Source organism: Papaver somniferum, chromosome 8 (assembly GCF_003573695.1).
Source record: "Papaver somniferum cultivar HN1 chromosome 8, ASM357369v1, whole genome shotgun sequence".
Lineage (NCBI taxonomy): Eukaryota > Viridiplantae > Streptophyta > Magnoliopsida > Ranunculales > Papaveraceae > Papaver > Papaver somniferum.
Window position 1 is genome coordinate 38328396 of NC_039365.1, and position 72089 is coordinate 38400484.

General features: G+C 38.9%; 1 long non-coding RNA gene, 1 other non-coding gene and 7 pseudogenes across 2 annotated transcripts; 6 read left to right on the forward strand and 3 right to left on the reverse strand.

Annotated features, from left to right (window-relative positions):
• Positions 1 to 2683: 2683 nt before the first annotated feature.
• Positions 2684 to 5103, reverse strand: LOC113306980. Its single transcript, XR_003338960.1, has 2 exons — positions 4802 to 5103; positions 2684 to 4496 (listed from the first exon to the last, which is right to left on the reverse strand). It is a non-coding gene; the product is annotated as an uncharacterized LOC113306980 (long non-coding RNA).
• Positions 5104 to 18369: 13266 nt separating this feature from the next.
• Positions 18370 to 18469, forward strand: LOC113307165 (annotated as a pseudogene).
• A 4309-nt stretch (positions 18470 to 22778) lies between these two features.
• Positions 22779 to 22849, reverse strand: TRNAG-GCC. The gene has a single exon. It is a non-coding gene; the product is annotated as a tRNA-Gly (tRNA).
• A 6022-nt stretch (positions 22850 to 28871) lies between these two features.
• Positions 28872 to 28994, forward strand: LOC113307087 (annotated as a pseudogene).
• A 4219-nt stretch (positions 28995 to 33213) lies between these two features.
• Positions 33214 to 33394, forward strand: LOC113307258 (annotated as a pseudogene).
• A 993-nt stretch (positions 33395 to 34387) lies between these two features.
• LOC113307051 lies at positions 34388 to 34539 on the forward strand (annotated as a pseudogene).
• Positions 34540 to 46773: 12234 nt separating this feature from the next.
• Positions 46774 to 46873, reverse strand: LOC113307244 (annotated as a pseudogene).
• Positions 46874 to 50944: 4071 nt separating this feature from the next.
• LOC113307240 lies at positions 50945 to 51044 on the forward strand (annotated as a pseudogene).
• Positions 51045 to 66823: 15779 nt separating this feature from the next.
• LOC113305432 overlaps positions 66824 to 72089 on the forward strand; it is a 12994-nt pseudogene continuing 7728 nt past the window's right edge.

The following is a 72089-nucleotide window of genomic DNA, read 5'->3' on the forward strand; positions in this document are numbered from 1 at the left end:
TAAGCAACCTAACCCTATTACCCGCACCAAACACACCCTAGCCAAAACCCATCGAGCCATCTCCTTCTTCCCCTCTTCTGAAACAGCGACGCTGTCTCCATCACCACCATCTTCTCCCCCAAATCACTCCACCATCTTCTCCCCCCTATACATCCCCCTACTCTCGAGCCATCATCACTTAGACCTACTTTTCTAGCCACTTATTACATCACCTCCTAATCGTTTCATCTCACAGGAACCCTAGGTTAGGAGTTGATGAAATAGGTGAGGTTAGAGAGTAAATCGAAGGCATGGGTAGTATCAGCAGACGACAAGGAAGCATGGGTGAGATCTATCAATCGTTTTCAGAGATTAGGTAAGGATTTTTTGTAAAACCCTAATTTCACTGATTTGGGGATTTTAGTTTTTTTTTGGCTGTAACTATAAAAGGGTGTTAGGGGTTGTAAAATTGGGCATCTCTGGACTAGCCAGTAGAGAATTGAAACAAATTTATTTTGATGCAATTCCAATTTCAGTTCTTCTTATGCAGTTAACAGTGAATGTGTGCATGTTGTTTTCAATTATCTCGAATGTTGAATGTTGCTTGAATCATCATACTCAATGAATGTTATTGCTAGTTACATGTTTAGCATGAGCTAAACTACATTAGGCTGAGGCTCAGATGAAGCCTAGTGCATTGTCAAATGGTGAATTGCTAGGATAGTTATCCTGATGTCTGTTTTGATTGAGCAATGGGAAGAGATTGATGCTCATAGTGCCTGTGATTGATTGTTCTGTCAAAAGACAGTCAATGCTAGGGGCAAACTAGTGAGCAAATTAGTTTTCCTCCCATTCTAGATGTATGCATAGGATATTCAACTCAACCTAGGATCACATTGTTTGGATAGGACACAAAGGTGGACTCTAAGCCTTAGCTTAGTCCACAATACCTTATTTCAGTCACTTACAATTTCAGTCTTATTTTGCTCCCTGCTCAGCTAAATTTCTTAGCTATCTTGCTGTTTATTTCTTGTATTTTGAAGCCTGTTGTGCATTGAAATCAGTGCACCAACTCACCCCTGCCCTTGGCTCACAGCCTTGGTTCCATGCTGCTTTGTCATCTTTGCTTTGTTAACTGTTTTGGTTCTTTGCAATTGCCATATTACTTTGCCTTGCTCACTGCCATAGTGCCTTGTCTCCATTGCTAGCTTGGGAAAATTTCTCGTATGCTCCCACTCCCTGTGGACTGATCCCTTGCTTACTCTCTATACTAAAACTTGGCCTTGTATACTTGCAAGTCTTTTGTGTGTCGTTTCAAATCACACCACGTGCTCCTTTCTGTCGTTTCAAATCACACCACGTGCTCCTTTCCTTCTCTCTCCCCTCGTTCTTTTTTTTTAATTGGGCTAGCAGGGTGGGTGGTTACGCTGATGGTGAAGCATTGCTGACATACTCCCCCCTCCCTTTTTTTTATGGGGCGAGCGAGGCATGTAATGGCGCTGATGCTGATATGCTCCTTTTCAGTGGAATGTATGGGTATGGCTTATCCCCTTCACATTTTCATTCAGTGTGAGTGGCGGGCGGACATGGTTTAGTTAAAACTCGCCTATTCCCCTCTCCCTTTTTTAAGGTAAGAGGTTTGGATGGGTGGGGCATGGTTGAAACGTGCATATTCCTTCTCATTTTTAGAGGTTGGCGGGTGGACATGGTTTAGTTAAATCTCGCCCCCGACCTCCCTCCCCTCCTAACCCCAAGTTTTATTTAAGGTAGGAAGTTTGGGTGGGAAGGGCGTGGTTGAAACGCGCCCATTCCCCCTCATGTTTTCAGTCATGGTAAGGGTTGGCGGGTTGAAAGGGTTTAGTTAAAATTCCCCCTCCCCCTCCCCAAATTTTATTTAAGTTTGGGTGGGCAGGGCGTGGTTGAAGCGCGCCCATTCCCCCTCATGTTTTCAGTCATGGTAGGGGTTGGCGGGTTGACAGGGTTTAGTTAAAATTCTCCTACAACCCCTCCCTCACCACCACCAAATTTTATTTAGGGTAGGAAGTTTGGGTGGGAAGGGCGTGATTGAAACACGCCTATTCCCCTTTGTTTTGTCTTCAGAGTGAAGTGGTAGGTGAGCAGGGCTTAGGTAAAATGTGTATACTCCCTCTTTTAGTCTTTGCCGCTGTCAACAGACTGGGCGCTTCTGCCGTTCCATAGTTTGTATATGTGTCGACCATCTGGGCGTCGTCGGCGTCCCCATGATTTTGTGTATAATCATTAGCTGACCGGGTGCCTCTGGTGTTCCCGTAGCCTTTCATATATTTGTCAGACGACCGGGTGCTTTTGGCGTTCTACTAGCCTTTCGTATATTTGTCAGCCGACCTGGTGTCTTTGGCGTTCCCGTAGCCTTTCGTATATTTGTCAGTCGACCGGGTGCCTTTGGAATTCCCGTAGCCTTTCGTATATTTTTCAGCCGACCGGGTGCCTTTGGCTTCTCATAGCCTTTCGTATATTTGTAAGCCGACCGGGTGCCTTTGACGTTCACGTAGCCTTTTGTATATTTTTCAGCTGATCGGGTGCTTTGGCGTTCCCGTAGCCTTTTGCAGATTATAAAATTTTGAAGAAAAGATTATTCTTATCATAAAAGAGTTGTTTACAAGTTGTATGCAGTTTATCCTTTATATTTTCCATCTCTTTTCTTGTCTTCTTCCCTTTTTCCCTCTTTTCAATGGCGCGGAAAGGTGTCGTGTTAAATCGCCTATTTCGTTATCTCGAGCTCTCCAGATGTGTGTTTCCGATCGAATATACTTATTATAGCAAAATATTCTACTGTCGGATGTCCCAATCTCTGGTGATAGTGGCGGTATTTTGTTGCATCCTTGTTCATTTTGTTGACATCTACTACTGTTGGAGGTAATTGAATTTCTCCTCTGATGACCCACTGGTTCAGGAGTCCGATCGCCTGCTCTCTTCCACACGGCAGCGGAGGGGGTGGGTTTGAGTCTTTCCTAGTCCATCGGCTCCTCCGTTGGGCTGTGTCGACTACTTGATATCGGGTCTCCGCTCTCCTTATTGTTGTTGGGCCTTACGTTACGAGGCGCTTCATACGCGGTACTAACTGTGTGATGCCAAGATGGATCTGCAGGTATTCCTTCTATGCAATCAGCGATCCTTTCGGCTGCATCTTCCATCTCGACAAAGGTTTAAAATCTGAAGTTGATTAGGATCCTTTTGAAGGCTGGTATCATTCCTCATACATAGATTTCCACGAGTGCTTCCTCGCTGATATCTTCGTGACAATCCAAATTCAATCGGCGGAACCGCATAATATATTTTCCAACTTCCTCGCCTATCCGCTGGCAACCCTTTCTTAAGTCTATTGATGTGATTTTCCTTTTTGCAGAGTAGAACTTTCCTAGGAACGATGAGGACATGGTATGCCAAGAATCTACACTCTCCGCTTTTAAATTGTCATACCAAGTGAATGTCGTGCCTGTCAATGATTTAGGGAATTCCCTTAGACACAGCTTTCCATCAGATACCTTATCGTTCATTGCTGAAAGGAAGCGGCTAAGGTGTTCCGCATGTTTCCTTGTCCATCATATGTCTTGAATTTCGGAGAAACGTAGCCCTCAGGTACTGATATTCTCGGATATTTGTTGGGTATGGGATGCTTTCCTGGCGGTGGTTATCTTGTTTTACTACGTGTTAATTGTGTTCGAAGTACTTCACCATCTTCTCCTACGATGTCACCGTTCATTTGATATTTTAGTGTTCCTCTCCTTTCGATGTTTCTCTAGGAGCACTTTGACCTGCTATTACAGCTTGAGCTATCCAGTTTTTTAGATCTTTCTTCCTTTGTGATCGCTCTTCTAACTCCTTTTGTATGTCTTGTAGGACTGGAGGTGATGACCCTGGTTTCTGGATTTTTTGTGCATTCTTCTCCTGCGTTGCCCCTTTACCTCTGCTTTGGGGCGCGCGTCCTGTTGGTTGCACAATGGAATCTTTGTCCAGAGCCTCCGCCTCACTGTCTCCGTCCTCTAATGTTACCTCGTCCATGTTGATGGGTCGGTTGTTCGGTTGACTTTCCATCGCATTTGAGCTGGCGTTTCCTAGGTGTGTCATGGTGGGCTAGGCACGAGCCTTCGGGTGTGGCCTCCAAATGTTAATACCTGAATTCGGTTTAGGTCCTACCAGTCCTAGTACACCATGTGATCTTAATTTTTAGGAATAGTAAGAGATAAAGTTGACCTTCCATTGTACTTTTTCCTCCATTTTATAGACTTTCCAAAAGCCCATTTTTTATGACATCATGCCACATGTCCTAAACCTCCTTAATTACCTCTAATGTCATACATTCCCTAACATAACCTTCTCCTTTTTGATTAATTCCTTACTCATCCTTCTTTCAATGAAGGTCATCTTATTGGACTTGGGCCTAGTTCACGATTCCCCATTCCTTACGTTGGGCTTTCCTCTCCGTTTAAGGACACTTCTGAACCCGTTAAGGGGTATTATTTTTCATGTATCAACAACTGTCTCACACAAATCATGTAAGATGTTCAAGGTAATTTTCAAATGATCATATTTTGACATAATATTTAGTTTCCAACAAATAAAAATTTTCCAACTAAACTTATCAAGAATACGATGAGCTTAGCTAAAGCTAAAAGCTTCCAACATATATTTCGAGGAATAGATAAGTGAGTTAAACTCAGCTCGAAATATCAAATGTGTATGATAAAATACTTAATGTAGATATACGACTTTTTGTCTCTTAGGAGATAAAATAGAATAGAATAGACTTCTGAGTGATAGATGAGTTTTAGTCTCCACATACCTTTTGTTGATGAAGTTCCTCCAAGTTCTTCGGTAGATCTTCGTCTTCAATTGTGAGCATCGTAAAGTCTAAATATCAACCACACATTCTATCCTAGTACGAGATATACCTATAAGCATACAAGAAATCAAGTATATAGTTTTGATCAACTAAACTTGACAAACAAGATTGATATAGAAATGCTTGCGAGTTCGATTGATCAATGCGCTAACACATTGCTTCAGGGAAAAAAATAGATAGCCAATGATCTTTTAGCTGGGATCCATCATTCTCGTTGTTGGATTTTAAGTAAATCTTGGCGGATGATAAAATCAGGAATTTATATTAGAAAGAAGTAGCTTGGTTGTTGCTTGTGGCTTTGTGTATGCTTTTGTGTTTCTTTTTTTAGGTCTATTTGGTTGTGGTTTCAATCTCGTCAACCCAAATAATTGTTCCAAAAAAAAAAAAAAAAACTTAGCCACAACCTCTTTTTTTTTTTAAATAAAGAATGGATATGCGGTAAACATGGATTTACTCTTCTCTTTTTAGCTTTTTCCTCCTACCTAGAAACATAATCAAACTGCACGCGCGCCAACAATGGGAGATTATCATGCTTGTACTTGAACCAATAGTCGTTGATTTGAATCCTAGATAAAATATTAGTCGCTCTTTGTGGTTTGAGTCTCCTTAACCCAGATCAGCTGATTATACCAAAACAAAAAAACAAGACAAAAAAAAAAAGAAAACTAAGCCACGACCTGTTTTACTTTATAAAAAAATAATAATGGACACGCAGTAAACATGGAGTTACTCTTCTCTTTTTAGCATCTTCCTTCGATCTAGATACAGAGTCAAACTGCACGCGCGCCAACGATGTAAAATTATCTTGCTTGTACTTTCACCAAGAACTGTCGATTTGAATTCCAAGATAAAATCGTAGCCGCTCTTTGTATAGGCTAACTTATCCACGACATGTTTTTCTATAGGTAAACATGTGTTTATTCTTCTCTTTTTAGCTTATTCCTTATATTTAGAAATAAATTCAAATTGCACGCTCGCTAACGATGGAATATTATCATGCTTGTATTTGCACCAAGAGCGGTCGATTTTGAATTCCAAGATAAAATCTTTGTCGGTCTTTGTATATGCTAACTTAGCCACAACCTATTTTCTTTTATAAATAAACATGAATTTATTGTTCTCTTTTTAGCTTATTCCTTCTATCTAGGAATAGAGTCAAACTGCATGCGCGTGAACGATGGAAGATTATCAACCCAGTTAAAATCTTGGACGCTCTTTGTATAGGCTAACTTAGCCACTACTTGTTTTGTTTGTTTTTTTGGGTCTCTTCAAGCCAGTTGATTGTATACAAACAAAAAGAAAAAACTTAGCCCCGATCTGTTTTGTTTTATAAAAAAGTGAATGGACATGCAGTAAACATGGATTTATTCTTCTCTTTTTAGATTCTTCCTTCTATCCAGAAACAGAGTTAAATTGTACGCGCTCCAACGATGAAAGATTATCATGCTTGTACTTGCACCAAGGGCCATCAATATGAATTCCAAGATAAAATCTTAATTGTTCTTTGTATATGCTAACTTAGCCACGACCTGTTTTGTTTTATAGGTAAACATGGGTTTACTCTTCTCTTTTTCGCTTATTCCTTCTATCTACAAATAAAGTTAAACTGCACACTCGCTAACGATGGAAGATTATCATGCTTATACTTGCACCAAGAGCTATCGATTTTTCTTTTTACAGGCTAAGTCATCACTGACCTGTTTTTTATTAAAAGAAAAAAAATGAACATGCAGTAAGCATGGATTAACTCTTCTCTTTTTAGCTTCTTCCTTCTATCTAGAAACAGAATCAAACTGTACGCGTGCCGACGATGGAAGATTATCATGCTTGTACTTGCATCAAAAGCTGTCGATTTTAATTCCAAGATAAAATCTCATACGCTCTTTGGATAGACTAACTTAGCCATGGCCTGTTTTATTTTACAAATAAACATGGATTTACTGTTCTATTTTTAGCTTTTTTATTCTGTCTAGAAATAGATTCAAACTGCACGCGCGCCGATGGTGGAAGATTATCATAGTTGTACTTGGACAAAGAGCCGTTTATTTGCATTCCGAGATAAAATTTAAGCCGCTCTTTGCATAGGCTAACTTCGCCCCGACCTGTTTTGTTTTGTAGATAAACATGGGTTTATTTTTCTCTTTTTAGTTTTTTCCTTCTATCTAGAAACAAAGTCAACCTACACACGCGCTAATGACGGAATATTATCATGTAGTTGCACCAAAAGCCGTCAATTTTAATTCCAAGATAAAATTTATACCGTTCTTTGTATACGCTAACTTAGTCACGACTTGTGTTGTTTTATAGATAAACATGGATTTACTCTTTCTTTTTTTGATCTAGTAATACTTCAAACTGCACCCAATGATGCAAGATTATCATGCTTTTACTTGCACCCAGAGCCGTCAATTTGAATTCAAAAATAAATCTCAACCGACTCTTTGTATACGCTTACTTAACGATGGCCTCTTTTGTTTGTGAAAACTACAGCCACACCCATTTTTATACTTTTCTCCACTGTGAAACCCACGGACGCAAAACTTCATGCACGCCCCCATTTTCAGAGAGAAAATTATTCTAGAACCCATAATTTATAAAGTTATGTTTTACTCTTTTCTAAAGGAAAAACTACTTTTTCAGTTCGTTTTTATGATTACTGATTGATTCTGAATGATTTCTAAGATAAAGAGAGGCGAAAAGGGAAACCTGGTGATATTTTTTTTACTTCGATTCTGCTGTCGTCACTCACAATAATTTTGTTTATGTTGTTGCTGATGGTTAAAGAGTTGTGGTCGATTCAGACGTGATACAAGAAGAAATCAAAAGGGGTTTCCGTTGAATTTGGATTTAATTCGGATTATGAGAAAAAAATTGAAGTTAGGTCATGAAATTAGGGTTTCGTCTTGCAGTGGATGTTTGAGCTCATGCCATGGAATTGCAAAGAAGAACATGTAGCTGCTGAACATGGAAGAACAAGTAGCTGTGGCATTTGGATTGTTGAGCACCCATTCAGGGGCTCCAATTATGATCGTAAAGAACCTGAGAATATGTGACGATTGTCATTCTGCAATGAAGGCTATTTCACGAGTTTTCAGTTGGGAAATTACAGTGAGAGATCGATCTCGATTTCATAGTTTTCGTGAAGGAATCTGTTTATGTAAGGATTATTGGTGATGAAAAAAATTGATCATACATTTAATGGTTTAAATTTCTTGCATACGGGCACTTCTTTTGAACTTCGATCCTTTGAACTGTTGTTGGAATCCCTGGAACTCCAAAATCTCTGAGATCCAAAAAAGAAAAAAAACTAGAAACTATGTGAGGTAGTTCTCATCTCAGAAATACTTTACTTCACAAGTACAAGTCTGTTTGTGAAATATAGCTACAGAAATCATGTAACCAGCTCAAATGGTCCCATAAGAACTACGCTTTTCTATAGTGATCTCTTTAGAGCAACTGCAATGGACGAGTAAACCCAAATTTTTACTCGAGTGGGCTGGCATAGTGGGACGGACCATCGATCAAAATTTGATCAAAGAGTAAAATCCAGACCAAATTTGGTCGGCGATCAAGACCAAATCCAAATATAGTCGGGCGTTAATATAATCTCCGCTACACATCGGGCGTTGATATAATCTCCGCCATTCATCGCGCGTTGGTATAGTTAACGTCCAACGAACAGGCTTGCATATAAACTTCGCCTGAATGGGGCGTTGGTAAAGATAACGCCCGATGGGGCGTTCATAAACTTAACGCACGAAATGGGGCGTTCATATACTTAACGCCCCACTCCACTTTAAGTTTTAAACTTTTGAAACTTGCATGGGGCGGGCTTTATACCTCCGCCCCATTATTTTTTTGTTTTTATTTTTTTGTTTTTTGAAGCGTATACTATACCAACGCTCCACGTCAGGCGTTATCTTTACCAACGCCCCATTCAGGCGTTATCTTTACCAACGCCTGATCCCAGGCGTAATCTTTATCAACGCGCGACCAAATTTAATCTGCAACCACTACGCCACACGACGGACTAAATCCAAATTTGATTTTTTTTTTAGTCTTTGGTCTTTGGTTATACTCGCACCACTATGGACGCTCTTACAACCAACAAAGTACATGTGATTGTTCAGTTAAAACTGTTGTACGAATTGGTAGCAATAAAGGCCCACCATCCCAACACCATAAATAGATTATATTCTCCCATATATATTATAACCAGCTTCTTCCTTCTTTATCAAATATTTTCATTCAAGTAGCTACTGTCATGATACAATTGGGATTGATGGAATTAAATTGAGAAGAAACTCTGGTGGTGAATTGCATCAGGAAAGAACAAGTAGCTACTGGGATTGATGGTTGAGATATGATGTAATTCAAGTTCACAAAGGAGATGGAAGTGCAAATGGGTTTGGTGTGCGTGTGACGTGCATTTAGAAGAAAATGGAAGTGTGAATAGTGATGCATAACAGGTTATGCATCTACAAAATTTGTTGCATAACTTGTTATGCATTCTCGAAATTGGTTGCATAACACGTTCTGTAGTTTTTTTTTTTGCATAACTTGTTATGCAGTCCAGAAAACGGTTGCATAACACGTTATGGAACTACATTTTTCTTAGTATTGAAACCAACAAAAAATAAGGTTGCATAACTTGTCATGCACCTACAATAATATCTACATAACATATTATGCAGTCGTGAAAATGGATGCATAACCTATTATGCATCCGGAAATATGACTGCATAATGCATTATGCATCGAGAAAATTATTGTACAATCTTTTATGCATCGAGAAAATAGATGCATAACCTGATATGCATCCGTAAATATGGATGCATACTGCATTATGCATCAATTTTTTATGTACGCACTAAAATCAACCAAAACAATGGTTACGTAACTTGTTATGCAGATGCATAATTTGTTATGCAATCGAGAAAATGGTTGCATAATTCGCAATGCGTCTGCAGAATGTGTTATGCATCTTTTTTGGTGGCTGCATAATGGTTATGTAGTCAGTTTTCGAAAATTTTGATTAAAATGATGATCACCTCCGATTTTTTCGTGAAAAACAAAAATTTGATATTGTTGTTTGTACTGGTTGCGTGGATTTCTTAAAAAGATTTCCAACGATATAAAATTTGTAAAATTCCAATGCGCGGTTTTTTAGATATGTTATATCCAAGCTGTGTTGCCAATTATACCCCTGAAATTTTAGGGTGCATAACCGGTTATGCAGACGGTTTTCAAAATTTCATATAATTATGGGTGTCATGGTACCTAAAATTTATTGTGGACCTGACAATGAGAATATTATTTCTTTTGGGTATGTGCCTAAGTTTCTCCTTTTGTTTTGTAGATACCTTTGGGCCTTGAGTGACTGATGGTCGATGATCTTGGCCCATCTAGATAAAAAGTCTATATAAGGAAAGGGTTCGGTAAATCCGTGTTGCTCAAGTAATCTATTCACGGCGGTTTATCTATCTACTATATGCACCCATATTGCTTTGATTTTTCTATGCTATATTAGGGTTACAAATGAAAAACTTTTTTTTTTTTTTTTTTGCAAGGAAACAAATCAAAAGACTCGAGACTTTTTTATGGAACGACAAGGTAAACAAAGAAAAAACAAAACCATGAAGGCGATAAATTCACCGTATTCTAATGCTATCAATGATGAAGATAACATCAGTAAGCTACCAGATTTCTTAATTCATCACATCCTTTCTTTCGTTAACGTGAAACAAGTTGTCCAGACCTGTGTTTTGTCAAAGAAATTGAGAACTATTTGGACTTCTCTTCCCTTTTTGATTTTATCGAGTCCGTATTAAGCCTTCGTTACAACAGATGTTCTGATATTAGACAGTTTCATCTTCTTAAGGGGAATTGGTTCTTCGGGTGTACTTTTATCGATTATTTTCGTAGATGGATAGTCGTGGTTGGTAGATGATGTGATTTGTAGATAGTGGTAAAAGTGGTTCGATTCTCAGACTTGTGAAGGATATTAATTAGACTTAAATCCTAATATTAAAATAAAAAACTCAATAAAAATTATAGCAAACTCAATCAAATATGATATCAATACTAAAAGAAACACTGAGGCTAAGATTCCACTATTTTCCAAATTCAAAGTGATTTAATCCAATATTCATATTCATGCAATTTTTTCGTTCAATTTGATTCTAAACTATTGCAACAAGTAGATTCTCAAAATAACAGGTGCAAATCCGAAGCATAGAACTTCAAAAACCTAGGTCCAAGCATGCTCTATCAAAATAAATAAAAATTGCTTAACAAGAATCATTCAAACAATTTTCAATCAAGGCAAAACAATCATAAAAATAATTGGGATAAGTAAATAAATAAGAATATACCACTTTTTGTTGGAAAAATAGCTTCCTCTATCGCCTCAGCAATGGGGTTTAGCTCCTCATATTAACCACTTGCTCAAAATACATGTTTGTTGCTCAAAAGTTGATTAAAAAGAAGAGAAGGTATAAAACAGCGTGTTTGTAATAGATATAATTGTTACGAACCACTGTTACAGAGTACCCTAACACAGAAATGTTGCGAACTCTGAATAATTGTTACAAAAATTGTTACAAAGTGATTGAATTTTGAAAGAAAAGGCCACGGATTCTGCGACTGTCTTCGTATGTCCAATGTTCTTCAGCTTCGTCTTCTTCCTCCTGCTGCTGCAACTTTCTCTGTAGTGTGATTTCTTCGCACCAGAGCTTCCCTTAAACTACATAAAGTCCCCAAACTACTCGACACTCCCTGTTATGACTTCCCCCACCTTTTTATACAAATAGGGCCAACAATATCTTCGTGAAATCTCTGGTTTCTCTTTTTATTTTCTTACTCAGAAAGCTACGGTATTTTCCTTGTTTATCTCTTCTATTCGTGGATTCTGTAGTAGTCAAACACTTTCCAAATCTTGCAGAATAAATCTAACGAAAATCTCTCCTTTATCTTGCACGTTACTTCCTTCTAAACCACCAGAAAATCCGAGACTATCGCTCGTTCCCTGTTTAACTGAAATTGCCAAATATAACGAGATTTCTTTCTTCTGTTTATGTGAACTAATACTTTACCAACCTTGATTCGGTGTGGTGAGTCCATATAGTCAAGCCCAATGAGAATCTGCGACGAAAAATAGCTCAAATCCGATTCAAGAGTGTACGCAGATGAACATATCTTTTGAACGTGACATTTCCCGCCAAATTTCATTTCTCACGTAAAGAAGGTGGAGTCCCCCTAACAGAACTGGGGTGCAAATAGCAAATGGATACCCCTTAGCAAATGAGGTTCCCCTTATCCAAAATGGGGATCCGTATAGTAATTTTCTCCCACGAGCGCAAATACCACTTTTCGAGCCAATTTTTCCGCACAAACTTATTTCTCCAAAAACACCTACAAAGACATAAAAATCCAAAATAAATACAAAATCGAGCACTAACAATATATACAATTGAGATTATATCAGACACAAAAATGTGTCTATCAAATACCCCCAAACCTTTTATTTGCTAGTCCTCGAGCAAAAATAAAATAGAAATAAAATCCTAACTCACTGTCGCAGGCATCGTCGATTGCATTTAGCGTATGCAATAAGCCTTTAAACCCCTAGGTGTCCCTAGTGGCGGAGTGTTGTCTCCGGAGGGCTTACCAGAGGTATACCCAGAAAACCTTTTTACTCCAGACCCTAGCTATCTACACAGAACCTTGGAAGGCACTAAAGAATCTCCTTGGTTGGCATACTTATTGACTACAGGAGGAACTACCCTGATGCGAAATTCCAATTGTTGTACACGAGTTTGCACTCAAACATACTAAAATTCATATATAAGTGACAAAGCTCTACTCAGATAGTCGCACTATGGACATCAATATCTGGAGTCAAAACTAATCACATGGATAGATCAAGAAGATGGATATAGAGAAAAACATAGATGGTTTTGATGTTTACTAGGTGAACGGTGTTTCTCATATCTGTCTGAAGGCCTCCGCCAAAATGAACCTATCCTAATGGACTGATATACTAGTCTGACTAATATCAACACACTGGCATATACAAGGGAACCAGTGATTGATAATCCTAACTCTAGGTAAACACAACTGGCATATACAAGGGTTCCAGTGGTCGACTTTATTGAATTTATTCCAGTTGGTCAGATGGTCTGATCTCTTTTTTTTTTTTTTTTGCATCTCAATCACTCTAATTCACCCTAGCATTGGTAACAACTTGAATCGTGAGCCCCACCTAATCACCTAGAGAAACATAGTTTAAAAACAAAACAAAATAAAAAACAGAAGTGAAAAGGACTCAACGAGATATGGTGAAACTATCATGTTATTTCTAACACCTGAGCTCTGTGCTTTTATGAATAGACTCTTTAGATGTTTCCATCTAGTCAGATTGGTTCCTCAACTCCTACAACCAAAATGCTTCCATCCACTTAGATTGGTTAGTGCCATCCTTAATAATCATAAATTTCTATGCTCTGAAGTTTAATTATTGCAACGAAAAGGTAACAAAAAGTTCTACCCCACCCCCAAACTTAAATCTAACATTGTCCTCAATGTTTCTAATCAAAGAACAGTACCAAAAATATAAGTAACAAGAGGAAATAGTAAAGAGAGAAGTCGGAAAGATAGTACCTCGGTGAAGTGTAACCAAAAACCTACAAAAATATTATACAACATACAAGGTAAACAGGGTCCTCGAGAGGGACCTCTTCAACATCACCTGTAGGAAAAGGCTCTAAAAAGGGCTTCAATCGCTGACCGTTAACCTTCGAAGAACTACTACCATCTGGTGTATCAATCTCAACAGCGCCATGAGGAAAAACAGTACGGACCACAAAAGGACCGGTCCACCGAGAGCGCAACTTCCCGGGGAATAGATGCAAACGAGTGTCATACAGAAGAACTTTTTGACCTAGAGAAAATGACTTTCGTAAAATATTCCTATCATGTACAAGTTTCATTTTGTTCTTATACTCCTTAGCACAATCATATGCATCTCTACGAATCTCGTCCAACTCATTGAGCTGGATCTTTCTTTGAGCTCCTGCCTTGTCAAGTGAAAAGTTTAAGTTCGTAATAGCCCAATAGGCTCGATGCTCTAACTCAACAGGCAGGTGACATGCCTTGCCAAACACTAAACGATAAGGTGACATTCCAATGGGTGTATTAAACGCAGTACGGTAAGCCCATAAGGCATCAGTAAGCCTCGACGACCAGTCTTTCCTATTTGGATTAACTGTTTTCTCTAGAATATGTTTAATTTCCCTATTGGAAACCTCTACCTGACCACTAGTCTGAGGGTGATATGGGGTTGCTACTTTATGGGTAATACCGTATTGTTTCATTAAAAGAGAAAATGGTCTATTACAAAAGCGTGAACCTCCATCACTAATTATAACTCGTGGCGTACCAAAACGTGTAATTATATTCTCTTTCAAAAACTAGACTACGACCCTGTGGTCATTCGTTCTACACGGAACCGCCTCAACCCACTTAGACACATAGTCTACAGCTACAAGTATGTAAAGATAACCAAACGAAATAGAAAATGGACCCATAAAATCAATGCCCCACACATCAAAGACCTCAATCACTAAAATAGGGTTCAAAGGAATCATATTTCTACGGGAAATGGTTCCTAACTTCTGGCAACGCTCACAAGAAACACAATGACTATGGGAATCTTTAAACACTGAAGGCCAGTAAAGTCCACACTGCAAAATCTTAGCAGCAGTCTTCTTATCACTAAAATGACCCCCACATGCATGTTCATGATAAAAGGAGATAATACTAGACTGGTCACTCTCAGATACACATCTCCTAATAATCTGGTCCGGACAATACTTAAACAGATAAGGATCGTCCCAAAAGAAATGCTTAACCTCGGCTAAAAACCTAGAACGATCTTGCTTACCCCAATGTTGAGGAGTTCGACCAGTAAAAAGATAATTCACTATATTTGCATACCAAGGTAATTGGGAAACAAAGAACAATTGTTCATCAGGAAAGCTATCCCTTATATGAAGGGAATCACTAGGGGAACTAACAACTAGCCTAGACAAGTGATCTGCTACTATATTTTCTGCACCCTTTTTGTCTCTAATGTCTGGGGAAAATTCCTGTAACAATAAGATCCATCTAATCAATCTAGGTTTGGTATCCTTCTTAGATAAAAGGTATTTCAAAGCAGCATGATCTGCATAGATTATGATCTTAGAACCTAATAGGTAAGACCTAAACTTATCCAAGGCAAACACGATGGCTAAAAGTTCCTTCTCGGTAGTTGTGTAGTTCATTTGGGCATCATTCAAAGTTTTGATAGCATAATAAATCACATGAAGTAATTTATTTTCTCGTTGTCCTAAAACGACACCTATAGCATAATTTGAAGAATCACACATAATCTCAAAGGGTAGGTTCCAGTTAGGTGCCTGGACTATCGGGGCAGTAGTGAGTAAATTTTTAAGCTTCTCCAAAGCCTCTAAACAAGCATCATCAAAGACAAACTTAACATCTTTTGCAAGCAAATTGCAAAGAGGTCTAGAAATCAAGCTAAAATCCTTAATGAATCGACGGCAAAAACCTGCATGCCCTAGGAATGACCTAATATCTTTTACGGTTTTTGGGACCTGTAAAGTCTTAATAAGGTCAACTTTGGCTTTGTCTACCTTTATACCCTTTGAAGAGACGATGTGCCCTAATACAATTCCTGATTTAACCATGAAATGATATTTTTCCCAATTAAGCACTAAATTTTTTTCCTTACACCTAGTCAACACTAATGTCAAATGATGCAAGCACTCATCGAAAGATGAACCAAACACTGAAAAATCATCCATAAAGACCTCTAAGAACCGTTATACAATATCAGAAAATATGCTCATCATACAACGCTGAAAAGTTGCAAGGGAATTACATAGCCCGAAAGGCATGCGTCTATACGCAAAGGTACCAAAGGGACAGGTAAAGGTGGTTTTTTCTCTTGGTCTTCTGGGGCAATAACGATCTGATTATAACCGGAGTAGCCATCTAAGAAGCAATAGTGACTATGTCCAGCTAATCGCTCTCGCATTTGGTCGATAAAAGGAAGGGGAAAGTGATCCTTCCTTGTGACCTTGTTCAATTTCCTATAGTCAATACACACACGCCATCCCGTGGTCACTCGGGTTGGGATTAATTCATTATTATCATTCTGGACTACAGTGATACATGATTTCTTGGGGACAACCTGAACAGGGATGACCCACTTACTGTATGAAATTTGGTAAATAATACCCGCATCTAACAACTTAAGCACCTCTTTTCGAACTACCTCTTTCATGTTAGGGTTCAGTCGACGTTGCATCTCCCTAGAAGGTTTGGAGTCTTCCTCTAAATGAATCTGATGCATACACACAGTAGGACTTATACCCTTAATGTCTGCTATAGTCCACCCTAAAGCTTTCTTATTGTCTTGAAGTACATTTACTAGCCTACTGTCCTGATCACTATCCAAACTGGAAGCTACAATCACGGGTAAAGTCTCAGATGGTCCTAAAAACACATACTTTAGAGTATCGGGTAGTGGTTTAAGGTCCAACTTTGGGGGCTCTTCTAAAGAAGGAATTAGGGTAGTCTCAGAAACTGGTAACGGTTCGAACCTAGCTTTCCATATATCAGTGTCTAACACAGGGGTAGAATCTAATAGAGCATTCACCTGTTCAATAGTGCTATCGTCGTCAAAATCTAAACCAAAATGGGAAAGACAACTTTCTAATGGGTCTTCAGACAAGATGTTTGGTAATGACTCCTGAACTAAGGCTTCTATCATGTTCACCTCCTCAACACATGTGTCATCTAGCTCATGAGGTTGCTTACTGACATTAAAAATGTTCATCTCCATAGTCATATTACCAAAAGATAAACTCATCACACCATTTCGACAGTTAATGATCGCATTAGACGTAGCTAAAAATGGGCGACCTAAAATCACAGGTATCTGGTTCTCTGGGTCAGGGACAGGTTGGGTATCTAGGACCACGAAATCCACTGGATAAATAAACTTGTCGACCTCAATAAGAACATCCTCGATAACACCTCGAGGGATTTTAACAGACATATCAGCTAACTGCAGTGTCATCTGAGTAGGTTTCATTTCACCAAGTCCTAGCTGTAAGTATACATGAAATGGCAGTAAGTTCACACTAGCTCCTAAGTCAAGTAAAGCTTTTCCTACCCGGAAGTTACCTATTGTGCAAGCAATGGTAGGAGAACCTGGGTCTTTGTACTTTGGAGTTGTGGTGTTCTGAATGATTGAACTTTCGTGACTAGCTAAAAAGGCTTTCTTATGGACGCTAAGTTTGCGCTTTCGTGTACATATATCCTTAAGGAACTTGGCATAAGCAGGAATTTGCCTAATTGCATCTAATAAGGGAAGGTTTATGGTAACTTGCTTAAAAACCTCCACTATGTCATTAAAGTTCGATTCCTTCTTTGTTGGTACTAATAGCTGAGGAAATGGGGATCTAGGCCTAAAATCAGACCTTTCAGGAACCGAATTCACATCATTAGAAAATTTATCAGTATCTTCAGCTACTGGTCCTGAGAGGTGAGATCCTGAGGGGTGAACTACAGTATGTTCACTATCGGGCATGGTTACCTTATTGTCTACAACTCTACCACTTCTAAGGGTTCTAACAGCATTCAATTGATTCAATGGTTTTGCACCTAATTCATGAACTCCTCTATGGTTGGGTTGTGTTTGACTAGGAAACTTACCTTTTTCTCTCAAAGAATCACTTATCAGACCAACCTGGGTTTTTAACTCGGAAATAGCCTGACCATTTTCTTGTCCTATCCTGTTACTAGCTTGTAGACTCTGTTCTACGGATAACTGGAATTTTGCAGTTTGCTGAGTTAACAAGGCGAGAGATTCCTCTAAACTTAGGATTTTCTTATTTGACTGATTCTGAAACTGAGCTAGTCCTGAAGGATTCTTAGTATAACAACCTGGGGGAGCATTAGAATTACTAAACTGACCTTGAATTTGGCCCTTAGACCAAGAAAGGTTCGGATGGTTTCTCCAACCAGGATTATAGGTTTCTGAATATGGGTCAATCTTTTGACGGTTATCAAATCTAGTGTTATTATAAAGAGCATTGGCCTGCTCTTCAATATTCTGGCCTTCCCAAAAAGGCTCCACTCTACCACTAGTCTGGCCCACTTCTAAGGCTTCTAACCTTTTTGCTATAACAGCAATTTTGGCATCTGATTCATAGCCTCCTTCTACCCTATTAACGTTTCCTCTACTTAAAAGAATTGTTTTCTGGGGTGCCCTACTATTTTCCCATTGCTGGGTTTTTTCGGCGATTTCATTAAAAAATTCCATCGCCGCATCAACAGTTTGGTTTTCAAATCCACCAGTGCATAGAGACTCAACCATGGTCGTTATGGAATAATCTAAACCCTCATAAAGGATCTGAACTAGCCTAACCTTTTCTAAACCATGATGAGGACACTGGGATAATAAATCATTGAACCTTTCCAAATACCTATATAAAGATTCTCCCTCTTGTTGTGAAAATGTGCATATTTGCGTCCTAATAGACGATGTTTTGTTCCTAGGGAAAAACTTATTGAAAAAGGCAGATGTAAGTTGTTCATATGTCTCAATCGACTCGGAGTCCAAACTATACAGCCACGACTTGGCCTTATCTTTCAGGGAAAATGGGAATAACCTAAGTTTCAAAGCATCATCATCTAAGCCTCTAATTCGTAGGGTACTAGAAATTTCCTCAAAATCCCTAACATGGTAATAAGGGTTTTCATTTTCTTTCCCTAAAAAGATTGGGAGCATCTGTAAGGTCCCAGGTTTCAGTTCATAGGGTGCCTCCGTTTCATCTAATTTAATACATGAAGGACGGGTAGTCCTAGTTGGATTCAACAAAGCTTTCAAAGTTGCCATTTCTGGAGCTATCGGAGCAACATGGATTCTCTCCTCAGTCAAAGAACGTTCAAAAACAGACTCTTCAAAAGCCGGACTTTCTAGATTAAGGTAATCGAGACGCTTCGAACTACTAGGTTTCTCTTTAACAAATATACCTAGTGCGTCTCTTTTACGTTCAGGCATACAATAGAATTTTCTAAATTGAAGGGTAAGCAAAAAAAGATCAAGGCCGACTCAACCAAATCAAACCTATTGATTTCTAGCAAACAAAAAACATGATGGCTCCACTTAGATTGTTTCTAGACAAGCTTCTAATCCTTTGAACGGGAATTCGTTACAATTTAAGCAAACCCCTCTGGAATCAATTCGAGTTAACGTAAGTTGAATAGAGGCGAGGGAAGCTCGGTGGAGCTTTGATACCCAAGGCCTCACCGGTATTACAAGGCGGCGCAGTCACGCATTCAACTTACAGAAACTGTCACGAACTTCAAAGTATGCTTAAAAGAGTAACCAATATTTTTCGAATGACTTTCCTGTTAAGCTCGTTACCCTATCGGTCTCATTCTAGTCAAAATTTTAGGCTTAGGTTCGCGTAGGTTACGTGTTCCTAAAGCGGGCAAGAAGAGAACGGTGATGAAATCCGAACCCTTATCTTGTATGGCCAGGCCTTTCCCTTTTTTACTAGAAAAATAAATGTCCATATTCAGTCCTCAACATATATGCATACGAAGGAGTCCAGTAACTCGCTGACAGGGGATTCACGAGTGTTTAGAATCTTACCTCCCATTCCAGACGGGGGATGAATCGGTTGTAGTCGACTCGGGCCACTGACTCCGATGTCTAGTGTACGAACCCAAGGTGCAGAGACAATCTCGTAATTTTCCTCCTTCTTTGCAAGCAGTTTATATTTAAAGTACCCTTCCATAGGGTAATAAAAGAAAAAATAATGTCCCAAAGTCCAAAAGTCCAAAAAAAATAAAGAAAAATTACAAAAATAATAAACTCTAATACAGTTTTTTTTTTCTTAAAATAAAATAAACAAACCCTAAACTAAAATTGTCTAAAAAAAAATAAAAAAAATTGTCTTCTTTTCTGTTATTTTTGCTTCAATCTTTAGCTCCAAGTCTTTATGAAATCACCAAACTCCTTGGCTCAATTTTCTTTATGATCCAGAACCTGTAGACACAAGATAAATACCCAAAAACATAAAAAAAGACAAAAATAATAAAAACAAAAAATAAATAATAAAAAATAAAAATAAATCTAAAACCCTAAAAACAAGTCTGCGTCGGCGGCGCCAAAAATTGATGTGATTTGTAGATAGTGGTAAGAGTGGTTCGATTCTCAGACTTGTGAAGGATACTAATTAGACTTAAATCCTAATATTAAAATAGAAAACTCACTAAAAATTATAGCAAACTCAATCAAAGATGATATCAATACTAAAAGAAACACTGAGGCTAAGATTCCACTATTTTCCAAATTCAAAGTGATTTAATCCAATATTCATATTCATGCAATTTTTTTGTTCAATTTGATTCTAAACTATTGCAACAAGTAGATTCTCAAAATAACAGGTGTAAATCCGAAGCATAGAACATCAAAAACCTAGGTCCAAGCATGCTCTATCAAAAGAAATAACAATTGCTTAACAAGAATCATTCAAACAATTTTCAATCAAGGCAAAACAATCATAAAAATAATTGCGATAAATAAATAAATAAGAATATACCACTTTTTGTTGGAAAAATAGCTTCCTCTATCGCCTCAGCAATGGGGTTTAGCTCCTCATATTAACCACTTGCTCAAAATACATGTTTGTTGCTCAAAAGTTGATTAAAAAGAAGAGAAGGTATAAAACAACGTGTTTGTAACAGATATAATTGTTACGAACCACTGTTACAGAGTACCCTAACATAGAACTGTTGCGAACTCTGAATAATTGTTACAGAAATTGTTACAAAGTGATTGAATTTTGAAAGAAAAGGCCACGGATTCTGCGACTGTCTTCGTATGTCCAGTGTTCTTCAGCTTCGTCTTCTTCCTCCTGCTGCTGCAACTTTCTCTGCAGTGTGATTTCTTCGCACCAGAGCTTCCCTTAAACTACGTAAAGGCCCCAAACTACTCGACACTCCCTGTTATGACTTCCCCCACCTTTTTATACAAATAGGGCCAACAATATCTTCGTGAAATCTCTGGTTTCTCTTTTTATTTTCTTACTCAGAAAGCTACGGTATTTTCCTTGTTTATCTCTTCTATTCGTGGATTCTGTAGTAGTCAAACACTTTCCAAATCTTGCAGAATAAATCTAACGAAAATCTCTCCTTTATCTTGCACGTTACTTCCTTCTAAACCACCAGAAAATCCGAGACTATCGCTCGTTCCCTGTTTAACTGAAATTGCCAAATATAACGAGATTTCTTTCTTCTGTTTATGTGAACTAATACTTTACCAACCTTGATTCGGTGTGGTGAGTCCATATAGTCAAGCCCAATGAGAATCTGCGACGAAAAATAGCTCAAATCCGATTCAAGAGTGTACGCAGATGAACATATCTTTTGAACGTGACATTTCCCGCCAAATTTCATTTCTCACGTAAAGAAGGTGGAGTCCCCCTAACTGAACTGGGGTGCAAATAGCAAATGGATACCCCTTAGCAAATGAGGTTCCCCTTATCCAAAATGGGGGTCCGTATAATAATTTTCTCCCACGAGCGCAAATACCACTTTTCGAGCCAATTTTTCCGCACAAACTTATTTCTCCAAAAACACCTACAAAGACATAAAAAACCAAAATAAATACAAAATCGAGCACTAACAATATATACAATTGAGATTATATCAGACACAAAAATGTGTCTATCAGTAGATGTCATGTTGAAGATATAGATGTCGAACTTAGCGGGGACGTATCCGAAGAAGAAGATGAACTTTACGTTCCAAGTTGTGTCTCTACTTCTAAGTCATTGATAAAGTTGGAACTAGATTTATCGAAATGTAAGATTATTCTACCGAATTCGGTATCATTACCTCGCCTCAAATATCTGAAACTTCATTACACTTCGTTTGACCATGATGAGTTAACCAAGTTATGTGCCAATTCTCCTGATTTGGAACACCTGGAATTATGTGGCGTTAGTATTACCGCACCTTTAAACATCACCATATCTTCTCTTTCACTGAAGCACTTTGAATTACGTATCGGTTATCGTACATCAATTCGTAATACATTGAGGTTATATGCCCCAAATCTCGTGCATCTGGTTTTGTCAAATTTAGACTCTGTGTGCTATCTAGGACGTGGAAACCGGTGACAATTACAATTACAGTGACACTGACGAATCTGGACCTGCTAGTGAGGTAGGCAGCCATGAATGATTTCGCAATTGGTTTAAATCTTTTTAAGTTTATCAGAGATTATAGAGTTGTGGTGTATTAACTGTCATTTGTTTTTGTATCGCTAATGTGTAGACAACTGTCGATTTAGAAGGGCTGTTGGCCGACACCATGAAACAATTGAAGTCTGTCAAGATTAGTGGTCTACGAGGAAGTGATAATGAACTGGAGTTTATTGAAATTCTGATGAAGAATGCTATGGTCCTGAAGAAAATGGTCTTGAAGAGGGGATATAGATCAAGAATTGAGAAATTTTACGAGGTGGTAGGGAATCTACCAAGCGCCTGTTCGTCTATGAGAATATTTTTCTTCTAGCAACTGACACGAAAAAGCTAAATCCACTAGCTCTCAGACTGGCTATCATGGCAATGGGCAACCACAATTGACATACTCAGAACCCAAGACCTTTAATAGTCCATCCGTCCAAGTATTTATGCCCATACTTATTCCCTTCTATTTTGAATAATCTATGTCAATTTTGCTTATGATTTGAAGCTGTTCAATTTTGAATAACCAACCAAAAAATGTATGTGCTAAATTCACTCTGGAAATAACCAACCCAAAAATGTGCACCAGCCGGGAATCGAACGCGGGTCTGTACCGTGGCAGGGTACTATTCTACAACTAGACCACTGGTGCAAGCTTGTCTCCTTATCGCCGGACTTTAATTCAACCGTGGATTTTTAATCCAATGATTCCAACCATCGTATTCATGTTATCCCCTAAAAGCATATCCAACGAGTCCTAGTGTGTTGTTTCCTAGGTGGTTGGTGCTGGAATACATCCTACTTGTGGTGTGTTTTCTATATGGTTGGTACAGGAATACATCCTAGCTTTGGTGTGTTTTTTACAAGGTTGGTATAGGAATACATCCTCTCAGATTGTAAACTCTAAATTCCCTATATTTTTGGGCTATTAGAAAAATTATCTCCAACCAGTTTAAATTTAGATTAATATTGTTATCCATTTGTATTCATCTAATATTAGTTACATTTTTCCGTCCCTTTTAACTTTGATTTGATTGGTTTAAATGTATAACTAGATTTATCACATCCTTTAAGATAATCTATAAAATTAGAGGACGGATTAGAGGATGTTCTAATTAATAACTCACTACATCATCTCACATTGTACTTCATATCTCCATTGGAGAATTATTTTTGACAGAAAGTCTAAAATCTCGTGTGGTCTGAAAATTAGGAGTTTGGTATTATTGTCTTGTTGGAGATGCTTTAAGCGCAAATCTAATGAACATCCTCAAATTGTTAATTTGATAGGCTAGGTGGACAGCAAAAACTAAGTTTAGGACAGTGGAGAAAGACTTTACCGTAGCGATCTGAGTCGACCGCTAAGGATTGAGACCGATGGTCGAATTTTAGAAGCCAAAAAATGGTTATAATTTGAACACCTATAAATTCCGATCTCATTTAACTTCTCAAATCACACCAAAATTCTCTCTTCTATTGAACTTTTCTCTACTAAAGTCTCTTGGAATTTCTATTTAAGATCTCTAAATTTCTCAATAGAAATGTCTCAGGATATTATGAGCAAAGTAATATAAATCGTTCCTCGATCTAATTCGGTCGGGGAGCTTGGACCGTGGAGCAATGAGTTCAGACTTGGAAATCGCCAAAACTCGGCCTAATAATCGAAGTTTATTTATTAGAGACTTACATATTGCTACTCATGAGTCATGACTTGTACCTAATTAAAATTAATAGTTTAACACTATCATGAAATTAAGTGTAAAACATTGTTATATGGAACCCATTTATCATGTTATTAATGGTTTTTACATTTTATAACTCTCGTATGAGGGGTTTACGAAAAAAATTATTTTTGAGTTTGGTGCATGCAAAGCTAACTCGGAATAATCGTCAGGCTTAAAAGCCGGTTCAAATCGGCAAAATCGAACGCCTTAATCGTTGAAAGACGGAAATGACTTGGAATCGGAAATCAAATTGATCATATAGTGTGTAGCGATTAATCCGCGAGTACCAATTACACGGCGAGTAATCGTCCTTGGAAAACGATTTTAACTACACGGATTAGGCGCTAGAGAAATATATAACCACCTCTTAAAAACTCAATCAACATATGTCGACAACACATGTAGACTCTGATGAAGATACCGATACTCAAAAATTCGAATTACACTCTACTTTCAAAGTCGAGAATTAATTGAATCTCAAGGTTATGTGTCGATAAAGTTGAAAGAGATATCGATTTTCAAAAACCAAGAGGTGTTTGGTACGAAGTTAGCAAATTTTATGCAGATCTACCTCCTGGTACTAAACTAATTATCGATAAATTTCTTTGGATTACTTTTTACCATATTGAAGCCAAAAAAAAAAACATTTTAAATTGGTATTTATATTGGCAGAATGTTAATGGTACACTATGCACACGTTTCATTTTACATATTTAGAAATAAGTATGCCAAATATTTTGATTTATAGTTTTGATGCAATCAATACGAAGATATGTATGAAATTAACGATTTTAATTTTTGTATAGGAATAACACCATTAGATTTCTTATTTCCCTACTTGGAATACCTTCCGGTGTAGGAGATGATGTTCCATTTGAACAACAAAGTTGGTTGGCAGAAGACAGATATAAAAATGAACTTCCTTTCTACTTTACCTTCACAACCAAAGCGAGGCACTACAACTTAAAAAGCGGTGGAATTTCTAATTCTGGTTTGAAGATACAAGTGGAGTGCACGTCGCCAAACAAAAGTTTTTTGCATCTTCCATTTTGATACAAATTTGGTTAGTGTTTATATTATTTTTTTGAGCGGTCAATAAGAAAATTGAAAAAATATGCAGTTATAGGGGCACGTCAACCCAATGATTACAATCGGAAAAAAAGGGAAACCGAAAGGGGACTCAAATACCCAAGAAAAACCCAAAAAATTAAATTATAGAGACTGGAAAAAGGAATCCCGTAAAGAAATTGACATATTTGTCGTAAGCCCTAACATCCTAGTGTTTGATTCGGCTCAAAAGAACTCTTGTATTGATGTTTCTAACGAGGCTTTTTAAAGTTTTCTTTTTGTTATCGAATATTCTTGCATTTCGTTCTTTCCATATGCACCCCCATCACTGGGATGTTATTTCATATTCGACTAAGCCTTTCATCTCCCCAATTAAACTTCCAATCCTTTATCGGTCGTTGTAGTGACACTAGGGTCATATTTTCGTAGGAAGTGGCACCCTTAAACAAAATAATCTCATATTCTCCAGACTCTCCAACATTCATAGAACAAGCGCAAGCTAGATTCATCATCTTTCTTAAAAAAACGAAAAAAAAACTAGAGATATCCGTACCCCTTATCAAATGTTTATCCGCAGTCATTACCCTATCATGAAAAAGAAGATAAAGAAAGAAAAAGATTTTATGTTGGTAATCAGGGCTCTAAACAATATTGGTTGGATAATAGGATCACCATGATCCCCATCTCCTCCAATTTCATCTTTAACAGTATATTCACCATGATCACTTTCAACCCATATTCGGGTGTCCATAACACCTTCTTGAATAGTTATATAAGAAAGAAGGTTAGATATAGATGAAACTTCACTTTAGATATTTTGTGAGTATATTTTTCTAGACACAAATTTCCATCTTGCACCACCTTCCCTAACTTCATACATATTAACCACCACACACTCCAAAATCTAGTTTGTTTCTTGAAAAAGCGGGGATATAACAACCACACCCAATATTTCGCTTAGCAATCTTTATGGACAAACTCCAATATACTTTCTAGAGAATCAACTAGACAGTCAGACTCAATCTAGATAAAAGTATATCAAAGGAATTTATATCTCAATCTCTCGATTTGATATATACTCAAGCAAATAAAAATCTGCGAGTCTTTATCAAATACTAGAGAGATAACTTGGATGGTACCAAAGACCAATATCCAAGTGTCAATCAATTTAAATCAACAACCAAAAGGTCGGATATTATAATTGATTGAACAATGCACAACCTGTGATATTTCAATTATAAAGATAAACAATATAATGCGGAAATAGAAATAACACAAACACCGGAATTTTGTTAACGAGGAAACCGCAAATGCAGAAAAACCCCGGGACCTGGTCCAGATTGAACACACACTGTATTAAGCCGCTACAGACACTAGCCTACTCCAAACTAACTTCGGTATGGACTGTAGTTGAACCCCAACCAATCTCACACTGATCCAAGGTACATTTATGCTCCTACGTCTCTGATTCCAGCAGGATACTACGTACTTGATTCCCTTAGCAGATCTCACCCACAACTAAGAGTTGCTACGACCCAAAGTCGAAGACTTAATAAACAAATCTGTATCACACAGAAAAGTCTATGGTAATAGATAAATCTGTCTCCAACGAATATACCTATGAGTTTTGTTCCATCTTTTGATAAATCAAGGTGAACATGAACCAATTGATAATCTGGACTTATATTCCCGAAGAATATCCTAGTATTATCAATCACCTCACAATAGTCTTAATCGACGCAGCGAAAAAAGATATTGTGGAATCACAAACAAATGAGACGAAGATGTTTGTGATTACTTTTTATCTTGCCTATCGGAGGTAGAAATCTCAAGCCAATTATTACAATTGTACTCTTACGATAGAAACAGCAAGATCAGATCACACAACTACGATAAAGTAGTATCGGTCTGGCTTCACAATCCCAATGAAGTCTTTAAATTGTTAACCCGGTTTGAGACAAGAAAACCAGAGATTAAAAGAGACAAAGATGTTTGTGACTGTCCCCTACTTGGTGAGGGACAGTCATGTTCCTGAGTCAGCACTGGATGCCTAGTTTCCAACGGTACATGCTCCAGATACGTTAGAATCTCTAAAATCACTTCATGATGTGAAAGATCTGACAATGTCATGGAGACCACTCAAGGTATGCCCTCTTTCTCTTTTTTTTTTAATTGATAAATGATAGTTCAAATGCCTACGGAACCGTTTTAATATTTTGTCGCTCAGAATTAAAATTTCTAATGTTCACCTTTTTATATGTGCTAATGAAGGATGTTAGAAGACTTCAGGAACTATTAGAAAAGCAACCTTTTCAGTTTTCTAATCTGCAACGTCTGAAGCTGCAAAAGATAAGTCTCTCAACAGTGTTGAGATTATTAGTCCGCGTTGTTTGGGCAATCTAAGATCCCGCGATTTATAACTTATGGGCCTCTCCACTCATTGCCAATTGGTTTCGAGTTGGATGCCCGTATTCTAACATGGTATCAGAGCAGGTTATTTGCGTCGAGTCATTGATCGGGCCTTTACTCCGCATCACCTGATTTAATTGTCCACGTGTCAGACCCAACGAGACTACACGTGAGGGGACGTGATTATTAGTCCCACGTTGTTTGGGCAATCTAAGATCCTGCGGTCTATAACTCTATGGGTCTTTCCAGTCATTGCCAATTGATCTTGAGTTGGATGTCTGTATTCTAACAAACAGACTCTTATGTGTACTATCTAGGACGTGGATGTCATACTAGTGAGGTAGGTAGCCATGGATCAGTTTGCAATTTAAATCTTTTTAAGTGATTGGAGATTACAGAGTTGTGGTGTACTTAACTGTCATTGTTTTGTATTGCTAATGTGTAGACAACTGTCGATTTAGAAGGGCTGTTAGCCGACACCATGAAACAATTGAAGTCTGTCAAGATTAGTGGTCTACAAGGAAGTGATAATGAACTGGAGTTTATTGAAATTCTGATGAAGAATGCCATGGTCTTGAAGAGCCGGCTTAGATCCAAAATTGACAAGTTTTATGAGGAGATAAAAAGTTTTGCAAGTGCCTGTTCGACTTTGAGAATCTTTTGTAGCAACGGACGCCAAAATCATTCATGCAATATTACAAAGACATGTATTACATTTGTTCTGAATAGACAAGTGCTTAAGAAGGATTTTGCATTAAAGTTGGTGTTAAACCGGGTTTGTAAAAAAGAACCTCATAAATACTTCCAGTGAGCCGCTTATACCAGCTGAGAAGTTGCAGGTAAAATAAGTACTGACTAATTAGATTAAAGAAATTTTTACTTAGCTGCATCAAGGAGGAAGGAGTCGGCACTGTGAAGTCTGTTCTTTTCAAGATGTGAAGTAAATTGTCAGTACCATGATAAAATTTAAGATGGCCCTTCTGAATATTAGTAGCTCTCGGAATTAAATCCACTGTTTCAATACATTTACCGTTGCCTCATTATTCTAAAAGAATACACCATCGATTCACTGACATTTGGAGGACACCTGCACTTGACGGCCTCTCAAATTCAACTCTTCTTCTACCCCACTCCAAATTTGTAAGCGAACAATGTGACCATGTCAGTGCAGACTAAAATATCAAGCACCAAAGTATTGTACGACTCTAACCTTACAGTAACTTATTGCTATAGTTTACAAAAGTCATCGCAAACAAAATTTTCGTTTTTTGCCCACTGATTTGGCCAAAAAGACCTCAGACTACTTTTCAGTGCAACAAGATTATAGGCCTACATGCCCCAACCTCTCCCAACGAAAGCAACAGACTGGAGTTGTAAAGTAAGTGAAAGGTATATTAGTCCGACATTTATCAGACAAGAAATGAGATAACAAAAACAACCCTATAAAACAAGCTTGAAATGCAACTTGAAATCATACTTACCTAGACGGGTCTATGGCTAATCATGAAGGGTCATGGCCTAAGTTAGTGACTTCCATTGCACTTTGGAAGGGCGCTTGCCTAAGATGTCCACATTGAGGGAGAGTCTACGTCATGCGTCCGCGCGGCCCCTGCCAATTCTACAAACCAATAGTTCCTCCCTGTTGAACAGGTAGGAAATGAAAATTAAAACCTTGAACAGCAAAGAAAGGAAATTGAAAGCTGTCTAGTAGTGTGTGTCTATAGCAATTGCAACATCAGCAGAGCCATCTTGAAAGGCTTATTAAAACTGTGTAGACAAAATTTGTTTTAAAGCTGCTGACTGAATGAGACAGAACTGGTTGAAAAGGGTGCTGGTAGGCATACTAACAAAGAGGCCTAACAACCATAGTTTGCATATACTCGGCCATATATCCCCTAATTATAGACAAATGGTGATGCTCGCCTCATAGATTGACTAGAATTTCTTGCTTCTAAAGTGAGCCAAACACACTAGCTAGCCAACTAAATCAAATTATCAATAGAGCAAATTTATTAATTTCCGATTTTGGAACGCAAACAATTCTAGTTCAACAAAGCAGAAAGCTTTATCTTTCAGTACCAATAGCGGCTGCGATGCTTGTGAAGCTATTCTTGATTTTCCGGAGGGCAGTGGATGGTATGGTCTAGGACATGATGTTCAGTACCAGTATCAAGGTTTTTGGTGCTTTGCTAAAGGAACAGAGAATTTAATGATCTAGCAATAGCCTCAGGCAGAAAGCACTCGCCTTCGCCATCAATAACTATTTTAGTTACCTTCGTTCTTCTAGTTCAAAGAATTACCACCATCACCCACTGCTTACCGTTTCACCTAGCTCATGACCTTGTTCCTTTCGTTGAGTTTAAACATATCACCCCAGATTATAGACCTGATGTCCCTATGAGCAGTACTCGTGACTCTCAATGCGGAATTCTAGCTACCCTTCTTTGCCAGAATATATCAAGACCAGTACTATGAACTGCAAGATTATTTATCTGTGGAAAAACTCTCCGAGATAAAATCATTTCTACGTGTCGGTTTATGAACAAACCGAGGGCATCTCCAGCAAGCATTGTTAATAACCCTCTCCTTATGAATCAAAAATTAGAAAAAACAAGACTTGTGAGCTTAAAAAATTAATGACAGAACCTTCTGAATCCCATTTGACATCATACAGTTTTATAAATGCAACATGTGAATTGGTAAAAATCTAAATACTCTTTTCAGAGACCCCCTTTCTTAATTCAATACTTATATCTATAGGACCACATTGTTTATTCAGAGAGAAATATAAATGTTTAAATATCTCCTGCAACCAAGGTACCAGCGAGCAGTGACTTAACAAGCGCAATGTGGAAAGGGTTCCCATAATTTCTCAGACTCTCTGAAGAAAATGTGCATATATATGAGCTCACTTATTTCTTTTTTTTATTGGTCAAAATTCAGATGCACATCTATGAGGTCACTTTTTTTTTTTGTTTTTGGGCCAAATTAAGATGAACAAAAATAAAAATGAAAGTGTTTTCTATAAACAAATCCCAGATTTAGTTAACTGGCGAATGCCAGTATTCTTAGCTTTGTCCGAAAGGCAGAACTGTGTAGATGGAGGGATGATTTATAGTCTTTCATGATTTCAATTGTTTTAGTTCCAAACTTTCCCAGCTTGAAACGTCCTTTTACTGATTTGGTAAGCTGTAGATTTTATTTTCAAAGGCATTGAAACTGGTAATACTGAGTTACGACTGTTACGTACCTAACTAGCTATGTCGATGATTATGACTACGATACATCCTATATCGTTGTCGTTAGCTTTGTTTCACCATCAGACTAGTCGAGGTGGAACAACATAAACAGCAACAGAAAGTAAAAGGAAGCACAACTATACGCAAAATGCTCTGTATATGACTGGAACTTCACACCTTCAAATGAATCACGCAGCCGTGCTGTAAGCACAAAGCGAACTATTCTTACGCCTATTTTTGGAGGGTTTTCTCTTTTTAAGAGCAAAAATCATTCAAAATTTTCACTTCCAGGGATTACATCTATAAACTAGATGGTAAGGGCGTAAGGCTCTGTGACCTGCACTACAAGCACACAATGATCCAGATGGCAAGGCGTTGTAAGGCTTTACTTCTACCTTGACTCGGTACTATGTTGTAAAAGGCGCCTTGCCTAGCGCCTAGGCGTCGCGGAAAAAATGGAAAATTGCAGAAATTGGCATTCCTTGGCGCCTTTTCTGCTAGGCGCTAGGCCTGCGCTTAGTGCGCCTTTGGCACCTAGGCGCCAAAGACGCTCGCCTTTTACAACATAGACTCGATAGACTCCTGGAAACCTGTATCACTAAATGATCCAGATGGTAAGGTGTTTGTGATGTTAACAAAAATGGACCAAATGGTAACAATATATGTAATTAAACATCATAAGTATGCAATCTAGTAACTCTTTCCAGCAAAAACTTGCAGTTTCTTATAAAAGAAATGAGCTGAAATCCGATCAGAACACAAACACGCACACACTTGTAGTTTTCGATCAATAGATTATAGATAGATAATGTGAACACGTAAATCACGAAGGCATCTATATGTTCACAAACAATATTCGCACTCTAGGTACGGACTCGCACTGATAATACAATGGCATTGATTCCTTGACTCCAAACCTTCGGGTTTATCATAGCCTCATCCAATAACATTGAGAGGGGTGTTTACGTAGGGGAAGATAAAGAAAACGAAGCATAAAAGTAAAACTCATGGAGCGTTAGGCAAATATAAAGTGCTGAAATGTAAATAAGACTGGGATTTACGTGGTTCAGCACTAAGGCCTACATCCACGGGGTTGTTGTTTCACTATATACTTGATGGTTACAAAGATAGTCGAGTGACTTTGGGGTTTACATAGATCTGTATATGGTAAAGGACTAACTTACACTCACAATTTCTCTCTCCTTCCCTTCCTCAATTTTCCGATCCCCTTACTCTTGGTGGAGAGGGGGTATTTATAGGGTTAGAGTGTGGGACCCATCTCTGAGGACCGTTGGAACCTTATCTTCTTGTGTTCTGTGTCCATCACGCGGGGGTCTTCCTTTATTACTTCATCACGCAGAGTCGTCCTCGTTCGTTCCACGGGTTGATCGACACGTATGCTGCTCAGAGTGTTTAATGCGGGTAGTTGAGGTGCCTGCTCGTGTCAGGCAAGTGTCTTCTGCCCCTGTCACATCCATGTCAGTTCATTTTCTCTCCACCGTTGATCTTGGCTTCTTTTGGGGATGAGATAAAGTAACACTTCGGGAGTTATCTGGTGCTCCGCAGTACATGGTGTTACCGGTACGTCTTTTTAACTTCTGCCCTTAGATTTGTTCGGGCAAAGATCCAACGTCGGCGGGATGGGCATCTTGGCTGTGGGCACATGTCATCCAACTCGAAACCAATTGGCAATGAGTGGAGAGGCCCATAAATTATAAATCGCGGGATCTTAGATTGCCCAAACAACGCGGACTAATAATCTCAACAATGTTGAGAGACTTATCTTTTGCAGCTTCAGACGTTGCAGATTAGAAAACTGAAAAGGTTGCTTTTCTAATAGTTCCTGAAGTCTTCTAACATCCTTCATTAGCACATATAAAAAGGTGAACATTAGAAATTTTAATTCTGAGCGACAAAATATTAAAATGGTTCCGTAGGCATTTGAACTATCATTTATCAATTAAAAAAAAAAGAGAAAGAGGGCATACCTTGAGTGGTCTTTTTAACTTCTGTCCTTAGATTTGTTCGGGCAAAGATCCAACATCGACGGGATGGGCATCTTGGCTGTGGGCACATGTCATCATGCTTTGATGACTTTGTCCACATACTCTCCACGTATGTTCCTATATACACGTGTTTGATGATGAAATATGTGCACACAGATAACATTGGTGGCTATTCGTTAGCATCTAAAATCTTACCTGACCCCGCAGTTTTGTTAAGAAACAAAAAGAAGAAAACTCGTTTTTTGCACCGGAAGGGAGGGAATCCAAGCTGCGGTCCATACTTTAGCAGGGTCCCATTCTACCAGAATAAAAGTTACTAGACACAAAAAAGTAAAAATGATAATATAGGATACACAGTCACGGATGGGTTGCTCATTCTACCCTTCTCGAAATGGTAGTACTAATTTCATATTCAATGAAAAATAGAGAATCTGCTTTCAATGAAGTGAGATGTGTATGCAAACCTAATGTGGGGTTTAAGCGTTTCAGCTTTCATCCCACATTGCTCAAGTCGTAAGGTATTCTGGATGTTGCAACCTATAAAAGCTGAATTGCGAAACTTGAAAAAGCATACCTTTCTTGGCCTTTTGGCCAAGATCAAGTGTAGTATCTGTTCTTATTAGTTTAATATCTGATATGTGAGCCATCGGCTCACACGATATTATATTAATTTCCATCACAGTAGCTTGCTGCTAGGGTTCTCACGCGTCGCCTCTGCGTTGCACTACTGCAAAGGCCTGGCGCACCCCCACCAAAATATAAATGAAATTTTTTGCATGGGTGATTAGTTGGTTGCTGCGTCAACTTTTTGAATGGGAATTCCCATCACAGTAGCTTGGTGCTGGGGTTCTCAAGCAGGCCTGGCGCACTCCCTACCAAATCTAAATGCGTCCTGCAACTTTTTGAATACTGGAGAGCTTGAATATAATCTTCTTGCACGGAAATTTACCAAGATTTTACCAAAATCGAATAAAAAATTGGAGTATTTCAGGTGATAGAATCCATAAATTTATAAACATTCAATAAAGTAGATGGAAGAGTAAATCCAGAAAATTTTATCACCAACCCCTGACAAAGAGACGCGCAATACACGAGGTCAGATGGAAATACTGCATCATGTATTCCATGCTTGATACCATTTCAGGCATATGGAACCCATTACAAAGACCTGTATTACATTTTTTTTCTGAATAGACAAGTGCTTAGGAAGGACTTTGCATTAAATTTGGTGTTAAACCGGGTTTGTAAATAAGAATCCACCTGCACTCAAACGTCTACAAGAACACGCCAACAGTTCATTGACATTTGGAGGAGTCCACCTGCACTCAAACGTCTCTGGTGTTCAACTTCTCATGTACCTGCTCCAGATTTGTAAGCAAACAATGTTAGACCATGTCATTTGAGGCTCAATATCAAGCACCAAATTTTTGTGCACCTGTAACCTTGCACCATTCCTGCAGTACCTTACTTATTAAATTTGCTAGCTATAGCTTACAATCAAAAGGGATCATCTCACCGCAGATTCCAATACAAGATGTGGCCAAAAAGACATCATATACTGCTTTTGGGTGGTGCAGTGTTGCCTGGCAACAAGACTACAGGCCTACATGGCCCAACCTCTCCCAATGAAAGCAACAGACTAGAGTAAAGTAACTGAAAGGTATATTAGTCCCACATTTATCAGACAAGAAATAAGATACCAAAAACAACCCTATAAAACAAGCTTGAAATGCAACTTGAAGTCATACTTACCTGGACGGGTTCTATGGCTGATCATGAAGGGTCATGGCCTAGGTTAGTGACTTCCATTGCACTTTGGAAGGGTGCTCGCCTAAGATCTCCTCATTGAGGGAGAGTCTACGTCATAAATTTGTTCTTGAGGGAAATTTGTTCTTGAGGGGGTATGCGTACGCGCGGCCCCTGCCAATTCTACCAAGCCTAATAATTTGTCTCGGCCTAAGATCTCCCCGTTGAGGAGGGCTATGCGTCCGGCCCCTGCCAATTTTACAGACCATGATTTAGAATCTTTCTTAAAGACCCGATTCAACTTCCCAACTTGAATCGGGCCTTTTATTTAGTTGGTCGCGGATTTTATTTTGCAGGGCATAGCATTCTGACAAAATTTTGTTTTACGCTGCTGACTTGCATATTCTAGGCCATATCCTATAATTATAGCCAAATGGTAACGTTCGCCTTATGATCAACTAGTCTTTCTGGCTTCTGAAGTGAACCAAACACTGGCCAACTAAATCAAGTTATCACTAAAACAAATCTATTAAACTCTAATTTGGGAACAAAAACAACTCTAGTTCTACAAAGCGGAAAGCTTTATCCTTCATTCGCGGCTACTTCTGATGCGAATGATACATTCGGCCGCATAGTTAATAATCCCTCCTTGTCAATCGAAAAGCATTTGAGATTTCCTGCGACGGGGTCTCAGAATTTTTTGGACCGTTTTCGGATCATGCACCTGGGTATTGGAAAGAGAGTTCTAGAAGCCTAATAAAATGTTGTTTATAATGTGGGAAGTTTTGAAGAAAGAACCAAAAACTCTTTTGGAGTTGCAGTTTCACTTTAGAAAAAAGAGAGACAAGCAGTGATTGAAGATATATCAAGTTTATGTAGTTTTGATTTTGAACACATGAGAATTTGTATGTGAATAAGAAAGTGTACCTGGAGAAAATGTATCGAAAAACAAGCAGATAGTTTATCACAAACAATGTCCGCTAGTAAAAAACATTCAAGTTTAAAAAACGTAGCTTCATTAAGTTGGAAAATGTCCACCCTAAAGATGATGAAGCAGCCGCCGAACTACAAAAGTTCCTTTAAAAAATTCCAACTTCTTTCTTTGCCAGCAAAAGTGCTTCCACGTGCACTGGCAGTGCAATTGCCCCCACAATATCAAAAGCCTAAACTGGGAACCTATTATGGTTTGACAAGAATAAGAAAAAAAACGAGATTTTGGGGATTGAACGCAACCTGTTCAAGCTCATGGTGAACAAAAATCAAGATTTTTCTTTTGTTTTCTATAACAAGATTTCTCTCTTTTCTGGTACCTATTTTACAAGTACTTGTGTATGTTGTGGTAGCATAAAACCGCACACTACATCCAAGGGTGAAACTACTAAGCTAAATCAAAGTGAAGATGCATGAATAAACATGAACACAAAGATATACGTGATTCGGCATAATTACCTACGTCCACGGGGTGAAAGGGATGATTAATATTACTTCAAGTTTGGTTACAAATGATGATCTCTCACAACAATGACTTCTTTTCTCTCTAAGTGTGAACTTTCTCTTACTTACAACTTGCCTCTCACTCTATAGATGCCCTTATATTTATAGGCCAAGGCAGGGATACAACGAAGTTACAGTGTAAATCATGGTGTATCTATCTTGTTGTTTCTCCTCGGGTCTACTCTAAAGTTCCTCCAATCTATCGGCTAGGCTGACACAACAAGGGATCCCGATAGTTTCACACCCGAGGCCGATCCCTTGATGTTATTTGGTCCAAGATCGCCTTCTCCCTTCTCGCTGCCTCGTCTTGACTTTCTTTCTTAGTTTGACCGAGTGTCTTCTGTCATCTTTGTCAGGTGATGGGAGACTTGTCACATCCGACAGCTAAATGGTTGTCACACTCGGCCCTCGTGATTTCTCTTTGTTTGTGCCCGCTTGGGTTATTCAGTGCTTCTCTTCCTTTGCTTCTTGTTGCAACTTAGCTTGGGATCTCGCCACCTAGCCCCGTGGATTATTTAAACCTACATTTATGCCTCTTCTTTCACCCGTGTACTTGACACGAGGGGAAAAAAATTGCTCGACTTCCCACGTCCCTAATCATGCCGCGAATTCCTCCATGCAGTTCCCCACTACTACCGCCTTTATGACCTGTAACCGTTGCTGCCGGTTACGATTCCTTTAAGTATAAGTTGTGCGGCTTCTGCTTCTAACCGTCATTTGTGTTTTCCTACAAAATCAAAAGTTTCTCTCTCCGTCCGACTCTACTCCTTCCTTGCTGCCATTAATTCCGGTGACCCTTCTCCATTTTCGCTTTCTTCTTTGGTTTCCGAGTTGACGGCGGCTGCCCTGGTTGGTTTTCTTCCTTCATTGCTCTTTCTTCTGTTTGTCTTCGGGTTTCGAGCTCTCCCTTTGTTCTGCAATGGAAACTTCTTCCCCACCCATGACTGAAAAGAGGTGCGTGAGTGATACTTTTTCTGATAGTGATGTTGTTTTCCTTGATTCTTTGTTTTTGCTTGATAGTCCTTCCCATCATGATTATCGTGCTATGAAATCCCTCTTCCCTGACAGTTCTCCTTTGTTTCCGTGTAGGGATGATAAGAGAATTTCTAAGGAACTGTCTGATGATGAATTCATTAGTCAATTGAAGGAAGAATTTTGTCTTCAGAACTATGAGGTGGCTCTTATCTCGGGCCAAACGGGTGTGTTGAGGAAATCCGGTGTCGATCAGTTCGAACAGTCGTCCGAGGCAGTTATCATTACTAGGGGCAGCTCGAGCTTGGTCTTCGTCTCCCGCTGTATGATCCTAAGAGTCCCTTCTATTATGAGGTGCTATCGCAACTTCGTCCTCCCCGATGCTTGGCTCAGTGGAATGGAAACACTTTTCGCCTGATGAACGAGTGGAAAAGGCGAGGCGACGGTCATTGTACTGAGGCCGAGTGGTCGACCTATAAACCAACCGATGCTCTAGCATATACTTCTGCTAGTTTTTTTGCTAACTATCGAAGCGGGACCGCTACCAATGGTGATCTTGCTGGATTCGCTGCTAGCCCTCATTGTCAGAAGGTTCTCCCCGATGGTACTGCTAGGCTAATGTTGGATGCTGATCCTATTGGTAAAGGTTCTAATAAGCGTGCTCGTCATACGAACGATCCTTACTGGTACCGAGTCCCACTCTTGTCCGTGGTCAAATTTTGCACGGTAGCTTTCCTCCTCCGGAGCTTCCCATCGAGCCTTATCCCTTCTGGGTTATTAACGATAATAAGGTATGCCGCTTTTCCTCGGTTTTCTTTGGTCCTAACTATATTGGCTCGGGGTATTGATTGTCTTTTGGTAGTCGTAGGTTAAGTCTCAGGGCGAGCTTGTTAAGACGGCTCTGATTTCTAAGAAGATAAGTGCAAGTACAAGGGTCGGGGAGGTTCAGGGGAAGGTAACAAACATACAACTGTAGTTCTAAGTACATGTACTTGCCCCTGTTTTTTTCCTTCACATGGTCTGACGTAGGGCCTTGTGCAGAAAATGCCTAGGTGCGCGGATGAAAATGTTGGAGGGTCCGAGGTTCAAGAGGGTGAGGATTTTGATGATCGGCGTCCCATTTCTCATTTATTGAAGAGGTCGTTAAAAAATTGCTCTGATGTCTCGTCTACAACTGTAGGTGGTGAGGTTCAGGTTGAGGAGCAGATCCCAAGGCACAATCCTCCTTGGGGTAGATCAGTGAAGAAGGGTGAAATATCGAAAGATTCGGATATTGTGATCGAGATACCCGATCAGGATGATGAGGACGATATCTTCGGCGATGACGATGAGTATGAATCTAAGAAGGATGATGATGTTGCTGTTGTAGCTTCTGGCTTGTAGTCTGGCGGGACCGGGCCGACCGAAACACCCGTGTTGGATAAGGTTACCACTGTTGGGACTGAAGTGTTGCAGAGGTTTCCCCAGGGTGTCTCTGGATCATCTCCAGTCGTCCAGACTTCGTTCACCATTTCGGTCCCTATTTGTAACTCGCTCGGCGCACTGATCTCTGAGGGCTTTGGGTCCTATATCGATGAGCATATGATCGCCGCAGTACGGAGATATCTCGTATACTTTTGACACCATGGTGAGTATCTCGCTTGTGTCCACCTTATTTTCGTCGGACCTTGCCGACATGCTGTCTTGGTCGGTGAATTCTTAGGCTATGAATCGACGAGGTTAGAGGCTACCATTCGGCAGAGGGAGGTTCAGCAATTTGAGGCTGTGAAACTTCAATTACAACAGGAGAAGGAGCGATCACGCGATCTGGAGCTCAAGCTTGTGGCCACTCAAGGTATGTTGTCGAGATATCTGTAGTTGTTGATTGAGTTTTTTCGTGTCAATATCCTAAGTTTAGTGTTATCCTTTTACCCGAGATAGCTAGTATAGATCTAGAAGCTGCTTCGGAATATCATCTTATGAAGAGAAAATGGGATATTGAAAAGGATCATGTGAAAAATCTGCTGCAACGTATATCTAACAAGGATGGCAAAATAGATCGTCAGGAAGACGAAATCAGGCGGCTTCAGGAAGAGCTGGAGCGATGTCGGAGGTTCGAGTATGTGCCTGAAGAGATGGATAATCTTTGGGTTCACCTGGGTGAATTTCAAAGGCTCGTGATGTGATTTGTAGATAGTGGTAAAAAGTGATTCGATTCTCGAACTTGTGAAGGATAACTTTAGACTTAAATTCAAAACTAAATAGAAAACTCACTAATAATTATAACAAACACTGAAAAAGTTGGTATCAATATTAAAAGAACACTGAGGCTAAGATTCCACTATTTTCCAAGTTTAAGGTGATTTAATCCAATCTTTGTATTCATGCAATTTTCTCGTTCAATTCGATTCTTACTATTGCAACAAGTAGATTTTCAAAAGCAATAATTGTAAATACCAAGTATGAAGCATCAAAAGTCTTAAACTAAGCATACTCTATCAAAATAGACCACAATTACTCAAATAAAAATCATATTCGATATTAGTTCAAGGCAAATAATCATAAAAAATTGCAAATAAAAAGATAAAATAGAATATAACACTTTTTGTTGGAAAAATAGCTTCCTCTATCGCCTCAGCAATGGGGTTTAGCTCCTCATATTAATCACTTGCTTAAAATATTGGTTTATGGTTCAAAAGTTGATTAAAAGGAAGGAAGACAATAAAACAGACAGATTGCAACGCTGTATTGGCGCTACAAAGAAGCTGTTACAAACGATGAACTGTTACAGAGACTTGTTGGTTACTGTAGCAGTGTTACAAATTGAGACGCCTAAGTGTTGAGATATTAAGACTGACAGAACGACTGTTTTGAATGGTATTTGTTCTTAAGCTTCTTCTTCTTCTCCTGCTGGTGTAACTCGTTCTGCAACTCGACTGATTCTTCTCTGTTGGGTTCTAAACTTCTCCTAAGGTTGCGTACCTCTTTTTGTGACTCATCCCAGCACTTTTATACTTCACATGACGATTAAATCCCGAGAAATCTTCCACTTCCCTCCACCAAAAGTCTCGTACTTTTGTTTCTCTTTTCTACACGTCTCTGGAACCCATCTGTTTACGCATCTCAGTTGTTTCTACTCTTCCAAACTCTCTCTAAGATATAGTCGAATCTCTGGGAAGACATTATTTCCATTTACCAATCAATACCACGAGCAAACTCGGCTAAAACTCCTCCAAACCAATGTAACAGAGACCCGAGAAACTCATGTTCCAGTTTTGAGTCATCTCGATGATTCAACCAAATTCGATCAAAACAAAATCCATTACCAACCCTGTTTGGTTAACTTGAGTCCAGCCCAACACAAATACGAGATTGAATCTCGTGTAAACCCCTCCAAAGTATGAACCCTAATTTTGTTCTCAACTGCCAAATATTTCCCGCTAATTTTCTGTTCAAATAGGGAAGAACAGGGATGCCCCCTAACCAGAGTAGGGGTGCCTTTAGAAGCTGCCTTAAGGGGTGTCTTGAGGGTGCCCCTTATCCAAACCGGGGGTCTGAATATCAAGTGTCCTCCGGGTGCTTTCCGACAACTTTTCGAGCCAATTTTTTCCAAAAATGTTTATTGGCCAAAAATACCTACAAATAAATAAAACACCATAATAAGTACAAAAATGAGCCCTAACAATATATAGAATCGAGACAAATCGGACACAAAAATGTGTCTATCAAATACCCCCAAACCTATTATTTGCTAGTCCTCGAGCAAAAATAAAATAGAAATAAAATCCTAACTCACTGTCGCAGGCATCGTCGATTGCATTTAGCGTATGCAATAAGCCTTTAAACCCCTAGGTGTCTCTAGTGGCGGAGTGTTGTCTCCGGAGGGCTTACCAGAGGTATACCCACAAAACCTTTATACTCCAGACCCTAGCTATCTACACAGAACCTTGGAAGGCACTAAAGAATCTCCTTGGTTGGCATACTTATTGACTACAGGAGGAAGTACCCTGATGCGGAATTCCAATTGTTGTACACGAATTTGCACTCAAGCATACTAAAATTCATATATAAGTGACAGAACTCTACTCAGATAGTCGCACTATGGACATCAATATCCGGAGTCAAAACTAATCACATGGATAAATCAAGAAGATGGATATAGAGAAAAACATAGATGGTTTTGATGTTTACTAGGTGAACGGTGTTTCTCATATCTGTTTGAAGGCGTCCGCCAAAATGAACCTATCCTAATGGACTGAGATACTAGTCTGACTAATATCAACACACTCGCATATACAAGGGAACTAGTGATTGATAATCCTAACTCTAGGTCAACACAACTGACATATACAAGGGTTCCAGTGGTCGACTTTATTGAATTTATTCCAGTTGGTCTGATGGTATGGTCTCAGTTTCTCTTTTTTTTTTTTTTGTATCTCAATCACTCTAATTCACCCTAGCATTGGTAACAACTTGAATCGTGAGCCCCACCTAATCACTTAGAGAAACATAGTTTAAAAACAATACAAAATAAAAACAGAAGTGAAAAGGACTCAACGAGATATGGTGAAACTATCATGTTATTTCTAACACCTGAGCTCTGTGCTTTTATGAATAGACTCTTTAGATGTTTCCATCTAGTCAGATTGGTTCCTCAACTCCTACAACCAAAATTCTTCCATCCACTTAGATTGGTTAGTGTCATCCTTAATAGGGATAAATTTCTAGGCTCTGGAGTTTAATTATTGCAACGAAAAGGTAACAAAAAGTTCTACCCCACCCCCAAACTTAAATCTAACATTGTCCTCAATGTTTCTAATTAAAGAACTGTACCAAAAATATAAGTAACATGAGGAAATAGTAAAGAGAGAAGTCGGAAAGATAGTACCTCGGTGAAGTGTAACCAAAAACCTACAAAAATATTATACAACATACAAAATCGCCTCGATGGTCAATCAAGGTAAACAGGGTCCTCTTCAACATCACCTGTAGGAAAAGGCTCTAAAAAGGGCTTCAATCGCTGACCGTTAACCTTCGAAGAACTACTACCATCTGGTGTCTCAATCTCAATAGCGCCATGAGGAAAAACAGTACGGACCACAAAAGGACCGGTCCACTGAGAGCGCAACTTCCCGGGGAATAGATGCAAACGAGTGTCATACAGAAGAACTTTTTGACCTGGAGAAAATGACTTCGTGAAATATTCATATCATGCACAAGTTTCATTTTGTTCTTATACTCCTTAGCACTATCGTATGCATCTCTACGAATCTCGTCCAACTTATTGAGTTGTAGCTTTCTTTGAGCTCCTGCCTTGTCAAGTGAAAAGTTTAATTTCTTAATAGCCCAATAGGCGCGATGCTTTAACTCAACAGGCAGGTGACATACCTTGCCAAACACTAAACGATAAGGTGACATTCCAATGGGTGTCTTAAACGCAGTACTGTAAGCCCATAAGGCATCAGTAAGCCTCGACGACCAGTCTTTCATATTTGGTTAATTGTTTTCTCTAGAATACGTTTAATTTCCCTATTGGAAACCTCTACCTGACCACTAGTCTGAGGGTGATATGGGGTTGCTACTTTATGAGTAATACCGTATTGTTTCATTAAAAGAGCAAACGGTCTATTACAAAAGTGTGAACCTCCATCACTAATTATAGCTCGCGGTGTACCAAAACGTGTAAGTATATTCTCTTTCAAAAACTGGACTACGACCCTGTGGTCATTCGTTTTACACGGAACCGCCTCAACCCACTTAGACACATAGTCTACAGCGACAAGTATGTAAAGATAACCAAACGAAATAAGAAATGGACCCATAAAATCAATTCCCCACACATCAAAGACCTCAATCACTAAAATAGGGTTCAAAGGCATCATATTTTTACGGGAAATGGTTCCTAACTTCTGGCAACGCTCACAAGAAACACAATGACTATGGGAATATTTAAACAACGAAGGCCAGTAAAATCCACACTGCAAAATCTTAGCAGCAGACTTCTTATCACTAAAATGACCCCCACATGCATGCATGTTCGGAAGCTACAATCACAGGTAAAGTCTCAGATGGGCCTAAAAATACATACTTTAGAGTATCAGGTAGTGGTTTAAGGTCCAACTTTGGGGGCTCTTCTAAAGAAGGAATTAGGGTAGTCTCAGAAACTGGTAACGTTTGAACCTAGCTTTCCATCTATCAGTGTCTAACACAAGGGTAGAATCTAATAGAGCATTCACCTGTTCAATAGTGCTATCGTCATCAAAATATAAACCAAAATGGGATAGACAACTTTCTAATGGGTCTTCAGACAAAATGTTTGGTAATGACTCCTGAAATAAGGCTTCTATCATGTTTACCTCTTCAACACATGTGTCATCTAGCTCATAAGGTTGCTAAAAACGGGCGACCTAAAATCACAGGTATCTGGTTCTCTGGGTCAGGGACAGGTTGGGTATCTAGGACCACGAAATCCACTGGATAAATAAACTTGTCGACCTCAATAAGAACATCCTCGATAACACCTCGAGGGATTTTAACAGACCTATCAGCTAACTGCAGTGTTTTCTGAGTAGGTTTCATTTCACCAAGTCCTAGCTGTAAGTATACGAGGAATGGCACTAAGTTTACACTGGCTCCTAAGTCAAGTAAAGTTTTTTCTACCCGGAAGTTACCTATTGTGCAAGCAATGGTAGGAGAACCTGGGTCTTTGTACTTTGGAGTTGTGGTGTTCTGAATGATTGAACTTACGTGACTAGCTAAAAAGGATTTCTTATGGACGCTAAGTTTTCGTTTCGCGTAAACATATTGATAGACACATTTTTGTGTCCGATTTGTCTCGATTCTATATATTGTTAGGGATCATTTTTGTACTTATTATGGTGTTTTATTTATTTGTAGGTATTTTAGGCCAATAAACATTTTTGGAAAAAATTGGCTCGAAAAGTTGTCGGAAAGCGCCCGGAGGACATTTGATATACGGACCCCATATTTGGCTAAGGGACACCCAAGGTTATGCGTAGCCCAAATTCATCCTCAGCACCCAAATTTGTCTATAGCACCCATTTGCTGAAGGCACCCCAAGAAGGGATAGGGGGCAACCCTTCTTCTTCATTTCAAATTTCATTTTTGGCGGGAAGAAGAGTTTCACCCCTAGCAGATTTTTTCGATCAGATTTTGGATGGGTTAGAGGTAGACTGAATCGCTGAAACTTCATGGGTGGACGCGATATGACTATATAACGTTGGTATGGGTTTTATTTTGGACAAAATTTGGCATAATCGTCGCGTAGAGAAAAACGGAGCTTCATGAAGTTTTCACGGGTTTGGCTGAATTGCAGAGAGTTTCTCACGTGTTGGAGAGAGTCTATCCTGTTATGGAACATGATATGAATGAGATAGAGTGTGTAATACATCTCTAGGCGCGTGGAAACAACAAAACAGGAGAGAAAATCTCCCCGAAGATAATTTGTATCACCCGAGTAATGAGAGAATATTTGAGAGTTTAATGCGATATATGGAGGTTCTTTTGGGCATATATAGGGTGTTGGATACTCATAGAGGGGGTCTGGAGAGTTAGGGAGAGTTTAGAACAACAGAGGAGATTGATCGTGTTGCAGAGAAAACTTTTCTGATGCTGCTGGGAAGAACACGAAGAACAAAAGACCACCAGAGGTAGTCGTTTATCAACAGTGACAACGACAGACACACGAGGGTCGCAGAGATACAACAACAACAGTTCTTTTCTATCGTTCTTTGTAACAGTGTTTTGCAACAATTATAAACGTTGCAAACACCCGATTTTTCATTATTTTCTCTCCATTTCATCTTTGTGAACAAATGTTGAGCATGGATCAATACTTTGAGCAAGTTTATACAATGATGAGCTAAACCCATCCTCTGGGGCAACGGGGGAAGCTATTTCGCCAATAAAATGTGGTAATCTCTATTTTATTTTATTTATGCAATTATTATATGATTATTTTCCTTGATAAATAAATAGAAAAAAATGGTTTTTGTTAAACAATTGTTATTTCAATTGATGGAGCATGCTAGCCTAGGGTTTTGATGTCCCATACTTTCAATTTATAATTGTTATTTCTAAAAAAAATCAACTTTGCAATATTTAGAATCAATTTGAATGAAGGATTTGCATAATTATAATTAGAGAATATAAAATCACTTAGATATTGGTAATTAGTGGAATTCATAGCCCGAGTCTTCTCCATATTTTTCATATCACTTTTATTTAAGTTTCCTATATTTTTATTTAAAATTAAATCTAAAATCAGCTTTCACAAGTCTCAACGAACCTTTTTACTACAACAACTTGAAAACACATCAAATTTTTGGCGTCGCCGACGCGGACTTGTCTTTAGGCTAGAGTTTTTAGATTTTTTCTTTTTTTAGGTTTTTTTTCTTTTTTTTGTGAATACTTAAAGACTGGAGTAAAAGGAAAAGCGAAAGGAGCGAAAGAAGAAGATTTTTTTTTTAAAAAAAAGAGAGAAAAAAAAAGAGAGACATTTTTATTTTTAGACTTTCTTTTTCTTTCGCACTTTATATTTTTGGACTTTGGACTTTAAATTTTGGGACATTATTTTTTTAAACCCTACGGAAGGGTGGTTTATATATAAACTGTTTGCAGAGAAGGACGGTGATTACGATATCACCTCCGCCCCTCGGGTTCGTACATGACATAGGAGTCGTGGCCCGAGTCGACTACAAAGGTTCATCCCCCGTCTGGTACGGGAGGTAAGTTTGTCGAAACACTCGCGAATCCCCTGTCAGCGAGTTACTGTCTTCCTTCGTATGCATATACGTTGAGGAATTGAAAACGGCTGCTTTAATTTCCTAGTAAAGGGCATGGACTTGCCATACAAGATAAGGGTTCGGATTTCATCACTGTTCTCTTCTTGCCCGCCTTAGGAAAACGACACCAAACGCGAACCTAAGCCTAAAATTTTGACTAGAACGAGACCGATAGGGTAACGAGCTTAACAGGAAAGTCATTCGAAAAATATTGGTTACTCTTTTAAGAATACTTCGAAGTTCTTGGCGGTTTTTGTAAGTTGAATGTGTGACTGCGCCGCCTTGTAATACCGGTGAGGCCTTGGGTATCAAAGCTCCACCGAGCTTCCCTTTCCTCTATTCAACTTACTTTGACTCGGATTGATTCCAGAGGGGTTTTCTTAAATTGTAACGAATTCCCGTTCGAAGGATTAGAAGCTGGTCTAGAAACAATCTAAGTGGAGCCATCATGCTTTTTGTTTGCTAGAAATCAGTAGGTTTGCTGTGGTGGAGTCAGCCTTGTTTGTGTTTGCATAGAACATCCCTTCCATTTTAGGACTTTTCTTTTTGATTTTGTTTTTCTAATGTATGCCCGAATTTTTTAAACGGGCTTAGAAAAGAAACAATCTAGGTCGTTTGATTAGTGACAAACCTAGTAGTTCTTCTTGTGAAGGCGGGGAGCTCGAAGACTCTTCTTTTAAGAGCCTCATTTTTGGAAACTTCAGTTTTGAGAATCTGTCTCTTCATGAGGAAAGTACCCCTAGTACTCCTAGTCCTTTGGTAGTGCCAGAAATGGAAACTTTGAAAGCTTTGATAAACCCAACTAGGACCTCTCGTCCGTTTTGTATCAAGTTAGCTGAAACCGAGGCAAATTATGAACTGAAACCTGGGACTTTACAGATGCTCCCAATGTTTTTAGGTAAGGAGAATGAGAACCCCTATTTTCATGTTAGGGAATTTGAGGAAGTTTGTAGTACTCTGAAAATTAAAAATCTAAGTGATGATGCGTTGAAACTTAGGTTATTCCCCTTTTCCTTAAAAGATAAAGCCAAATCTTGGCTGTATAGTTTGGACTCTGAGTCAATTGAAACCTATGACCAACTTACTTCTGCCTTTATACATAAGTTTTTCCCAAGGCATAAAACATCGTATATTAGGACACAAATATGTACTTTTTCCCAACAAGAGGGAGAATCTTTATATAGGTACTTAGAAAGTTTCAATGACTTGATATCTCAATGTCCTCATCATGGTTTGGAGAAGGTTAGCTTAGTTCAGATATTCTACGAGGGTTTAGATTATCCAACAACAACCATGGTTGAGTCCTTATGCACAGGTGGGTTTGAGAATAAAAATGTTGATGACGCGATGACATTTTTGAATGAAATCGCCGATAAGACCCAACAATGGGAAAATAGTAGCGAATCCCAGAAAACAATTCTTCTAAGTAGAGGAAATGTTAATAGGGTAGAAGGATCTCATGAGTCAGATGCCAAAATAGCAGCTATAGCCAAAAAGTTAGAAGCCTTAGAATTAGGTCATTCTAGTGGTAGTAGTGGAAGAAATGAGCCTTTTTGGGAAGGCCATGCTATTGAAGAGCAAGCCAATGCTCTTTATAACAACACTAGGTTTGATAACCGACAGAAGTTTGACCCATATTCAGAAACCTATAACCCTGGCTGGAGAAACCATCCAAACCTTTCTTGGTCCAAGGGACAGAATCAAGGTCAGTCTAGTAATGCTCAGGTTCCCCCAGGTTTTGGCTATACTAAGAATCCTTCAGCTCCGGCACAGTTTCAGAACCCTTCGGATAAGAAGATTATGAGTTTAGAAGAGTCTCTTGCTTTGTTAACTCGTAACACTGTGCAGTTTCAGCAATCTGTTGCTCAAGGTTTAGATGAAAATAAGAGAATAGGTCAGGCTAACTCTCAGGCTATTTCCGAGTTGAAAACCCAGGTTAGTCAGATAAATGAGTCTTTAAGAGAAAGAGGTAAGTTTCCTAGTCAGACTCAACCCAACCCTAGAGGAATTAATGAAGTAGGTGAAAGACCATATGATCATGTGAATGCTATTAAAACCCTTAGGAGTGGTAGAGAGATAGACAACAAGGTTTCCATGCCTGATAGTGAACATGTTGTAGTTCACCCTTCTGAACCAGAAACTGAGGAGACTGATAGAGTCTCTAAAGAGACCAATGAGGGTCATATTGAGCCTGACTTTGTCCCTAGAGCCCCATTCCCATAGCTGCTAGTTCCAAATAAGAGGGAGTCCAATTTTAATGATATATTGGAGGTTTTTAAGCAGGTAAATATCAACCTTCCACTACTAGATGTAGTTAAGCAGATTCCCTCTTATGCCAAGTTTCTCAAGGATATGTGTACGCGAAAGCGAAAGCTTAATGTCCAGAAGAAAGCCTTTCTAGCTAGTCAGGTGAGTTCTATTATTCAGAATACCACTACTCCTAAGTATAAAAACCCAGGGTCCCCTACCATTTCTTGCACAATAGGTAAATACCGTGTTGAGAAAGCGTTGCTTGACTTAAGAGCTAGTGTGAACTTATTGCCATATCATGTGTACCTTAACCTAGGACTTGGTGAGATGAAACCTACCCAGATGACACTTCAGTTAGCTGATAGGTCCGTTAAAATTCCTCGTGGTGTGATCGAGGATGTTCTCATAGAGGTTGACAAGTTTATTTATCCAGTGGATTTTGTTATCCTATATATTGTTAGGGCTCATTTTTGTACTTATTATGGTGTTTTATTTATTTGTAGGTCTTTTTGGCCAATAAGCTTTTTTGGAAAAAATTGGCTCGAAAAGTTGTCGGAAAGCGCCCGGAGGACATTTGCTATACGGACCCTAGATTTGACTAAGGGACACCCAAGGTTATGCGTAGCCCAAATTCATCCTCAGCATCCAAATTTTTCTATAGCACCCATTTCTTGAAGGCACCCCAAGACCGGATAGGGGGCAACCCTTCTTCTTCATTTCAAATTTCATTTTTGGTGGGAAGAAGAGTTTCACCCCTGGCATATTTTTTCGAGCAGATTTTGGATGGGTTAGAGGTAGAATGAATCGCTGAAACTTCATGGGTGGACGCGATATGACTATATAACGTTGGTATGGGTTTTATTTTGGACAAATTTGGCATAATCGTCGCGTGGATAAAAACAGAGCTTCATGAAGTTTTCACGGGTTTAGTTGAATTGCAGAGAGTTTATCACATGTTGGAGAGAGTCTATCCTGTTATGGAAGATGATATGAATGAGATAGAGTGTGTAATACATCTCTAGGCGCGTGGAAACAACAAAAATGGAAAGAAAATCTCCCCGAAAATAATTTGTATCACCCGAGTAATGAGAGAATGTTTGAGAGTTTAATGCGATATTTTGAGGTTATGTTGGGTATATATAGGGTGTTGGGGACTCATAGAGGGGGTCTGGAGAGTTGGGAAGAGTTTAGAACAACAGAGGAGATTGATCGTGTTGCAGAGAAAACTTTTCTGCTGCTGCTAGGAAGAACACGAAGAACAAAAGACCACCAGAGGAAGTCGTTTATCAACAGTGACAACGACAGACACACGAGGGTCGCAGAGATAAAACAACGGCAGTTCTTTTCTATCGTTCTTTGTAACAGTGTTTTGCAACAATTATAAACGTTGCAAACACCCGATTTTTCATTATTTTCTCTCCATTTCATCTTTGTAAACAAATGTTGAGCATGGATCAATACTTTGAGCAAGTTTATACAATGATGAGCTAAACCCATCCTCTGGGGAGACGGAGGAAGCTATTTCGCCAATAAAATGTGGTAATCTCTTTTTTATTTAATTTATGCAATTATTATATGATTATTTTCCTTGATAAATAAATAGAAAAAAATGGTTTTTGTTAAACAATTTTTATTTCAATTGATGGAGCATGCTATCCTATGGTTTTGATGTCCCATACTTTCGATTTACAATTGTTATTTCTAAAAAAAATCAACTTTTGCAATATTTAGAATCAATTTGAATGAAGGATTTGCATAATTATAATTAGAGAATATAAAATCACTTAGATATTGGTAATTAGTGGAATCCATAGCCCCAGTCTTCTCCATATTTTTCATATCTCTTTTATTTAAGTTTCCTATATTTTTATTTAAAATTAAGTCTAAAATCAGCTTTCACAAGTCTCAACGAACCTTTTTACTACAACAACTTGAAAACACATCACATATCCTTAAGGAACTTGGCATAAGCAGGAATTTTTCTAATTGCATCTAATAAAGGAAGATTTATGGTAACTTGCTTAAAAACTTCCACTATGTCATTAAAGTTCGATTCCTTCTTTGTTGGTACTAATAGCTGAGGAAATGGGGCTCTAAGCATAAATTCAGACCTTTCAGGAACCGAATTCACATCATCAGAAACTTTATCAGTCTCCTCAGCTACTAGTCCTGAGAGGTGAGATTCTGAGGGGTGAACTACAATATGTTCACTATCGGACATGGTTACCTGATTGTCTATTATTCTACCACTCCTAAGGGTTCTAATAGCATTCAATTGATTCGATGGTTTTGTACCTACTTCATGAACTCCTCTAGGATTGGGATTAGTCTGACTAGGGAACCTACCATTATCTCTCTCACTTAAGGTCTTAACTATTTGGCCGACTTGAAGTTCTAACTTAGCAAGGCTCTGAGCATTAGTTTGAAAATTCTGCTTGGTTTCATGTTGAAAACTAACATGGCTCTGTGCTAACATTTCCTAAGTTTTTGCTAACATCGTAATAGATTCCTCTAAGCTAGTCGTTTTGTTTTCTGGGCCTGATATATTCCTAGTGTAGCCAAAACCTGGGGGAGCATTAGAATTATTAGACTGACCCTGACTCTGGCCCTTAGACCATGAAAAGTTCGGATGGTTCCTCCAACCAGGATTATAGGTTTCTGAATATGGGTCAAACTTCTGACGATTATCAACCCTAGTGTTATTATATAGAGCATTGGCTTGCTCTTCATTATTCCGGCCTTCCCAAAGAGGATCCAATCTACCACTAGTGTTACCCACTTCTAAAGCTTCTAACCTTTTCGCTATAACAACAATTTTGGTATCTGATTCATATCCTCCTTCTACCCTATTAACGTTTCTTCTGCTGAGAAGAATTGTTTTCTGGGGTCCCCTACTACTTTCCCATTGTTGGGTCTTTTCAGCGACTTCATGCAAATATGTCATCGCGTCATCAACTGTTTGGTTCTCAAATCCACCAGTACGCATAGATTCTACTGTGGTTGTGGTGGGATAATCTAAACCCTCATAAAGGATCTGAACTAACCTAACCTTTTCTAAACCATGATGAGGACATTGGGCTTATAAATCATTGAACCTTTCCAAATACCTATACAAAGTTTCTCCCTCCTGTTGAGAAAACGTGCAGATTTGCGTCCTAATAGACGATGTTTTGTGCCTAGGGAAAAACTTGTTCAAAAAGGCAGATGTAAGTTGTTCATACGTTTCGATTGACCCGGAATCCAAACTATATAGCCACGATTTAGCTTTATCTTTCAGGGAAAATGGGAATAACCTAAGTTTCAAAGCATCATCATCTAGGTTTCTAATCCTGAGGGTACTACAAATTTCCTCAAAGTCCCTAACATGGAAATAAGGGTTTTCATTTTCTTTCCCTAAAAAGATTGGGAGCAGCTGTAAGGTCCTAGGTTTAAGTTCATAAGTTGCTTCCGTCTCAGCTAACCTGATACATGAGGGACGAGTAGTCCTAGTTGGATTCAACAAAGCTTTCAAAGTTGTCATTCTGGCGCTATCGGAGCAACATGGATTCTCTCCTCAGTCAAAGGACGTTCAAAAACAGACTCTTCAAAAGTCGTACTCTCTATATTAAGGTAATCGAGACGCTTCGAACTACTAGGTTTATCTTTAACAAATCTACCTAGTGCGTCTCTTTTACGTTCAGGCATACAATAGAATTTTATAAATTGGAAGGGTAAGCAAACACAGATCAAGGCCGACTCAACCAAATCAAACCTATTGATTTCTAGCAAACAAAAAGCATGATGGCTCCACTTAGATTGTTTCTAGACCAGCTTCTAATCCTTCGAATGGGAATTCGTTACAATTTAAGAAAACCCCTCTGGAATCAATCCGAGTTAACTTAAGTTGAATAGAGGCGAGGGAAGCTCGGTGGAGCTTTGATACCCAAGGCCTCACCGGTATTACAAGGCGTCCCAGTCACGCATTCAACTTATAGAAACCGTCAAGAACTTCGAAGTATGCTTAAAATAGTAACCAATATTTTTCGAATGACTTTCCTGTTAAGCTCGTTACCCTATCGGTCTCGTTCTAGTCAAAATTTTAGGCTTAGGTTCGCGTAGGTTACGTGTTCCTAAAGCGGGCAAGAAAAGAACGGTGATGAAATCCGAACCCTTATCTTGTATGGCCAGGCCTTGCCCTTTACTAGAAAAATAAATGTCCGTATTCAGTCCTCAACATACATGCATACGAAGGAGTCCAGTAACTCACTGACAGGGGATTCGCGAGTGTTTAGAATCTTACCTCCCGTTCCAGACGGGGGATGAATCGGTTGTAGTCGACTCGGGCCACTGACGCCGATGTCTAGTGTACGAACCCAAGGTGCAGAGACAATATCGTAATTGTCCTCCTTCTCTGCAAACAGTTTATATTTAAAGTATCCTTCCGTAGGGTAATACAAAAAATAATGTCCCAAAGTCCAAAAGTCTAAAAGTCCAAAAAGAAAAGAAAAATTACAAAAATAATAAACTCTAATACAATTTTTTTTAAAAAAAGAAAATAAACAAACCCTAAACTAAAATTGTCTAAAATAAATTGTCTTCTTTTCTGTTCTTTTTGCTTTAATCTTTAGCTCCAAGTCTTTATGAAATCACCAAACTCTTTGGCTCAATTTTCTTTATGATCCAGAACCTGTAGACACAAGATAAATACCCAAAAACATAAAAAAGAACAAAAATAATAAAATAAAATAAAATAAAAATAAATCTAAAACCCTAAAAACAAGTCCCCGGTGGCGGTGCCAAAAATTGATGTGATTTGTAGATAGTGGTAAAAAGTGATTCGATTCTCGAACTTGTGAAGGATAACTTTAGACTTAAATTCAAAACTAAATAGAAAACTTACTAATAATTATAACAAACACTAACAAAGTTGGTATCAATATTAAAACAACACTGAGGCTAAGATTCCACTATTTTCCAAGTTTAAGGTGATTTAATCCAATCTTTGTATTCATGCAATTTTCTCGTTCAATTTAATTCTTACTATTGCAACAAGTAGATTTTCAAACGCAATAATTGTAAATACCAAGTATGAAGCATCAAAAGTCTTAAACTAAGCATACTCCATCAAAATAGATCACAATTACTCAAATAAAAATCATATTCGATATTAGTTCAAGGAAAATAATCATAATAAAATTGCAAATAAAAAGATAAAATAGAATATACCACTTTTTGTTGGAAAAATAGTTTCCTCTATCGCCTCAGCAATGGGGTTTAGCTCCTCATATTAATCACTTGCTTAAAATATTGGTTTATGGTTCAAAAGTTGATTAAAAAGAAGGAAGACAATAAAACAGACAGTTTGCAACGCTGTATTGGCGCTACAAAGAAGCTGTTACAAAAGACGAACTGTTACAGAGACCTGTTGGTTACTGTAGCATTGTTACAAATTGAGACGCCTAAGTGTTGAGATATTAAGACTGACAGAACGACTGTTTTGAATGGTGTTTGTTCTTCAGCTTCTTCTTCTTCTCCTGCTGGTGTAACTCGCTCTGCAACTCGACTAATTCTTCTCTGTTGGGTTCTAAACTTCTCCTAAGGTTGCGTACCTCTTTTTGTGACTCGTCCCAGCACTTTTATACTTCACATGAAGATTAAATTCCGAGAAATCTTCCACTTCCCTCCAGCAAAAGTCTCGTACTTTTGTTTCTCTTTTCTACACGTCTCTGGAACCCATCTGTTTACGCATCTCAGTTGTTTCTACTCTTCCAAACTCTCTTTAATATATAGTCGAATCTCTGGGAACATATTCTTTCCATTTACCAATCAATCCCACGAGCAAACTCGGCTAAAACTCCTCCAAACCAATGTAACAGAGACCCGAGAAACTCATGTCCCTGTTTTGAGTCATCTTGATGATTCAACCAAATTCGATCAAAACAAAATCCATTACCAACCCTCTTTGGTTAACTTGAGTCCAGCCCAACACAAATCCGAGATTGAATCTCGTGTAAACCCCTCCAAAATATGAACCCTAATTTTGTTCTCAACTGCCAAATATTTCCCGCCAATTTTCTGTTCAAATAGGGAAGAACAGGGATGCCCCTTAACCAGAGTAGGGGTGCCTTTAGCAACTGCCTTAAGGGGTGCCCTGAGTTTGCCCCTTATCCAAACCAGGGGTCCAAATAGCAAGTGTCCTCCGGGTGCTTTCCGACAACTTTTCGAGCCAATTTTTTCCAAAAATGTTTATTGGCCAAAAATACCTACAAATAAATAAAACACCATAATAAGTACAAAAATGAGCCCTAACAATATATAGAATCGAGACAAATCGGACACAAAAATGTGTCTATCACCTCGCCGCTGATAAAACATTATTGGTCGATAACTTGGAAAGTCAGAATCACTCCCTAAGGCTTCAGAACCAAGATTTGCATGTGGATCGGCAACGACTCTTGAAGGAGAAGGTTGTGGCCGAGCGGTTAAGTCAGGAATCGTGTGAGAAAGCCAAAGGTTTCGAAAAATTATCCCAAGACTTAGAGTGGGCACAGGTTCAGTTGTCGGCCCTTCGATTAGCCCATAACCGCCAGAGGGCCAAGTGGTGTGATCATAAGAAGTATTGCCCTACCAACGAATTTAACGAGCAGTCTTATAACGAACTAACTTCAAGACTTTCAAAAGCCGAGGATGAGCTAGCTAAATCTGTGGAGTCGCTAAAAATTGTGCTACCAACCCTCTCAGGTCTCTTGAGAGCATGTCAGATCGATTCTGGGATTAGGACGATTTTTTTCCCTTTTGTTGTTTTATGCTGTCTTATTGCCCCCGGGCTAACCGTGTTATTCGTTGTGGTATCGCAGCTGAACAGGGCCGAGTCCGAGATCCGGAGCAGAAAATCCTTGGCCTTGAGCAAGAGGTTGGAAAGCTGCAGAAGAGTGAGGCCGATATGAAGGCGAAGGTTGTTACTGCCGAGGCGGATTCTCAACAGCTGAGCCAACAGATTGATAATGAAAGGGTCGCCCACAAGGCCGAGCTTGCCGAGAAGATCACTGCTGGTGTCAACCATTACAACATCTAGAAGAAACGTTGCGAGGTCGCTCTGAAGAAGGGAGGCTCCAAAGCTGCTTCAGCAAAAGAATGATTCTGTCTTTTGTGGTGCTGCCTCACTAATTTTCCCATGATCTCAGGTTGTAATTCGCTTGAACACTTAACCACCCCCCTCCCCCTTTTCTTGATTGTGTGTTTGATGGGGTGCTTCGTCGCCGTATTCATGGTTGTTTATTTTCTTGACACCTTTGACTTCTTATTTTCGAACTCCATAAGTTATTATTCTGTTGCTCTGCGTTTCACATATGATATAAGTTAGTACTAAAAATCATTTCTGTCGAACACACTCGGTAAGGAGGGTCATCGGGCCCAATGCCATGTCCAGACCGTGGTATCTCATCACTATCTCTTGGATTGAGTGGAAGGGAAATAGTCGTTCTAGATGCTAGGCTCGACGATCCCAAGTGGTTATCGACCAACCAACTTAGGCAAGTGGTCACGACCACTTGCGATGGGGGTAACCTTTCAGATGTAAGTAGGTTACCTAGTTGAGAAGAATTCGTATATTAAAAACCTTTGGTATCTGGTTTACAACCACCAGTACCCTTAGGCTACCTCAGCACTTGCACCCTGCCAACATCCAGTCGACTGTAAGTCACCTCGGCACTTGCGCATTGCCATTGCCCTGAATACAAATGACCATTCGAGTGTAAGTCACCTCGGCACTTGCACACTGCCATTGCCCCGAGTTCGAATGACCACGCTAGTGTAAGTCACCTCGGCACTTGCACACTGCCATTGCCCCGAGTTCGAATGACCATTAGTCGCTCATGTCATGTTTCCTACCCCTCGTGGTTTTAAGGAAATAAATGACAAGATGTCGTACCTGTTTTACGTGCACCCCTTCATGGGTGATAGAGTTTCAAGTGTTGAATGTTCTAGGACTTTGGTTCGGGTGTTCCGTCCGGCTTCAGTATCTTATATGCTCCCTCGCCCACTTTCGACACGATTATATAAGGCCCGCCCCATCTCTCCGCCAGTTTCCCACCTTTTATGTTGCGCTCATAGCTCGGTAATTACTTTATCACAAATTGACCGGGTTGGAACTCTCTCGGTCGGACTCGTTTGTTATATTCTCTTTGTAACCTTCTTTGGTAGTTATCCATCTTTTGCAGCGCCATTTCTCGTGTTTCCTCCAGGTCATCAAGCTTGGCCAGGATTAGGTCGGCTGAGATATTTCGTCTCCATGCCTCGGTTCTGGTAGTGGGTATCATTTCCTCGGTTGGTAATATGGATTCCTTTCCATAAGTGAGCATGAAAGGCGATAGTCCAGTTGCCTCCCTTCAAGTGGTCCTATAAGACCATAGGACATTGTAAATCTCTTCACACCACTCCCCTTACTCTCCGTCTAACTTTTTCTTTAAGTTGTCCGCGATGATTTTGTTTGTAATCTCGGCCTGTCCATTACTCTGAGGATAAATGGGGGTAGATTTGCTCTTCCGAATGTTATAAGTGTTAAATAGCAAGGCAATATTTTTCCCCTGTAGTTGCTTTCCGTTCTCCGAGACGATTGCTGCTGGTACACCAAAACGGCATATGATATGCTCCCAAATGAACCTGAAGACGTCCTTGTCCCGGATGTGCTTTAAAGGTGCAGCTTCTACCCACTTGGTAAAATAGTCCGTGGCCACAATGAGGTACTTTCTCTGCCCCGACCCGACATGCAATGGTCCTACAATATCGATCCCCCACTTGGCGAAGGGCCAAGGACTTATCACCGAGTTTAGGGACACTGCTTGCGAACGTATTTTCTTTCCAAACCTTTGGAATTCCTCGCAAATTAGGGCCATCTGCTTCGCGTCATCATTCATATAAGGCCAGAAGTAGCCCATCGTTTTTTCCCTAGCCGACAAACTCCGACCAGAGCTGTGATTCCCTGCCGCACCATAGTGTAGTTCATTCAAGATCGACTGCCCCTCTTCTTTACTCAAGCATCTCAGGAGTGTCCCTAAATAGGATTTTATGTATAGAATGCCATCCCTCAATTCATAGGCGGCCGATTTACTTTTGATTTTATTTATCTTGGGCCGGCCTTTGGGTAGCTCGCCTGTTTCTAAGTACAAGTGAATCGATTTACGTCAGTCGCCTTCCTTGTATCTATCGGCTGTGTTGACTACCACATAAGCTTGCCCCTCTGGCACTTTTGGAATAGAGGGCGTAAGGATCCTCATTACACGAATGCCATCGACACTTGGATCTGTCAACATAGATGCGATATATGACAAGGCGTCGGCATGTCGATTACCTTTCCTGCATATATGTCGAAACTTGATGTTGGGGATTTGGGCGAGTTCCTAATACCTTTGTAAAACTGGATCGTGAGTAGCATACAGGCCAGTTATTTGGCGAATCACCAGTTGCGAGTCGCTAGTTAGTCTGACATATTGTATCCCTATTTCTACGAGTAACCTTAGGGCATGAATTATGCCCTCGTATTCGGTAACATTATTCGTCGCCTTGGCTCCAGTCTGAATGAGTGGATGATTTTCTTCCCCTTTGGTGTTGTAAAGACTAACCCCAGGCCCGATTCATCTTTATTAGATGCCCCATTGACAAATAACTCCCATCGTGTCGGGCTACTTGTGTCCAGAAGATCGGCCGGATCTTCTCGGTCATCCTCCGTGACCGGTATCTCCTCTACTTCGTCCTCATCTCTTAGTGGAAAGTCGGCCAAAAAATCTGCTAACACTTGAGACTTTACGGCTGTTCGCATTTCATAGATGATGTTAAACTGCTTGATTTGAGCTCCCCACTTGGATATCCTTCCAGATCGCTACGCATTTTCCATCACTGCTTCAATGGGCGACTTTGTTAATACACGAATCCGGCGGGCCTGAAAATACGTTCTTAGCTTCTGAGTTGCGAACGTTAATGCTAAAATCAATTGCTCGTTTCGGGTATAGTTCTTTTCGCTCGGGATTATCGTCTTGCTGATGAAGTAAACATGCTTCTCTTCTTTTCCCTCGTTCGAAACCAAAACTGCACTGATGTCATATGATGTTGCCCCTAGATATAGGATAAGGACTTCGTTGGGCTCGGGCCTCTGCAACACAGGGAGGCTTGCGAGGTGTAGTTTGATGTTTTGAAAGGCTTCCTCACACTCGTCCGTCCATCTGAATTTCTCTCCCTTCTTAAGTGTACCAAATAAGTTTTTACATCTGTCCGATGACCGGGATACGAATCGCCCCAACGCTGCCAAGCTTCCGTTTAATTTTTGCACGTCTTTTATAGTCGCCGGTGAGGGAATTTCGAGAATGGCCCTTACCTTGTCGGGGTCGGCATCTATCCCCTTGGGCGTGATGATATATCCTAGGAATTTACCCGACGTGACCCAGAAGTCGCACTTTGCTGGATTTACTTTCATCTTAAACCTCTTTATTGTTTGAAAGGTCTCCCGGAGGTCTCGGGGGTGGTTTTTTGCCAGTCGGCTCTTTACCAACATGTCGTCGACATACACCTCGATGGTGTCATGGATTTTGTCTTCGAACATATCCCCTACTAGCCTTTGGTAAGTGGCGCCTGCGTTTTTTAAACCGAACGACATCTTTGTATAGCAGTATAAACCCCTGGGTGTAAAGAAAGAGGTGTGTTCCTGGTCCTCGAGGGACAGAGGGGTCTGGTTATACCCTGAGTATCCGTCCATTAGTGTTATCGCCTCGTGCCCCACTATAGATTCCACCAGTTGATCGATGATTGGTAGGGGGAAACTGTCATTCGGGCAAGCCTTATTTAGGTCACTGAAGTCGATGCAGACCCTGACTCCTCCTTTCTTCTTGGGCAGTATCACCATGTTTGATATCCATTGGGGGTATTGAGATTTTCGGATGATTCCTGAAGCTTGTAGTTTCTTTAACTCTTCCTCGACTGCCGCCTGTAATTCCGATGCGATTCACCTCATCTTTTATCGGACCGGTCTGAAGCTCGGATCTATTTTTAAATGATGGCAGCATATCTCCGGATCAATGCCTTCCATTTCGTACGAGTTCCATGCGAAAGCGTCCATGTTATCTCGCAGAACTGTTATGATCTGGGTCGCTTGTTCCTCCGACAATAAGGATTTGATTCTTAATATCTTCGGCTCCTCGATGGTACCTAAGTTAATTTATCGGGTGGGTTCCATGGCCGGGAAGTTTGGCTTCGGTTTGTTCACCATCACCGTTCCCTGTGATTGCTATAATGGTTCCTTATCGTTGGATTCATACGCCATGACCGCCTGGGCGATTACTTGTTCCAGCTCTTGAGAAGCCTCGACTTCCTTGGATTTATTCTTTTCCCTCCTTTGTCGTGCTCGCCTTTCCTCGTTTTGTTGAATATCGACTTGCATACATTTTCTGGACGATTGGGAATCGCCAATAACCTCCACTACTCATTTGTACGTTGGTAATCTTAGTATTTGATGATATGACGATGCTACCCCTTTGATTCCGGCGATCCATGGTCTCCCGATGATTGCTTCGTAGGGAAAGACGACATCGACCACATAGAATGTGGTGAGCGTATCGAGGTAGCCGCCCCATCCGACACTCTTAAAGTTACCTCGCCCTTTGGAATAGTTACGATCCCATTAAAACCGTAAATTCGATATATTGACGGAATGAGGATGTCATCCGATAGCTCCATTCTTTTGAAGGTATCATAGAAAAGTACTTCAACCGAGCTCCCACTGTCTACCAAAATTCTCTTCACTCCCCATTTTTTGATCATCAAAGTGATAACCAAGGGGTCCCCATGGGCTTCGCCATTTAGTGGGACATCCTTGGCAGAGAACGAGATAGGTTGCATCATCCACAGCTCCATTGGCAGGGTCTTGGCCATACTGAAAATTTCTTTGATGTTACGGTCCCTCTTATGAATTCTGGATGTGATCCCCGAGCTCAGGTCGTACCCCTGGGTGAGTGCGATATGGTGTTGGATACAAACTTAGTGGATCTGTCGATTCTGACTTGGTGGACTGGTACCTCGGGCCTGTCGGACGAACTGCCTCAGGTATCCATCTCGGATTAAGTGTTGTACAATGTCTTTTACTTCTCGGCAATTGTTGGTAGAATGGCCCCGATACTGGTGATAGTAACAGTACTCGGGGTGATCTTTTGTCTCTTCGAATCGTATTCCCCTTGAGCTTGGGTAGATGATGTCGTTTCTCTTCTCGACCTCTTTGAAGATTTCTTCTAGCGGAGCATTTAAAGGAGTGTAGGCCCTTGCCTCGTGTCGGGGCCTTTTTCCTTTCTCGACCCACTCTTTATTTCCAGCTCCTCTCGGTGGTGGTCCTGGCCGTTTATCGGGTCGCCTGGGGGTCTCACTTGTGGTTGTCCGAGCCACTGCGCTGGCCTCCTACACTCCTCGATCCTTTGATTCATCATGTATTTCCTTCAAGGCTATGTAATGTTCCTGCATTCTCCTCATTTCTTTCAAGGTTTGAGGCTTCTCAGTGAAGATGGCTATCCAGATCGGGTCTGATTTCCCTAATGCGTTTCCGAATTCGAATATCTGTTGGTCGACTGGTACTTTGCCTATTTCGGTGCATAATTTTCTCCATCGGTCTGTCAAATTTATCAGAGGCTCCTGGAATCTTCGGGCTAGAGTGAACAATCTATTGACTCTGGGTCGAGCTTTGCTGTTGTGAATGTAATTCTCGAGGAAGGTTTCGACTAAGATATCATAAGTATGGATTGATCCTGTTGGGAGTGCATAGAACCAGTTCCTCGCCTCGCCTTCTAGGCTCGCCGGAAAAAATTTGCACATGACCACGTCACTGCCCTTCCACTGAAGTAGCGACATAGTGTACATTTTGACGTGTTCGACCGCGTCTCCTGTTTCGTCGAATCTTGATGGGAACGCAGGGAGCGTGCACTGCGCTAAGATAGACTTGTCTTGCTTCTTGTTGAATCCATTCGAAAGTCTTGTCACACCTTGCCTTCCATATATGTCACACCATTTAAGCAAAAAATGCACTCCAAGTCCCTTTGCTTGAACACCAAACTGTAAGAGTATTCTGCCAATCTATCTATTCATTCACATAAAGTAAAGTGTACCATGGCGGAAAAGGTTTGAAGAAGATGCAAACCACAGACTTCTTGCGAAAGGACAATTAACAAGAATATGCTCGAGAGTCTCTCCATGTTGCGAACATAAAGCACGAGCATTTTGGGTATCTACGTATTTCGTAAGACTATCTGATGTAACTACCATGTTTTGCCTACATTTGTAAATGAATAAAACAGTTCTATGTGAAGTTTTTGTCCTCCGTATTTCCCAAATAGAATTTTGAATTTAATGTTTTTCTTATTGCAGTGTACAAAGATATTGTCAAGAAGTTTCTATTTGTCCTTAGTGTCCACCTAATTTTATCCTTTTTCACCACATTTGCAGTAACCATTAAATAGCTTCTACTATGGCAGGGTCAAATATGATTTGAAGTATGGTAATACTATGGATGAGGAGATAAGAGACTAGGAATACATTAAGTAGGGTAGTTTTAGCCAGTTCCATGTCCATTGGTATCCAGTTGTCTTCGATAATGTAAATGGAGCTATCATCCAGGGGCGGAGCCACATTGAAAGGTGGGACCTGATGATATCGTGGTCATAGTTAGAGGCGACGACTCTCTTCACGAGAACTGCTAGTATGCTTTAATTTTTTTGTTGCTTTTCTATGTTATTCTCTAACTTCTTATTTATGAATTCGCTTCTTACACTGATTAACATCTTTAGGCAATTATGTCTTGTAATTTCATGACTTTAACAGTGTAAACTAGATTTGTATTTCCTGACTTTATTGCGAAATTTGACACTCTTTTTAGTCGAGTATTTGCAAGTGTAAGTGAAACTAGATATGATCTAGTGAAGGATGGTCATCCTGTCTATACTAATATCATATGCTGATAAACTACTTTGTTTTACTTGCTGTGGTGGATGCTTTTCTGATATTTTTTACCTTAAATATTTACTTGATGTCCCGTCCCGTCCCTTTTCCTGATATGGTTATTAAAAATAAAAAACTAATTAAACGAAACAACTTTACTACATTAGTTATTATAAGCAGGATTCGATTACACACAGTAGATGTTGTTGACTGCAGTAGCGGTGGAGTCGTCGTGGAGATGGTGTAGATGATTGTGGGAGATGGTACAATACATATGGAAATAAAACGAAACCATATAATAAAGGTGTTTTTCCTCTACAAGTGTTTCTTCATCTTATCATAGCATAATATTATTACTCGGAGTTTGTTGTTTTCCTTGTTACTCTTTCACCTTGTTCCTGTTCAGGTATCTCTCACTATTATTTTTTGTCTTTCTCTTCACAGTTTGGCCCAACCATTCTAATGTACTGAATTTCTCAGCCATTTTTTCTGGTGGTGGTTTTGACCTGTGCCAAACATTATTATGAGCTTTGGTTGGGGTCCATGAATTCCTGTTAGCATTCATTGTTTATTCTTCATCTATAACAAAAAGTACTCAGCTTGGATGCTCGGTTGTTGAAAGTACTGCCATTAGATGCAAGTTGTGAAGTTATTGAGGTAAAATTTATTTCAAGTTTTTTGCTCTTTCCCCTCGTGAAGCAGAACGTTATTATTACTTTTCGTTGTTTTCAAGTTTTTCTTCATCTTTAGTTTGGAAAATATGTGTGGGGTGTTTTGCAACTTATTTGCATACTATTGAATTTCATTTTACTCGAGCAGTGAATCTTCTTGAAACTAAATTACATGTTTCTTCCTTCAATTATTCTCCGCAGGCAAAGTTACATGAATTTCCTTCAATGCTAGTGGAGATGAGAAAGTAATTGGTGGTCTCGTGTGCTTGATGTCAAAGATTGGGCAAGTAGTAAGTAACGAATCTCCTCGGCAAAGTTCAAGGTTTTTTCTGTGTTTATCATTTATTGTATCTGAAAAACGAAGAACATACTTGTCATTCTTTTGATACTACGCACAAAATTTGTATGTCCTTAGCTGATTTGTTATCTTATATTATTTATTCAACTTATGTGGTATAGAAACTTATGTGCGTAAATCCTAAAAATGGCAGAGTTCCATATGATTTCTTTTGTTGGGTTAATTTGATTTCCAAAAATAATATAGGGTACTTGATTTTGTTACAAGGAGTTCTAAATTAGACCTGGTTTTGACCGGTCAAAATCTGGTTTTGACCAGTTAAAGCCACTTTTTTTTTAATGTTGCAAACAATTCGCAACTGGAACAAGCTGTTGTGAAATCCCAGTTTCGTAACTGTTCACAATTGTTGCGACCGAAAGTTTCGCAACTGTTGGAAACTGTTGCGACCTTTAGACGTTGCAAAAGTTCTAAACTGTTGCGACCAAAAATTTGCAACGGCAGAGTAGCCGTTGCGAAATATTGCAACATCGACTTTCCTAACAAAGCAGAACTGTTGCGACCCTGCTTTGCAACTGCCACATACCGTTGCTAATCACTAAAAATGGTGTAGTGCAAAGACCAGTTTATGCTATGGTTTTAACTGCAAATTTAAGAAAGAGAGGAGAAAATGGTGGATTTTGGTGTTTTTAAGTCCTCAAGAGAACTATAAGATGATATCATCAACTAACTATTTCGTATTTTTTGGTTTTGTACCAAATTTTTATAAACACATAAAGAATGGTTAAATCAGACGTTTTTGAGTCAGATGGTTGCCTGAATATAACTTGCATCCTCAAAGGATTACAAATTCGAATATGTTTTCTGATCACATACGAGTCCTATAAGGACTACCATGCCAAATGCATCATATAAATAGAATAATTATTCAACCAATCCTAGGGGCTGAGCAAAAGTAAAAGCCCCACAATGTTTTTACAGCAAAAATATTTCTCGTATAACGCGTTATGACTTCACCAACCTGTAAGTAATAAGCTTGATGATTTTAAGGTGTTAAGTCTTGGATCCAAAATTGCGTTAATCAAGATACTAATCCAACTGAATTCAGATTGTATGTCAATCAATCACATATGTTGATATTCCTATGTAGAGGGGTTAACAACCATCATCATTTATTATTTCGGTATCTAGTATAGATGAATATTCGACAATAATTGGCTTACTATATATAATCCCACACAATTCTTAAGTTTATGTATATCATGCAAAATATAATCAATTACTGGTATCAGCACCCGCGAGCATGCATTATAATCTCCTCATCTTCAAGTGAGAAGATATTATATTTGAGAATGTGAATTCAGTATATTGACTTGAAGCACTACATGTAGCCTCTTATAAAACGCGAATTATCTACTAGATGTGACTGAATTTTCCTCTTAAGAGGAAAAATCTCATATAAAAGCAAAATGAGAAATTTTGCGCCAATCTTATATGGCGGCCTTTATAAATTTCATCTTGATGGGATAGAAATTGATATAAATTTTTAGTTAATGAACACCAACATCTGGTGGTGTGTAGTCCCCCTTGATTATGACGGAAATATTTTCATCTCATTCACGGAAACAAGTTTTGTTGAGTATTATCTGATTAAATAGAAGACATATATACTCATAATAATTCCTGGAATTTAATAAAACCAGGTTGGACAAAAGATACTGGCTTCAAGAGCCAAACAAAAAATTGTCCCAAACTTGTAGTCTATACAACTTAAACATCAACCATGGATTTTATTGGTTACAACCAAAAACATATAAAATATGTAATTAAATCTCCAAATAATTGTGTGACCTCTAAGGCCAACGAGATAATGATTTGGATTGAGATTATGAAAAATTTGTTTTCCAAAAGAAACTAAATTTAAGATCAATTTAGTCACTATAAGGACTAGTGATACACATGCTAACAATCCATGTGCGCACCCTTTGACCCCAAGGGTCCTATTGTATTCCAACTGTTAGAGCACTGCTCGGTCGAACTCGCAAGTGTTGCTATCTCAAGCTTGTTTGTCAAGTTTAGTTGATCAAAACTATATACTTGATTTCTAGTCTACTTATAGCTATGTCTCGACTTAGGATAGAAGTGTGTAGTTGAGCTTTATACTTCACGGGGTTCACCAATTGAAGAGGAAGATCTACTGAAGACCTTGGAGGAACTTCATCAACAAAAGGTATGTGGAGACTAAAACTTATCTATCACTCGGAAGTTTATTCTATTTTATCTTCTAAAGATACTAAGTCGTATAGCTATATGGACTTTTACATTATATACAACTGAAATTTCGATATGAGTTTATCTCGTTTATATATTTATCTAAATACACGTTGGAAGCTTTTAGCTTTAACTAAAGTTCATTATCTACTTGACGAGTTTAGTTGGAAACTAAATACTAAGTCAAGATGATCATGTGAAAATTACCTTGAACATCTTACATGATTTGTGTGAGAAAATCATTTGATGTTAACTTGGGAAGTTTCGTATTGATCGATTAATCACTTGAAAATTACTTGAAGCTAGCGGTATGTGTAAGGTTACCATTTTTATCTTCTAAGGATGTTTCAATGATTAAATGATAGTTTTAGAACGTCTTCCAATGCCTGGATATAACACAGTATGTATACTCTGTATGTGCACTATGAAGTTCTAGTTCAGGTCCGGAACTCTTGTTTGTGAATCATGTTTGCAAACGGGTTTACCTGTGAAAAGGTCCAGAGCTGTTGTTCGCGTACTCTATTTGCGAACGGCTAGACAAGGCATAAGTCCGGAACTGTTGTTCGCGTACTATGTTTGCGAACGGCTAGACAAGGTCAAAGTCCAGAGCTGTGGTTCGCGTACTTTTTGCCAACATAGTGGTTAGGTTCTAAAATCAAAAAGTATGTAATTCATACTCATGAACTCAGGTTCGTTTGCGAACTCAGTTTACAGAGTAAAGTCACTGGAACTTTAATGAAATAAGGTATGCGAACTTGTTTTGCAAACCGTGGCACTATGACCATGGATTGGTTCTTGTATAAGTACTTTGTACAATTACAAACCAATCCAATTATGTTTCAAATAGTTCATATATATTTCTATGAGATGATGAACATTTGAACAACTCTCTTAAAACACATTTAGATTAATTTGATTATCTATCATGATTGATTGATCATCATATTTGATCTGGAAGTGTTAGATGAATGTGTGATAAGCACGTTAGTGCTATATTTTATACACATATTTATATTAGTTAGGACTCGATATTTTGGCTAACAACATTATTTTAGTGCTTTTATAGAAAGTACAAGCAATTCTGATTATCAGGAGCATAAACAGCTAAATCATTGGTTATACGACCAAAATAACAAAATGTAGCTGGCCTGGTATTTTCATATATCAGCTGCTATCTCAAGGCCAGGGAGGAGTGATGCAAATACACAAAGAAATGTGTTTCTCTACTAAGCACGTGAGCAACACAAGTGGGCCAAAGGAGTGAGACGTGTCCATTGTTCTCGCCACAACTCTTTTTATTTTATAGACAGAAGAATCAAATTTTCTTCCAAGCAGGAGCAGCATAATTCTTTAGGTTTCAGGCAATATTGTTTGGAGCTCGAGTGAATGGTGGTTGTAGCTCAAGGGAACAGAGAAGCTGATGATGAATTAAGGAACAAGATGGCATTAAAGCTTGGAACGAAACTGGTGGTGATAGTCTTCGAATGGTGAGGATCTGAATTGGATTCTGCCAAGAACCAGCGAGAAGAACAGATTGATTCTGCTTGCAGCTGGTGGTGTTTGCTGCTGCCTCAGTCCATAATGGAAGAACACACAGCAACATGAAGTGAATGTGGAGGTTTTCAGTGGACGGAGATGGTGTCGAGACGGAACGAATGGAGCTGTGCAGTCGGTGTTGAATATTCAGAGATGGAGCTCATTGTTTGTGGCTGGAACGAAGAGAAGAGTTTACTTCCGTGGTGGAGGTATCTACAATGGGGTTTTCTGGTGGTTATATGCGAATCCTCAGCTGTTGGTTTAATGAAATTTTGAGCAGTGGTGTATCTGCGACACCTTATGACAGCAACAACGGACTTGAAGGTTTGATGTGTGTTGGCAGAGTTGCTTTTATGATGTTGTTCTTGAGTTAATTAGTTTTGCAGCGACAAGAAGTTGTTGTTGAATCAGTGCAGTGGCCTGAGCTTGAGAACGATAGAAGCAAGCTGGTCGAGTTGTGATACCAATGGAGGAAGCTGCTGAGATGAGACTGGATGGTTGTGCTGACTTCTACAAGAGTTAAGCAGTGAGAAGATGAAGAGGAGTTGATGCTCTGGCCGAGATTTTGATGTCCAGAGAATGGTGATTCGCTGGAGTTCCTTGCAGCGACAAAAAAAAGAAGACACGGAAGTTGGTGTTGTACGCCTGGAGTCAGGAAATTTCTGATTCCCAGATTGTTAAGGAACTCATGTGGCCGAATATTGGAAGGAGTTGGATTCTGGAGTTGGGTCATTATTGGACTGGGCTTCATTTGTTAGGTCTTATTGTGGACGTTGCCAACATGATCTATATGAAGAGAATCGAGAAGAAAGGCAGGGGGAACGAGATTGGAGGCTGCGGCTGAGAGCCGAAGAACATAAACTGGTAAAGAAAAAGGAGGCCGCACAAGTGTTTTGGAGCTCAAGAAAAAGAGGCGACGAAGACGATATTGGTTTAATCGTTATTCCTCTTTTGTTACTATTTTTGATGGGTTTTAAGAAACCCTTTAATATGTTCTAATCCTTTTGTAGTTAGGGTTTTATGGAGAAAACTACTTCAGCAATAAGACCATTTGAACCGATATTGAATAATTTGGTATTAGGCTATATGAGTTGAATTTGGAAATCCGATAATTATGGTTTATTGATTTTACAGCTTTGTACGACACAATAGCCTAAGTTCGTTAATTCATGTAGGTTACAATTTTATGTGTTAGTATTTGATAATCCATGCTTAGGTTGATTTTTTTGATGGGTTATGCTTAGACGAAGCAAATAATAATTGTGAATCTATAAATTATGTTTTCGATAATTCTCTTGTAATTATAATTTGATAGGTCATGCTTAGAAATTTAATGGGCTATACTTAGGAGATGCGAGTTTATGATCGGAAATTATATCAATAATAGGTGTTGCAATAGAACAAAGCTATAAACACATATTTGGAATTAGAGTTCTTTTCGGTGCACAATTATAAATAGTAGTGGAATTCATAGACCCTAGTTACAGACTCCTTCTCATTGTGTTTTATTAATCTTCGTTTCTTTTGTTTCGTTCTTTTTAAATCCTTAATTCTAAAAATCCAAAAACACCATTGTCGGTTAATTTATTAGAGATATTGGTTACAATATTTCCACCGCTCCTCGTGGGAACGACCCGTACTTGCCTCTGTCTACATTGTAGACATCGTGCATTGCGGTTATTATAAATAAGGCTTCCCGAAATCCTATCAATTTCTGGCGCCGCTGCAGGGGAGCGGCTGTGGAATATTGTAATTAGTATTTTTGATTTTGTAAATAGATATGTGTTTTTTTTTTTTTTTAAGTATTTTTTTTTTTTAGGATTTATTTTTCCTTTTGACTTGTTTTGTGCTTCAGAATTTTATTTCAGGAGCCTTTTTGAGAACGATGAGTGCTTTGCGCGAGACATCGTATATAACGCTCGGTGAATACATGTATGGGTCACGGTATAAGGAAGCTCTTGCTTATAATCGTCTCAGGTATGGAACTTGGAATCCACGTGATTTCGCTATGGGTGGTTATTCAGATGAGTATCAACCCCAATACCATGAGGGTGAAAATGAACTTGACATTATAAGTGATTTTAGGAATTATGGTACCGATATAATATCTGAATCTATTGTATCTTACCCAACTCATGATCATTATTTTGATTTTTTGTCTATTTAAAAAGGACGAGAGTTGTGTTAGAGACGCCATTTATTCAGATAATGATGATTTAGAAGAACATATTTATAAAGAAGATACTATTGTTGAGTCTGATGACTTAGAGACACTAGACGTGCATAATGAGATATTTTCTAATCATTCAAATAAAGAGTTTCATATAAGTCACTTAGTTGCAGACAATGATGAGGCGATTATTCATGATACTGTTGCTCCATTGAGCTCGTGGTTTTTTGACTCATCTTGTGATTTCCTGATTGCTGATGTGAATGTGGAGGCGATTGGTACTGGTCAGATAACTGCTGATTTTGAACCAATCTCAGTTTGTTCAGTCCACTTTGCAGATTCTGATGATCTTATGCTTATTGACATTGTCAATGCATTGCGCCCTCCAATGGTTAATCAAGGTAACTCCATAACGGAAATTATTTTCGCGGACTTAAAACCAGATTTAAGAGTTACTCATTTTGATAAACTTGAACCATTATATAACAAAATCAATAGAGAAAACCAATACAAAGTGGTTCAAATGATATACCAAGTAGGATCGACGAAAAGAAATCCTTTTAGTCATCGCATATGGAAAATCCATTTCATGCCTGACGGATGGTTCCTTGTAAATAAATGGAAACCAAAGATAAAAGATACCAAATTCAATTATCCTTAGGTTATTGAACCGTGCACGTGATTAATCATGGGAAAGGTAACCAAATTGCGATAACTCCAATTTTTGGTGATTACAATTTTATTAAAGGCTAGAAACCGTAAACAATTTTTCGATAGATTTTTTTTTCTGTGCAAAGGATTATATATAAAAAAAAATTATACTTAATTGGGTGAAATTGATTTTCCATACCGTATCCATTAGGATTCACTTGGTAATGACACACCTAAAATGAATAGATAATGGGTTGATGGCGTTACGAAGAAAAACAGGATCCATCAACCATGTGACTTTACCACATTATTTGAGATGGTGGTAAATTTACTTGATTTACCAATCAACCATCTTTAGACTAATCACACATAATAAATTAATGAAAAGGAAAATATATAAATTATTAATAAAGGAATCAGGTGAACTTTGACTTTTGTTCGTAGGTGACACTTACATGCATAACCAGTGTGATTGTTAGTCCGGTTTCTATGGGCATTGTAAAGTCCAAATTTGCCACTTTTGCACCACTATGAGCATGGAAAAGTGGCAAACGGACCCGACTAAGTGGCAAATTTTCTACTTATACATGTGAGGTCAAATATTTACCAAGCGGTGAAGTCTCGACCGGACCGAGCGACCTAGTTTCGATAGCTGGTGGCTGAGTGTATACCGCTCAATATTTTCTTAATACTTTAAAAACTTCTTGTTTTCCTACTTTCTGTTACTCTAATATTGTTTTGATTAGATAAGGGTCCTACTAAATATATTAAAATCTTATAAATACCTCACCACACACACAAATAAATTCTTTATTAATAAGGGTCCCACTTATCACAACATATATTATCTAAAATTTGCCAGTTATATTTACCGCTTTTACTATAGTGAGAAAACGAGTTTTATGCCTATTGCCAAAAGAACTATCATTAGCACTCCACCTTCCATACAAAACCAGTTAGGTCACCGGGTCATAGTTATCGAGATCTAAACTCGTTGATAGACTCCGTGTATCTTACTTAGCATGCACTTACCTATATTAAGGTCGATATAAATGTACCGAGATGAATATATGTCCTTTCTTAATGAACTGCAAAGAGCAATCAAACAATAAGTAAGCTAGAACGACATGAGAAACAAAGCAGCTTATGAACAAGTTTTTTTTTTTATTGGACCATTAAATAATTATGACCCATTCCTTGAACTGAAATGATTCGAAGAAAAACCCATTATATACAACCAACAAAACAGGTTTCTAGATTTCGAATCCTTTCAATAAATTAAAGAAGAAGAAAGAAAAAATCAATCAAATCAAAAAGAAAAAAAAAAGGCTAGATAAAAATGTAATTAGTCTTTTCTGCTTTTATTGATAGAGCAACGTGCGTGATAACGTCTTGTGAAACTAGAAAGTAAAGAAGGAGACACAAAGTAGAGGGAGAGATGAACAGAGAATTCTCATTAGATGTATGTAATATGCAAACACTAAAGCCTCTATTTATAGGGCTAGACACATTTGCATCCTGGTATAATAAACGAGATTTACCATAAATATTCTTAACATAAATACATGTTTATAACAAATTTTGCAATGATTTTGTTTCTAACTCTGACAATTTTCTGCCGAAATTAATAATACTTCAAAGTGCCCATTTCATTTATCTACCCATGGAATGAGGTTACAAGATGCTCATGTATAATTTGAGTGTCCAGGAAAAGAAACACCACGAACGTTGTAAAAAACGGATTATAAGAGCATCTTTAGTGCTAGGGATCAAGGTCATCATATGTGGAGGTCTTATAGAAATGACGAGAGTACTGAGTACACAACTTTTTTTGTATCAACCTACACAGACACGTCGTTACAGAAATAATAACCGCCAAAAGATTATTTCAATAGGATGTAACTTGGTAAATAGTTAAGTTTGAAACCGAATTAACTATGAGATCATTACCAAGTGGATTAATGTACGAGTACAATTATTTAATTATAACTAGAATAGTAATTATAATGCGTAATATAAAGTATAATGATGCCACAATACATAAGATTTTGTCAACGATGAAAACAATTTGGCAGAAAAATTCAAGGACCCAGTCCAAGAATTAAACGGCTGGTTTACAAATTGACACACAACTTCGTATAATTGAGACCAAGCAAACAACCATTAGTTATTTAGTTCCTTCAGTATCCCTCTGCCTACAACCTATCTGGTATGCACGCGTGAATCCCAAGACAGAGTTTGTTGTCTTGAGTTTCTTCACCACTTTGAATACGTTCGCGCTCAACTTATTTGGATCGTAAACTTAAACAACAAAGAACTAAATATGTTTTGGTAGCCAATTCACTTATCAATCTCCCAAAATCAATCTTTATATCAGAGATAAAGTATAACAAAAGATCTTCATTTTAATCAATATAAACTCTTTTCCGCCAAAATCAAACCAAAACAAAAATTATCAAAATAATCTAACCCAATGAACAAGCTCTATCCAAGCAACTTAACAAGAAGAAGCAACTAGATAGTTTGTTCGATATTTCTTCAAGTCTTATGTCTACCAAGATAAACTGCTTGTCCCAAAAAATCAAGTGTGCAAGAAGAATCATAAAGATAAGAAACCAGAAAATAAAAATCTCCAAAACTTTAATCTTCAAAGTAACTGCCGC